At 45.7% G+C, this 72,089-nt stretch overlaps 1 protein-coding gene across 1 annotated transcript; it reads left to right on the top strand.

Moving 5' to 3' along the window:
• Positions 1–35,784: 35,784 nt before the first annotated feature.
• Positions 35,785–47,435, top strand: TMEM271 (transmembrane protein 271). The gene has a single exon (XM_073551338.1). The coding sequence runs from the start codon at positions 36,211–36,213 to the stop codon at positions 37,081–37,083; it is 873 nt and encodes a 290-aa protein (XP_073407439.1). The 5' UTR covers positions 35,785–36,210; the 3' UTR covers positions 37,084–47,435.
• The last annotated feature ends 24,654 nt before the right edge of the window (positions 47,436–72,089 follow it).

Genomic DNA, 72,089 nt, shown 5'->3' with positions numbered 1-72,089 from the left:
AATTAAGCAGCAGCACATCTCAAAAAGACTTGGGTATGCTAATAGATCACAGACTGCGCAAGAGTGAATACTGCGATGCAGCAGCAAAAAAGGAAAACACAGTTCTGGGATATATTAAGAGTCTAGATCACATGAACTAATTATCCCCCTCTACTCCTCCTTGGTCATACTTCATCTGGAATACTGTATCCAGTTCTGGGCACCAAATTGTAAAAAAGACATTGAAAAACTAGAGAATTTCAGGGAGCTACCAGGATGGTGAACAGATAGTAGGGTAATCTGCACTCAGTCCACACAGGCTGATGTTTAACCCTGTGTATTCTTGGTGATTGCTCACAGCACTGCTCCGCCATTACTCACTAGCTGCAGGTTAACATCTCTGCACTCCGCACTAAATAAAGTAACTAATAAAGTGCGATCCACCAGCCCTAACAGTATCTTAGTGCCAGGGTCTGGCTCGCAATGGCGGACGAGCAGCAGCTTCCGCGGAGTATCCAGCAGCTGGAGAGCAGGTTGTCCGTGTTATAGCGAACAACTTCAGCTGTGGCTCGATCCGCAGTAGTGGCGCAGGTAGCCAGTGAAGCCGCTACTAGGGTTTCTACTGCGACTCCTGTTCTGTTTTTACCACCCTTCCCCCTCCTAAGTTTTCTGGAGATAGCAAGGCTTACAGGGGATTCGTGTACCAGTGCTCGATCCAGCTGGAGCTACTGAGTTTACGTTTCTCATCTGAACGGGTCAAAGTGGGGTTTGTGGTGTCCCTCTTGACAGACAGGGCATTGGAGTGGGCTATGCCATTATGGGAATGTAAGAACCTGGTGGTTCGGAGTACCTCTCGTTTTTTGAGCACCCTGAAACAGGTCTTTCTAGGACCCCAGGTTATCCATGACGTCGCGCTCTAACTCCTGGCCCTGACGCAGGGTTCGTTTCCGACCAGCCAGTTTGCTATTCAGTTTTAGACATTAGCCTCTGAACTGGAGTGGCTAGATAAAGTCTTGGTCCCAGTGTTTTGGAGGGGCCTTGCAGACCACGTTAAGGATGCTCTGGCCACCAGGGAGATTCCAACTACACTGGAGGAGTTAAGAACCATATCTACTCTTATCGACCTTCGGTATGCCGAACGAAGGTTGGAGCGAGCCGAGTGTAGGCAAAGGATTCGGTTGGCACCCAACTTTACCAATCCTTTGGGGTCTCCGACTTTGAATAATGTATCGGGGGAGCCTCTAGTGGGTCATCGGGAAGAGGTTAAATCCCATCCTACATGTCCTCCTCCAACTGTCTGTGGGCAGGTTGGGCATGTCGCCAACAGGTGTCCTAGGCATCAGGGAGAATGTCCGTCTGCGGTTAATGGAGGGGGCATCCCAGATTCGTTGGGCGTGTCCTCCAAATTAATGTTTAAGGTGACACTGTCCTATGGGTCGACTTCACTCCCTTCAGAGGTTTGCGTGGATTGCAGGACAGAGAGTAACTTTATGTCCTCCTCCCAAACGGCACGCAATACCCCTAGTGATGCTCTCTAAGCCCGTCACCATCCGAGTGGTTAATGATTCTGCGCTACCCATCAGACCATTTCACTTAGCCTCGAGTTTTCTCCAAAACACCAGGAGATAATCTCTTTGCTGGTCATCCCTGAGGGTATTGATGAGGTATTGCTAGGTATGCCTTGGTTGCATCACCATTCACCCCATATTGATTGGGCTACTGGGAGTATACGGGGATGGAGTAGGTCATGCGAGGGACAGTGTCTCAAGGCCCAAATTGTGGTTGGGTCATCCAAGGTGTCTGCAGATCTAACATCACTTCCCAAACACTACTGGCAGTATGTGGACGTGTTCTCCAAGAAGGCTGGTTCTTTTGCTACCTGGTTATTACATGTTATATAGTGAATTTTGTGTGTAATCTCTGTGATTTTGTGATTTTCTTCTTTGTTACTGGATATAACATACTTGTCAATTATGCATTGTATATGAGGACTTGTTATGATTTTTATATCTCTGTCTCATACTTGTCATAGCAGACTGACGAAGGCCTGTTGTTGGCCGAAACGTTTCTAAGACTGCACACAATAAAATTCTTTTTCAAAAAAGGATCATTCAAGTTGAGTGCCAAGTTACTTTATTATTCATTTGGGTCTGGGTAACCTACTTGTGCACCCTGTGGTAGTGCCACACTATACTCATCACAGTGTCTCCTGCTGGAGCCGGGTTCTTCTTCGTCCAAAAGAAGAGCAGGGAACTCCGTCCTTGCATAGATTATAAGGGTCTGAATGCCATCACCGTTAAAAATAAATATCCTCTGCCACTTATCTCTGAGTTGTTTGACAGATTGCGGGGTGCTAGGATATTTACTAAATTAGATCTGCGTGGCACCTATAATTTAATATGCATTTGAGAGGTGTCATTTACTTAGGGGATTCTCGCTTGCAGCGAACAAAAACCAGTTCCGGCACAGGATTTTCCAACAGATCACACAGTCCTTGCAGTTTATTCACGCCTCATAAACCATAGCAGCAACAGAAAGTTCACTTAACAGCATTACCAGCATAGCGTCCATTATAATGCTTCACTCTGGTTACCAATGTCCAGTACGCAGGCTGTCTTAGGCTCACAACTGTCTCACCCAAGTCAGGGCTCCTCATGCGGCTTCAGCATTCCGCACACGTTCATTCCCTCCAGGGAATTCTCAGGCACACATCGCCATTGCTCACAGCCACTTCACACGTGCTGTCAGGCAGGAAATTCCATCTCTGCAGGACCTTCCACACTGGACTAACCAGGTCCCAGCATTCCTCACATGTGACCTACCCTGGTAACATTATATGGTCTATAGCCACACCCACCGGGTCACATGACTATGACCTCATCACAGGTCCATCACACACTCACATAGCTTTTTTAATACAGGCGTTTTCAGACACACCCCTGGGTGGGTTTGTAGGTAACTGGCCCGCCCAACTTCCGGGTTACTTGGAGACTTCTCCCTTATACCTTGAAATAACCCTTCAGCAATATCATTGCTGATCGATACATATCACTAAGTCTCCATCTCAATGCCACCCACTTTGAGATACATAACCATCCTTCAGGATTCTGCCACTCATCCTTTCTCTTGGAACCTCCACACAGCGCCCCCTAGCGGACGCAGTGGTTACTACACCACATACCTCGTCCCTCTGTTCAAACTTGTGGGGTTGAACACACAACATTACATCAGGCTCTCGAGACCGGGCACTCATCACACCTTGCCCCACAGGTCGAGAGAACCTTCTCCATCTATCATCCGTCCTCCTCTCTAGGCCTCTCCCGCCCCCAGCGGTCAGAATATCGGTCCTGCTCCTTGACCCTCCAGTTACAGCCTGTCTGCATCATCAGACACGGTCCAGTCACCACCTTCCTCTATCTGTTTGTTCTGTTCCCTGACCAGCTCCCCCGGTTGGTACGGTCATCAGTCCTAATCAGGCCTACTGTCTGGCCAGAGTCTGATTCATTCAGGGTCTCACAGGAACTACGGTCTCTCCACGTCATCCTGCCAGTCGAGCTACCACTTGCTGACATTCTTCGGCCATCTGCCCTGTCACTTCTTGGTGGCACTCTTCGGGTCCTTACATCTTGTTGGGTTGCAGGCGGCCGCCATCTGGTATTCCATACTTCTTTACTAATTCGCCGGCGGTCCTGCCTCAACTGCTCAATCTTTTGCAGGTACCTCACTCGATACTCCAATAGCATCCGAAAGTCTCTCAAGCTCTCCCTGGAGCCAACCACTAGGATGGGAATCCTACCCACTTCACTGGATACTTGATCTTCATCATCAGGAGGGATCCTCACTCTCACCACACTGGAGATATTCACAAGGTCTTGCATTACCTTCCCGGATCTTCCAATGATTCTCCCAATAAGAGCTTTAGGTACTGGCACCACATCTTTCCGCAAACCCAGCTGATCCATAGCCTCCCTTGCTACTTCCAGGCATCGAGCAGCCTTCATATTACTCTGCCTGACCCGCTGTTTGGTGTGGAGACACTGTAGATGCAGCTCTTTCAGGACAGCTACTCGGTTTGATGTATCTTCTCTATCCGATACTACCATCAACTGCCGAGTCTCAGGTGCCCAAGGCATCTTACTCGCTTTGACCGCTTCTTTGAAAGCCTCATGCACACCTTCCTCCGCACAGGCTTCTTGCATGTCTTCTGGTACGTCAATCACCAACTGGAAGGTTGTGGTCTTGCTCTCTTCCTGGACCGAAGGCTCAAGCTTTACCACGGACACTTCCCTCACTGCCGTTGACCCGACCGGGTGACTGTCTTCTTCCGCTCTTAACTCCTCAACTTCACATGATTTGATCACTTCATGACCCTTTGCCACGAGGGCTACTGGCCGTTCTGTCCTGTTATCACTTACGCTCACCCGCGGTAAGTCTTCGTCCAATTTCTCCCACAGAAGACTTTTAACTACTCCTCTGAGTTCTTCCATTTCTTCCCTAAGGGTCTTGTTCACATTTTGCCACATTGACAGGTGACCACTGAGCTCCAAGACTTTTTTCTCAAACCCTACCACATCCTCTCTTAAGGTGTTGTTTACGCTGTGCCACGTTGACAGGTGACCTCTGAGCTTAAGGACTTCTTTCTCAAGCTCCTCCACTCTGTGCTCCGCCGTTTGTCTCATCACACTTTCTTGTTCCAGCTGTTCCTTCACTGTCTCTTTTATTAACTGTATCTCCTGCTCTAGTTCTCTTTTGGCCAGTATGTGTTGCACCATTACTTCTTTAATCATATCATCTAAGGGTACCCCTGGGTTAGTTCCGTCAGCCGAGTGAACCCCCCCAGTTACCCTCTGACTGTGTCTCTACTCCCGTTATCTTCTCGACCAGGTTACCATCAGTCCTGTCACGAGTTTCAGTCAGCACAGCACTAGACTCTGTCCTTGTGGAGGCTACTGGCAACAACACGTCACAGTCACACCACACCGTATGGTGAACCCCCAGGACACTCTCTTTCCGCATGTCAGCTCCGCTCTTTTTGTTTCTCACACCCTTCTCACTCACACCGTTGTACCTTTCAGGTGACGTCCGGTCTGTAAGTTCGTCCGACGTCATTCTTTCTCCGGTTGCCCCTACGTCTGGCCTGTCCATGTTAGGAGGCGTCAGCGTCTTAGTGTCTGCTAGCCCTACAGTAGACACGTCTCTATCTTCCTGGCATAGGTCATCAAACCTGACCAAATCCCGGCCGCACTCCCAAGCATAAACTAAGTTTGGTGGTATACTGCCACCTTGGTACTCACGGCCTCCGTACTCCTCAAACATTACTCTGTCTACCGCATAGTTCACTGTGACCCCATGTGCACAGCGAACCTGGACCATTTTCTCGGTCAGACAGAGAGTGAGAGTAGTTCCTACCAGAGTCACCTGACTCTTTGAGTCCAACTATCCCGATATCCCTTCCCGGTGTAGCATCACGGTACACACTTGCGGCTCGTCAACATTTGGAAAGAATATTCCACATTCTGGAAATGACATACATGAACACTGCAGTTTCCCAAACATACCCACTGAGTCAACCAGTGCTGCCATTTCCTGAATCACCCCAATTTGGGTTACTGCCCCCTCCTGAGACTCCACCCCTTTTTGGGTTACCACTCCGACTTGGGTTACCGCCCCCTTCTGGGACTCCACCCTCTTTTGGGCTACCACCCCGATTTGGGTCACCGCCCCCTTCTGGGACTCCACCCCCTTTCGGGATCTCCCCATGTCTGTTATAGCGGTCTTCTCAGACCACAGTTCACAAAACAAAGTTTATGTCTTAACAATACCACACAAGTCCTTGTTGGCACCATCACAGCTCCTGCTGTCAACGATCACCGACACCACTGGCTGCTGTTCACACACACAGCGGCTGGAGTCACTGCAGCTCCTGCTGCGCCATCTTCGTGGACCTGCCGATCCACCGGAAGCCGCTTGTCACCTTCGTAACCACACCGAGTTACCGGAAGCCGCTTGTCACCTTCGTGACCCCACTGAGCCACATCAAGCCGTTTGTCACCTTCTTGACTCCCACTGAGCCACCGCAGGCTGAGTTGAGAAAAGAAGAAAAGAAAAACACCACACAAAAAACGCAAAAACTCACGTGTCCTTTCTGTGTGCTATTCAGGACGTACCGTCTCCGCCTGAGACCGTCCAACACACAGGGTGCACCGGGTGCTATTCAGGGAGCGACCCTCCTCCCAGGGTTTCCCAACACACCGGCCACACCAACACAAAACTCACGTGTCCTGTCTGTGTGCTATTCAGAACGCACCGTCTCCGCCTGAGACCGTCCAACACACAGGGTGCACCGGGTGCTATTCAGGGAGCCGACTCTCTTTCCAGGGTTTCCCAACACACCGGCCTCACCAGGTCCAGGGGCTTAGCGGGTGCTATTCAGGACATCTGTCTCCACCTGAGACTGCCCAACATTCATGCCTCACCAGGTCCAAGGTCATTCCACGTGCTCCAGGGATCCTCCCAACACTGACCCTCCAGGACCTTGCTCACTGAACCCTCCAGGAACACAGTCTTTCCCACTGACCCAGGTCAGTACAACACGAACACCAGTCCATTGCCTGTGTCGGCCACACAGGTCCTCGGATTCCTCTTCTCCTCAGAGGCACCCTATAGCAATCACCAGTCTCTTGCTCACTGAGCCCGGTCAGTACAACACGGCTTTCACAGCCGTCACCTGCTGGCCACGCAGGTTCTCGGACCCCTCTAACGCAGAGGTGTCCTATCAGTCTCTTTCTCCTGAGGAAACGGCCGCACTGGGCTCACCAATCCGGACAGTGCCTTACTCACTAGGCCGCCCCACGGTTCCAGAACCACAGCCGGGCAGTGGCTTCCTCATCAGCCTTCCTGGCTCAGCATTGCCAGCACTGCAACATACGCCTTTGGAAACCATTGCCCTTAGCAACCGACTTTGCAGTCCTCTTCCGTTGCTCCCAGCAACAAGGTTACAACATTGCCCGCATTCTCCACCAAATGTGAGGTAGCGCTGTCATTTACTTAGGGGATTCTCGCTTGCAGCGAACAAAAACCAGTTCCGGCACAGGATTTTCCAACAGATCACACAGTCCTTGCGGTTTATTCACGCCTCATAAGCCACAGCAGTAGCAGAAAGTTCACTTAACAGCATTACCAGCATAGCGTCCATTATAATGCTTCACTCTGGTTACCAATGTCCAGTACACAGGCTCTCTTAGCCTCACAACTGTCTCACCCAAGTCAGGGCTCCTCATGCGGCTTCAGCATTCCGCACACGTGCATTCCCTCCAGGGAATTCTCAGGCACACATCGCCATTGCTCACAGCCACTTCACACGTGCTGTCAGGCAGGAAGTTCCATCTCTGCAGGACCTTCCACACTGGACCAACCAGGTCCCAGCATTCCTCACATGTGTCCTACCCTGGCCACATTATATGGTCTATAGCCACACCCACCGGGTCACGTGACTATGACCTCATCACAGGTCCTTCACACACTCACATAGCTTTTTTAATACAGGCGTTTTCAAACACACCCCTGGGTGGGTTTGTAGGTAACTGGCCCGCCCAACTCCCAAGTTACCTGGAGACTTCTCCCTTATACCTTGAAATAACACTTCAGCAATATCATTGCTGATCAATACATATCACTAAGTCTCCATCTCAAAGCCACCCACTTTGAGATACACAACCATCCTTCATGATTCTGCCACTCATCCTTTCTCTTGGAACCTCCACACAGTGCCCCCTAGCGGACACAGTGGTTACTACACCACAGAGGGTGACCAATGGAAGACGGCGTTTAACACTCTGGACAGGCATTATGAATACTTGTTAATGCCATTTGGTCTCTGTAACGCTCCCGCCATCTGCCAGGATTTTGTCAATGATATCTTTCGGGAGATGTTATCCACATTGGTAGTCATCTACGTGGATGAAATTCTTATCTTCTCTCCCGATCTGTATGATCATCGTACAGATGATGCCAGAGTTTTTGAACTCTTGCATGCCAATTCTCTCTACACCATACTTGAGAAGTATGTCTTTGAGCAGGAGTCCTTACCATTCCTTGGCTATATCATCTCAGCCAAGGATTTTGCTACGGATCATGCCAAGGTGGAATCGGTGTTGAACTGGCAGGAGCCACATTCCCTTAAAGCGGTGCAGCGCTTTATGGGATTTATTAATTACTACCACCAGTTCATTCCCCACTACTCTACCCTGGCGGCTCCCTTGGTAGGTCTCACCAAGAAGGGAGCTAAACCTAACTTATGGTTTAAGGAGATTTCTGAGGCCTTTGTCTCCTTAAAGTCCCATTTCGCTAGGGCTCCTGTGTTACATCGGCCAGATGAGGATAAGCCCTTCATTCTGAAGGTGGATGCCTCTTCCATCAGTGCGGGAGCTGTATTGTATCAGAAGGATGCTCACGGTCGGAAACAGCCCTGCTTCTTCTTCTCTAAGTCTTTCTCTATTACTCTATCGGGGACAAGGAGTTACTGACTATGAAGTTGGCTTTCTCCGAATGGAGATACCATCTGGAACAAGCTCGGCATCCCTTCCAGGTGTTCATAGATCATAAGAATCTGCACTATTTGCAGATGGCCCTACGGCTAAATTCTCGCCAGGCTAGGTGATCTCTATTCTCCCGATTTAAGTTCAACACTTCCTCTCAGGGAAGAATTTAAGAGCTGACGCCTTGTCCCGTTCTGTAGTCCCTTCTGAGGAGGGGGATGAGCCTCGGCTAATTGTCCCTTTGGATAGTCTGTGAACTGTGGCTCCGGTTTTGCTAGAGCAGGTCCCTTGGGGCAAAACTCTTGTACCACCAAACCTGCGGCCGGAGGTTCTCTCCTGGGTTCACACATCCAAGTTGGGTGGGCACTTTAGTTCCAAGAGGACTACTGAGCTACTGACGAGGTCATATTGGTGGCCACGGATGGAGCCTGATATTAGGGACTATGTCCAAGCATGTGTCTCTTGTTCCAAATATCGGCCTTCCCGGCTGAGACCCGAGGGTTTGCTTTATCTCCTGCCACTGGAAGATAGGCCCTGGGAGATGGTCGGGATGGACTTCATTGTGGGATTGCCCAAGTCCCGTAACAACACTGTCATTTGGGTAATCACCGACCATTTAGTCAAGATGGTACATTTGGTCCCCCTTCCGCGCGTACCATTGGCACGGGTTTTGGCCGTGCTTTTTGTGAAGCACATCTTCCGTCTTCACGGGATAAAATTGGCAGTGACCGGTGTCCCCAGTTCGCTTCTAGGTTCTGGAGAGAGCTCTGTCAGCTGCTCAGTATTGAGCTTAATCTCTCCTCGGCATATCATCCCGAGACGAATGGATTGGTGTAGAGGGCCAATCAGACTCTGGTCGCGTACCTACGGCACATTGTCTCTGCCAGACATGATGGCTGGGCATTTTTACTGCCATGGACAGAGTTTGCCCTTAATAACGCCGTTGCTGATTCTACAGGGCAGACACCGTCCCCCCTCAATTACAGTCAGCATCCGCGTGTTCCTGTGCCCATGCCCATTTCGTCTTCCAATTCTAGTGTGGTGGTGTTAGGAACGGCGGAACGCACTAAATAAAAATAATAATAAAGTGCGTTCGCCGCTCGGGGTCCACCGTGCAGTAGGCGATATAACCGCTGCTAAGTGGTGGCAGGAGCAATATGGCGGAAATGCGCACAGGGTTAAACGTCACCCGGGTGCGCAGAGCAATCTCTGTTAAGTCACGGAGATGCCAAACAAATACAAATGCAAAGGACTGAGCCTGTTGAAGTCACAGTACACAGTATAAATGCACACATGGTATCAGGTCACAGGAGTAGCTCGGGACGGCGGAACTACATCCGTCTAGACCTACCGTGTGTGCGGCGTTGCGGCTGCGGATGCTAAGGAGGGCTGCTACTGCAGCGTGGCGTAGACACTGCCGCTAAACGACAAAGCTAAGACGCAAGCGCAATGTTGGACGCTAGCAGCTGTGGATGTTGCAGCAGAGGAGCGCTGGCGCGGATTCTAAACTCAGTCCCTAACCACATACGTAATATCAGAGGGAAGGTGTTTCATAATGAGTCATTTACCAGAATCATGCATCCGTCCTCATACACACAGCAGCAAGCTGTTCCGCCATGCGCCCCTTTTATAGCAACCGGGACCTTCCGCAAGCTTTCAGATCTCTGAGATGGACCAATGAGATCTAGAGCAGGACCTGAGCACATGACTCCCGATCTCCAATGGGAGATCGTCCCATGAGCATGCTCAGTAGGAGGACAGAAAGACTTAGCCTCAGGAGAGATTTTCTGGAAGGCAATTTCCTATGCAGTAGATAAATAGCAGGAGACTGCAGAATGTGAGGGTCTGGATCCCTGCAGAGAAAGAGCAGAAATCCTCTGCCTAACAGGTAGACTGGGCTGTGCAGGCTTGTGACATCTGGAACTGCACACAGGATGCCATCAAGCCCTCTAAGGAGAGAATGAGGGTCTCCGCTGATGTGCATCGCCGTCCTGCTCCTGTCTTCGTGCCCAGCGATTTGGTGTCGCTCTCAGCTAAATCAGTAATATCAAGCTGCACATAGAGTCCACCAAATTAGCACCTTGCTATTTAGGTCCTTTTAAAGTACTTGAGCAGGTAAATCCTCTAGTGAATTGCCTGCGCCTTCTGCCACACCTAAATATTACCGATACCTTTCACTTCTCCTTCTTGAAACCCGTTCATATGTCTCGGTTTCCTGAATCTTCTGCTGGGACTTCGGGTACGTCTTCGGATGATTTTGAGGTGAATGCGATTGTCGGGTCTAAGGTGGTGCGTGGCAAAAATTTTTTGGGGGGTCAACTGGAAGGGTCATGGACGGGAGGATTAGACCTGGGTGCCTGTTGAGCACATTTGTGCCCCCCAGCTTATTGCGGCCTTCGAACGTAGCGAGGCTCGCCAGGGGGGCAATGTTAGGCAGCAGGACTCTCCCTCTGCACGGGGTAGATCCCAAGTGTTATCTCCCCTTGCAGTCCCCCATTCAGCTTCGACCACAGTGGGTGTTGCTCAGCAGAGATGTCATTCTCAGCGTCTTGCTCAGACTCATGTTGTGCACTTTGTTACTGCTGGCTCTCCAGCTTCAGCTATAGTAACTAGTAATAGGTAGCGGCGAACAGACGTTCCTGAGACTAAGTCTGGGAATCACCCTACTGGGCATGCTCATGAGGTGGCGACCTCTCATTGGTGGTCAGTCATCAGCTGCTCCGATGATGTGGCAGTCCCTGATTGGTCCACGAGCAAGGTCCTGTCTGACTAGACTTAAGTGCAATCTATAAAAGGGACTTTGGGGAGCTCGGCGGCATGCTAAGATCATTTGCGGTCGTGTGTGTGTGGGTGGAGTCTCTGCCGCTCTGTCAGTGTGTGTGAATGTTTAGTTTTACCGAGAGGCAGGTTTTCCCTTGGCTTGGCCTAGTGCCTGTTTCAGCCGTGCATGCTGTTAGCACGGGCTGTTAACAGGGCACAGTCAAACCCATGTGCTTTATCCCTTTTGTTTTGGGTATAGCACACACCTCTTTTGGTACCGCTCAGCGGATAGCTGAGCTTGGTACTCTTATTTTTGCACAACTCTATGGAGCTGAATTAGTTAGTTACATTTTTGTTGCCACTCGGTGGTTAGCTGAGCTGGTATTTCGTGGCCAGTGCTCACTCATTTGAGAAGTTATCAGAGTAGGGTAATCTGCACTCAGTCCACACAGGGAGACGTTTAAACCCATGTGTTCTTGGTGATCGCTCGTCACACTGCTCCACCATTACTCACTAGCAGCAGGCTAACATCTCTTCACGGTGGACCCCGGGTTGCGATCGCACTAAATAAAGTAGCTAATAAAGTGCGATCCGCCACCCCTAACAGGTGGTGAGTTCTTCTTCAATGGAAGTCTTCAAACAGAGGCTGGACAGACATCTGTCTGAGATGGTTTAGTATATCCGGCATTGAGCAGGGGTTGGTCACAATGACCCTTGAGGTTCCATCCAACTCTAACATTCTATGATTCTAGTGAGCTGGTTTGGGGAACAGATTTTAGAACTCTTCATTCTTTATTATGATCTTCTCTCAGCTCATTTTTGACTCCAGACCACAGTCGTAGAACTTTTGAGAGGAACTAATAAGGCAGCCAGCGATAGACAGAGCAACACAGAGGATATAGAAGACAAGCAGCGCAACAAATTTTAATGAAAAACAGTTGCTGAAAATAATTATTACCAAAAGATACATGCGTATAAGTAAGAACAAAACTTTGCCACAAAAGATGTCCACATCAGAAAGAGTCTCCTTCTTTAAATAAAGTGTCAAAACCTGGATTTTTCATTTTCTCAGAAAATACAGTATGAACCTGCATGAACTATTTGAATTATCATTTAGAATAAGGTTGTTTATATACTCTTTTTACTGCTTTGTATTATACAGGCTACTTTCCAACCAAAAGAAACAAATCTATTCCCACTTTAGAATCTGTTCTCATCTGCATTAAGAATTCCATTTCTCTGCTCTGTTAAAGGAAAGGAAAAATGGAATTTATGTAGCAGTTGCATCAATCATATGATGGACACAAGTGGCATCCAACAGCCAAAACTGCCTAAAATAGTGTAGGTTTTCAGTCATCTCACTGGATGATATAGCAGAGTATTCTGCACTAATTTTCAAGGAAGATATTATGATGGAAGCGCTTTTATCCAAGCATGCAGTTCAAATGTGAACAAAGCCTTGCCTATTAGCTAGTTTGATGTTTCCATGGCTTCTCAATCCATAATAAAAAAATGTAAGATTTGCTTAGGGGTATTCTCATGTTGGATACTGTATGCATAAGGGGTAATGTTTTTTTCTTGTGGAGAGTGACATGCCAAAATAAGAACACATACATGTGTCTACAAATTAAGATTCTAGTTTATCTTTTATCCACTGTCATGTGGCGAGGCTCCTTAGGCTGAAATTGACTTTTAGGTTTGCTACTTCCAACAGATGGCACTAGAATTCTAGTCTTCTTCCTCCTTCAAGAGTCAATTTGCATATTTAATTTCTTAGAGGAGTATTGCATGGCCTATAAGTCTCCTTACACTTGCATATCAGGCATGTCACTCTCCACAAGGAGAAACGTTACCCCTTAGATCAGGGTTCCCCAACTCCAGTCCTCAAGGCCCACCAACAGATCATGTTTTCAGGATTTCCTTAGTATTGCTCAGGTGATAATTGCTTCACCTGTGCAATACAAAGGAAATCCTGAAAACATGATCTGTTAGTGGGCCTTGAGGACAGGAGTTGGGGAACCCTGCCTTAGATCACATATAGAAGACTCTCATACAGCCAAAACAAATTTCATGCTTTGCACTGAGGAGGGGCAAAACCCCAAAATACGTGGTGTGGCTTTTATCCTAAGTCATGATAAAAACGATAAAGGGTCGATATTGACTTTTAGGATTGCTACTTCCTATAGGTGGCACTAGAGTTCTTTTTCTCTTCCTCTCTGAAGAGATAAGTTGTATACTGTATGTATGACATATCTACAGGGTAAGTTACCTCTGGGACTCGCGCCTATCTCCAGAGGTCTCATGACAGCCCAACCACTAAATGTGGCCACCCATGAGCGGCTTTCTTTCAATTCTATGAGCAAACTTCCATTATGTGGCTATTCCATAAATGTCTAAGATTAAAACACGCCTTTCACAGTCCTTATAAGTAAATCTTTCCAAGCTACAGATGTAGCCAAGATTAACTTGATAACGCACCACCTTGATAACTTGTCACACACAGAAGGTTAGCTCACTTAAGAGCCTTAAGATAAACTAACATTACACAAGCTAGTGACTGATGTAAGGTGACAAATTACACTTTTTGTGCTGTAATGTCTCAGTGTAGTAGGGTAGTGGTATATGTGTTAAGGTAACCTTGGCTACTTCTGTACTTCAGGCTATAATCTATTTTGTTACAGCTTTAAGAGAACCTTACAGTTGATTCAAGCCATGGGCAGCATAAATCAGTCACTATCTCTGTTATTGCCGTCACGTATTTTGCATTCTGAAATGCTTGGTCTTTACCTTTTTGTGTAGTTGGAAACCAACAAGGACCGGCCTCTAGTGGTTGATAAATCCAGATTTTGGCTTACAGATACTGATGTTAAAAAACTCACCCAACACGCAATGTGTGCATGTGGTCTAAGACACACACTACTGCAATTACGTTGCTTCAGCCCCAGGAATCTCCTATCAGGTTACTTTTATTAGTAGTAAAGTCCTTTCCATAATTATTTGTATATTCTAACAAGACCCAGACCGGTAAGAAGGGAACGCATGGCATTACCAAGCATTTTTATTCCTTTCCTAAAGAAGATAAATGGCAAGAATAGGGTTTCCCAACAAGTTTTTTTTTCTATTGTCAGTAGGATAAGGATAAACAGATTGGCTGCAGTCTTTTACCAGTCAGCGGCACGAAGCAGGAGGAGTTTGTGTTTTTACTCCCGACGATGTTTCACTGACAGGGCAAGTTATTTATAAATATGAGGCTATAAAGCATGGCAGCACTGAGGGGGACCTGGTCAGTCCTCATCGCTGCCATACCAGGAGTGCTGCCAGACCTGCTGCTTTACCTAAGAAGATATGGAGATCACTCTGGAGGAGCTGCAAAGGAAGATGGGTGATGAGGGTGTGCTAGACTGCCTGAAGCAATACTTGAACGGACCACTGGATGATTTTGCCAGGTCGAACGCTGCCAGCAGAAAGTATGGGGACATGGAAGAGTGAGAGGAAGACATCACTGGAGCGTTGACATCATCCAGTGCATGCGGGCATGTGCTCTGGGTCCCCGAGCAAGGGAAGGAGAGTGGTGTACTCGCCGTCCCCAGCCAGAGGACCTGTCAGAGATAGTGGGAATGCCGAGGAACATCTGATGCCCTGCTTCAAGAAGGGACCTGGCTGGCCTCATTTGCTGGTCCTGGGGCTGAAGGTCCTCAAGCTGAAGGACCGACAGATAGAGAGGTTGTAATAATACTACGAATAAGCTCACATTCAAAGTACCCTCCTAGGACTTTTCATTGTCTCACACTCTTAGCTCTGCTACATCCATTAGGTCTGTGCAAGACACGCTGTGGGTTTTTTGACCCCCCCCTCCCCTCTCACTACCAACTCTCTGTAACGTGAGACTCCAGTGTGTGATTTCACCCTCCTTTCTTCTGCTAGCTAAAACTGGTTGAGCAGCTTTCTAAAACTGCATGGTGACCCTTTGTTCACATATGAGCTAAATATTAGGGCATCGCCCATCCCCCCACCGCATGGTCTGCTATGAAATGACTTAAGCAACTGTAAGTGCTTTTCCTCCTTTTAATCGGTTATTTTGTAATAGTTTGTACATACTTCAATTGTCTCAATGTATAATATCTTTTTGTACTTTAGGAAACACTGCCTACCTTTTTGGAGTGAAATATTTAAAATTACTAGCTTAGTTTCTCCTTGCTCTATAACGTACAGTCACGACCTCTGAAGTGACTTACGCTAATTTGAGTTGGCTCTGGACCCGTTATTAATTAAGAAATCGGAGCTGGTGGCAGTGAAGTGTGTTCTGGGCTTGTTGGGTAAAGCTGGCAGTGACGGAACAGGTTTTATAAGCGTATTGCCCAGCTGTGGCTGGTAGTTATATTTCTCTTGTTGCAGCATGCCTAATAGCCAGTACACATCCAGGCTGCCAGTCTGGTGACTACTCATCCTAAGTGCAGTTCCCTGACTGACCTGAGGGTAAGGGGGGCCCGGAGAGCTGTGAGTTCCAAACCGGAACTGGCAAGTGGGATATACATAAATCCATGCAGTTCGTGACATATTGGTGGCAGAGGTGGGATAACTAAATATATTCCCCTTGCAATATTTGTTTGTTTTTCCTCACAGAGGTCTTCATGCAGAAGCAGATCCAAGACAGCATATCAGAGGGTGGTGAGTATGGCCCTTATAATGAACAGATTCCATATGCACATGACCAGTTATCACATGTACTGACATCTTTAAGAGATTTACTACAGCCGCCTGCTGATTTTACAAGATTAGCTAATATGTCCTCCAGGGCCTCAGGTGTAGCAAAGGTATTTAGGCACCTGAATGATGGCTTGGAGGGGAAAGAAGGGGAATAAGAATCTAGAGTAACCCCTATAGCATCTGGAATTAAGGGAGTGTGGAAGACTGTTACAAACTGGCATTAGTCTGTGCAGCCTCACCTCTAGGATACTATTTGCCTATAACAATTCAAGAGGACATCTCTCATAAGTTTGTAGACGCTCCTTGTGCTAGTTTCATCAGTGAAAAATTCCCCAAACAAATGCTCTGGGTTATTTCAGCATGTATAAATAGTGCTACAAGCTTACAAGAACTTTGGTAATTTGAGCTGATATCTTTATGACAATAATTTTTAGGCAAAAGCTATTATTATAACCATCTCTGAAATGGGAAGTAAAAGACGTGGGACTGTGGCTTAACCTAATACTGCCAAGCAAGCCAGCTAATGTACAGCGTCAAGTGCCAGCTCAAACTACATTTAGAATTTGGTGGAGGGTCGAACAAGATGGCCAGGTGTTTTAAAAAAGCAAATCTGGCTGGACAGTCCTTAACAAAAAAATATTTTAATAAAGGGATTGAGTCCAGTAAAAGTGGAGAGAATGCAACGGTGGCTAGAGCAGTACCAAAACCACAGGATGGTCAGGTTAATCATTGATGTTTTTTTGGATGGTTTTGCAATTCCACAATTTACTGGGGAACGGTGTGCTTGTGTAAGTAATTTAACATCAGCATAGCTGCTCCCAGAGGTGGTAGAAAAGAAGTTAGAAAAATACATTTTAGCTTGAAGGGCGGCGGGTCCCTTTAAGGAGCGCACATTTGTTAACTCTTGTCACCTCTGGGAGTCGTTCTGACAAAGGAACCTAATTTATTCTGTTAGATTCATCATTTATCTTACTCTTATGGCATATCATTAAATGATAGGATTGATAATAATTTGATATCAGTTACATATACATAATTTCATAAGGCAGCAGAGAATGTCAGAGGCTTTGGATCTGGGACGCTGATGGCCAAGGCTGACAATGAGGCAGCAATCAGATGGTTACCTATTCATCCCAGTCGTTTCAATTCTTTAGCTTTTCAGTTTAATTTTTTTCTGTTTTGACAAATGTTTGCCAAAGGGCTGCTCTATATCTTGTTTCTACTTTGAAGCCTTCGCCTCATTTGTTGAATGGGAAACAGCATTACAATGTATGAAGGGAGCATTATCTAAATGATCTTCTTTTTGTAGGACCTAGGGATTTTGTAGTGTGTAGTGAAATTTTGCATACCTTCCAGTTTATGTGTAGTTATTCTGGTATTCCTTTGGCAAAGGAAAAAACAGACCCTCCAGTTAGTTGTATTAACTATTTATCTATGGGGAGTAAGAAAAAGCTCCAGTAAAGGAAGTGGAGTCTTTATTGGGTTTATTGGCATTTGCATGTAGAATAATGCCGATGTGCAGGGTTCTTTGTAGATGGTTAGCAGCACACATTGCGGTGATCAGGAATCCGTGTTTCCATGTTCGTAAATCCAGAGAAATAAAGGAAGATTTATAGGTGCGGGTGGAATATCTAGAGTTCTTTAATCGTCAGGCGCTATGGCATTCCCTTTTCATTACAGACGAGGAATTCATTTTTTACAGAAGCATTTTTAGTAGTTGGTTCGGGTGTTTTCTTGGATGGAAAATGGTGTGCTGAAAGATGTCATCGGCATTATTGATGAGCGAGTATACTCCTTACTCGAGATTTCCCGAGCATGTTCGGGCGATCTCCGAGTATTTGGATGTGCTAGGAGATTTAGTTTCTGTCGCTGAAGCTGCATGATTTGCGGCTGCTAGACAGCCTGAATACATGTGGGGATTTCCTAACTAACAGGCAATCCTCACATGTATTCAGGCTGGCTAGCAGCAGAAAATCATACAGCTACTGCAACAGAAACTAAATCTCCGAGCACATCCAGATCACCCGAGCATGCTGAGGAAATCTCGAGTAACGAGTATACTCGCTCATCACTAATCGGCATGGATAGAGAGAGGTGTTACAAATAATGTGGTTGCTAGCCTAGCAGCAGTAGTTATTTGGGATAAGAGCCTGGCTACCGAAGTATTTTTAACAGATCCAGCAGCAGAGGTTTTGTATATGCTATTAACTGTTTATCCAGCTTGTATTTTATTGGTTAAATGCTCAGGCATTTGGTGATTTTATGTCTGAAATGGAATATCTGGTTGAAAGCACAACAGGTTGAACTGAAATGCAATTTAATCGCTGAATCGTTTTCTCATGTTCAGTTCAGGAATTTCTTCAATATCATACCCAGCTACCAGCAAATAGGAGAGGATAGTTTGGAGTATCTATTGGGCCTAATTTGGTCACAATAATGGAGCTTTTACAGCGGTTAGTGGCTGGTGTTACTTGGTCGCATGGGACGTATGGTCCAGATTTTGTATTAATAAGAGGTTACTGTCATGATCCAGACTGGGTTTTGAGTCCTGTTATTCTATGTTCCTGGTCTGGTCATTTCAGGGGTTAATCTTTCTCAGCCTCTGTCTGGGTTCAGGTTTGCTATTTATCGCCGCTGCTTCCTGCAGGCGATGTCAGTTATAATTCTGCCTACGGCGTGAGTAGCTGACTCTGTTACACCCTGATTTGTCCTTCTGTTATTCCTGACTCAACCTGTGTCTATGTTATTCCCTGCTTCCTGTCCTGACTGTGTGTCCCCATTGTGTCTGGACTTCTTGGTACTTGAACTCGGCTTGGACCCTGACCTGCTTTTGTCTCTTATCTTTGGCATATCCACTCCTGACCGTTACTGATCCCCTGGCTTGTCTCTGACCCTGAGTTTGCTTATTCCTTTGGTACTGTGCTACAGTCTAGGATCTGATTCACAGCAGGTCTGCTTCATCTGTGTGCTGGACCTCTCTCCACTCTTTAGCCCCCTAGTGGAGCAAGCTTCTACCTAAATTTGCAGTAGCGTGATAGATGTAGGAAGAAGTTCAGAGCAGGCCGCGTTAATGTTTGTATTGTCATTTTTTGATAAAGGGCTTGCTTATTCCACAGTGGTGAAAATTAGCTGGTGTTTTGTTTTTTTATGAAAATACTTGGTTAAAAACTGTCAAATAATTATTTTTTGATTAAGTAGGTTTTGAAGGGGTATAAGAAGGAGCACTTTGTTCATGATGGTAGGTACCCTATTTCTCCGGAGATACTTATATACTTGTGTACAGTTTCTTATGTTGTTATGATTTTGACGCTTTATTATTTTACACAGCAGCATCCTTAATCTTTTTTGGGGCACTAAGTGTAGGTGAATAATTACCAAGGTGAAGAATGGAAAGTTTAGCTTTTAATCAGATCACATTGGGAATGAAATCTTTGATACTATGTATAGCTAAATCCAAAACGGACCAGACAGGGAAATGTAGTAGTTTGAAGCTAATGTGTTTATCAGAGGTTAAAATTTGTCCTCTTGGTTTATCCAAGAATTATTTAAGAGCATTTAAGATAATGTTTATCGGAAATAAGCTTGCTGATATATATTTCACAACTAACGCATTCAGGATTGGAGCTGGATTTGCAGGTTTGTCCCGATGGGGAGGTCCTGCATGACCTTGAGACACGTTTACTTTTGAACCTGTTCAAATAAATGTTTTAATGTTAAGGATTATTCCATTTCAGCAGCATATAAGTGATACCTCCGTTCTTTTCCTCTGTATCTGTGGTTGTCTTCTCGACCGGTATCTGTGCGGTAGCTGTTGTATGCCGTTTATGTGTTGCGATTCGGCGGCTTAGAAAGATGAGTGTGCATCCACTTTTTCCTGACACCCCTTTGTCATTGGATGATACCCTGTTGCACTTTCTTTCTTCCCAGTCTCTTTTAGGATTGGAGCTAGGACAGAGGCCGCCAGGCTGGGTTTAAGCAAAACAATGATAAAAAAAAACGGGGCTCGAAATATTATCAATTACATTCTGAAATAAGATAGAACTAACATTTTGTTTATAGTTTTCCTAGGTGTCACATTGTGGATCCTGGGTCACTCCTTTATTCACTGGGCAGAATTGAGAGCACAACAATGGTTGATTCTATCAATGTTTTCTGACAAAGTAAGGGTCTTTTGGTTCGGCATTAGAGGACAGAGATGGATTAGCCTGATGAGCCAAGTGAATAATATGCCATGGTAACTCCATCGCCTGATATTTCGTCATTCATCTTGGAGGAAGCGACATCAGAAATCTGGGCACAATTGAGCTTTTATTTCAGATGGGGAGAAGTCTGTTAGAGTTGAGGAAGCCTTTTCAAGGTGTCACAATAATATTTTCAAAGATAATGTTTAGGTTGATCTGGGTAGAATTGTTAGATTTAAAAGTTTGCAAGAAGATCCAGAAGAGGTTGAATAGATCCATGAGTAATTTCATGCCGACTATCGGTGGTTTTCCTTTCAGGCATGTTGACTTACAGTAGAAGGTGGACTGCCAGATCTTTTTCAGAGTGATTGGGTTCATTTAACCCACATAGGCAATAATATTTTTAATCTTAATTTACAGGCTATGAAACAACCCTTGGTGGGGCTGGGCCACGCTTGCCTAATGATATTTAGGAAACATTGCCAGTTGGGTCAGTAGTTCAGGGAACTGAATGGACAACAGGTATTGTAAGGCTATGTGCACACGGTGAGGATCTTCCAGTGGATTTTTCCGCATGGATTTTAATAAATTTCCAGGTCAAATGATCTGCATTTTTCCTGCGGATTTCTTCCTTTTTTTTGCGGTTTCACTGCCGTTTTTGTGCGGTTTTCCACCTGCGGATTTGTAGAATGGAGCAGGTGGAAAACTGCAGCAAAACCGCACAGAAGTCACATGCTGCTTTTTTTTCCGCGGAAAAATCCGCAGCATTTGCACAGCGTTTTTCTTACATAGGCTATAATGGTACAGTACATCACCTGCAGTTCAGCTGCAGATCCACAGTGGCAAATCCGCTGCGGATCCGCAGTAGAAACCGCACTGTGTGCGCAGACCCTAAAAGGTAGGGTATGTGTACACGTTGCGGATTGGCCTGCAGAATTTTCTGCACAGAATCTGCATGTCTTGGCAGAAAACACAGGTCAAAATGCGTGCGGATTTTATGCGGAATTAATGCGGATTTCTTGTGGATTGTCATGCGTTTTTTGTTGTGCGGATTTGCCTTACTCAGTGTATAGTCAATGGGTGAAAAATGCTGCAGTTCCGCACAAAGTATTGACATGCTGCGGAAAATAAAACGCAGCGAATCCGCGCTGATTTTTACACAGCATGTGCACAGCAATTCCCACTGACCACCATTGGTACTGTACTACACTGCGGATTTGACGCAATTCCATGTGTCCAAAAACGCTGTGGAAACGCATCAAAATCCGAAACATGTGCACATAGCCCGATCTTTGGCTAAGCTGGTGTTTGGTTTATAATTAGTTGATTTTGAGTGTGGTTAATTATTACGAATATATACGTATTAAAGTTAATAAAGGCCGTGGCCAGTATGTTTCCACTAAATCAACGTGTTTCTGTCTGTTTTTTATTAAGTATTGAAATAAGGACATATGCAAGGTTATTGGTTATATGGTGTTTAATGCCATGTACATATTCTGTTCTCCGATGTAAGAAGATAGTTAAAATTATAGATTCTTTTTGTTCTTCATTTCTCAGATTCAAGAAACACAGGGCTTAAGGGTGTGTGCACACGCTGCGGATTCTGCTGCGGTTCCGGCCGCTGTGGGTCCGCAGCAGTTTTTGCTGCGGTGTACAGTACCATTATTCCCTATGGGAATAAAAAACCGCAGTGCAGACGGTGCGGATTTTTCCGCGCGGTTTTCCTGCGGTTTTGAAACCGCAGAAAGAATTGACATGTCAATTCTTTCTGCGGATTCCGCTGCGGTTTGCCATCTCCTCCATTGTGGAGATGAAAAACCGCAGGGCAAAACCGCAGAGCAATCCGCAGGTAAAACCGCAGGTCTTTTGACCTGCAGATTTACCTGCGGATTTTTACAAAATACGCGCGGCCAAATCCTCACCCCAATCCACAGCGTGTGCACACACCCTAATACTTTAGTGAAATGTGTAACAGAAATGCCTTACTTCCCATAGATCAGCCGCTACAATTTGTTCCCACTGCCGGCATGTACTCGTAATTAGTGTTGAGCATTCCGATACCGCAAGTATCGGGTATCGGCCGATATTCGCTGTATCGGAATTCCGATACTTAGTTCCGATACTTTTTTCATATCGAATACCGGAATCGGAAGTTCCTATAATGCTAGGAGCCCGCTCAATTTGATTCAGCCAATTCAGCCAATGGGGATCCTGAGAAGTGTGGGCACATCCTGTTAGGCATGTAGGCATGTTAACTACTGGCATGGCTGTGATTGGCTGCTGAAATTATGTCATGATGCACTATAAAAACCGCTGCAGCTGCCATTTCTGGTCACTCTGCTGTGAATTCAGTTAGGGACAGGCTGCTGTTGAAGACTGTGAGGGACAGTTAGAAATAGCGATCATCAAAAATATCTATTGCTCTACCCAGGCTACATAATCCACCACTGTAGCATTTTTGTAGCCCAGGAGCGCTGTTTTAATAGCTGTCTGCAAGGGCTGTGTGAGTGCAGACCCACGCTGTGTAGTGTGTCCTGCAGGCACGTCTGCTTGTAGGCCGCCCAGCGTGTGTCTCTGCCTCATACACATTTTTCTTTTATTGCTGATTTTTTTTTCTCCTGTATAGTGTGCTTCCATACGTATCCATATACGTTGGTTGCAAACACTAAAGGAGTGGACAGCGGAGCCTTTCAGCAGCCTTTCAGTGCTATAGCCCATTTCTCTGCACTGTTTTTGGCTGTCTGATAGGTCTCTCTGTGTGAGTGCAGCTCACGTTGCAGTGTGTTCTACAGCCACCGCTGGTTGTAGTCCGCTCAGCGTGTGTCACTGCCTCATACACAGTCCTTTTTTTTTATTTATAGCAGCAAATTTGTCCAGATTTTTGCTCCTATATTAGTGTGCTTCCATCCGCATCCATTGTCATTGGCTGGTTGCAAACACTATATAGGATTAGATAGAGGAGCCTTTTTGCTGGCTTGTGCCCTTCAGGGCCAGCCAGAATAGTATCACCCTATTTTTTGGAGCCTCATCGATTGCATTGTAGGTTAGCTTCCTGCATTGTAATCGCTCCAAAAAGTTTGTGATACTATAGCTTTCAAACTTTGGTCACATCCTTTTATTTTTCCCAAAAAAAAAAAAAAGGAAGTAAAGTTCACCCAACACTCCACTTTAGAGTTGTGTAGGCCACATGAGATCATATTAAAGTGTAGTACACACACTCTTGTCAAAATTAGTGTTTATTATACTGGTTAGCAGGTGTTAGGAATAAGAACACTAAGCCCCCCCTTTTTTACTTTTCTGCCTATCTTTATCAGTCTACCAAGATGAAGAAGGCAGGGAGTAAGGCACGTGGTCGTGGCCGTGGAGTTTCAGCAGGGAGAGGACGTGGGGATTCAGCAGGGAGAGGACGTGGGGATTCGGTGCCTGCTGCGGCCACCAGTGACCCGGCATCCCCCAATTTTACCAGGCAACAGTCCTTCATGCGCAGCTTTGTAGGACCTCGCCGTACCCCACTGCTGCGTGACGAACAAATTGAAGCCGTTGTCGGATGGATGGCAGCTAACGCATCCACTTCAATGACTTCCGCATCCTCTCAGGGCCAGAGCACTGAAGAGCAACCATCTGTCTCTTCACCACCTGCCAAATTGCCCAGGCAGTCTGAGAGCCCTGGACAGGAGCCATCTCAATCTTTACTTCTGTTCTCAGAATCTGTTGGCTTGGAAAGCAGCATTCTAGAGCGTGAAGAGGGAGTATGCAGTGATGCGCAACTGCTTTGTCCCTCTGAATCTTAAGAGGCGGGTGGGCCAGTGCCTATTGTCAGCACACCTCAGTACTCATCTGATGATGATGAGACTCAGTTGCCAATTTCTGGTGCGTACGGTGCTGGCGAGACAACCCAGGACCAGCCGGTGCTTGAAGAGGGGAGTGTAGATGATGAGGTCCTTGACCCATCATGGCGTCAGCCACAGGAAGGTGGTGGGAGCAGCTCTGAGGAAGAGATTCCCCAAACGGCCAAAACAGGAGAGGGCGGGGGTAGACTTGGTTGCCTGTAGCCTCCACTTTGGCACCCGTGAGGAGCAATCCTCTTCCAAAACACAAAACGGGCGCTCCCAGGACTTGCAGTGCGTGGTCTTTTTTTGACACAGTTGCAGATGACATTTGCTTTGTCAAATGCAAGCTGTGTCATCAGAAAGTTAAACGAGGGAAAAATCTGAGCAACCTCAAAACCACAAATATGTGGAAACATGTGCGCACCAAGCACGAGGTGGAGTTACACAGACACACTGAAGATGTAGGCCAACCTTCAGCAGCACCTACCACCTCTTCAGCTCGTGTTGGGGCCTCTTCCTCCAGCTCACACACAGCTGGTTCGGCTTCCTCTCTGGAACGCCATGGAAGAACCTCTGCCACTGTTGTCCAGAGACCCAGTGAAATTCCACCCACTGAACCACGTTCTCAGTTATCATCACACTCCCAGGCCACTCACCAGCAATCGGTAGCACAGGCATGGGAGAAAAAGCGGCCATACTGGGCAAACCATCCCCAAGCACTGGCTCTGAATGCCGGCATTGCCAAACTACTGGCCCTTGAGATGCTGTCATTCAGGCTGGTGGAGACTGACACCTTCCGGAACTTGATGTCATTGGCAGTTCCACAATACAATGTGCCCAGCCTCTTTTATTTCAGCAGGCAAGCCGTCCCTGCCCTGCAAAAGTATGTGGAGGGAAAAATTAAAAATGCGCTACTAAACGCCGTCAGTAGCAAGGTCCACCTGACCACTGATGCGTGGACCAGTAGCCATGGACAGGGACGATACCTTTCCCTCACTGCCCATTGGGTCAATGTTGTGGAGCCGGGTACAGATCTGGAGAGTGGCTCTGTACGTATTCTGCCAACTCCAAGGATTGCGGGAATGCAGTCTGTACATATTGAGTCCTCCTCCTACTCTAGTTCCTCGGAATCAGCACTGCATGAGCCTGTTAGGACAGATATGAGCACAGGTGTGGCCAAACGTCAACAGGCCGTACTTAAATGAATTTCTTTGAGGAATCAGAGCCACACAGCACAGGAGCTCTGGAATGCCATCAAGCAGGAGAGCGATGTGTGGTTTGTGCCTGCGAATCTCCAGCCAGGTTTGGTAGTGAGTGACAATGGCCGAAATCTAGTGGCAGCTCTGGGCCCAGGCAACCTCACTCACATACCATGTCTGGCACACGTGCTCAATTTGGTCGTGCAGAGCTTTCTGAGGGACTATCCGGATCTTGATGCACTGCTGCACAAGGTTCGCCTAGAGTGTGCTCACTTGCGGCGTTCCAGCATGGCAAGATCGCGCATTGCATCTCTGCAACGCCGATTCCGCCTGCCAGAGCATCGCATCATATGTGACCTCCCCACCAGGTGGAATTCAACGTTACATATGTTGGAGCGTTTGTGTGAGCAGCAGGCAGCCAGCTGCATCAGGCGCAAACAAGTCGCACTGTGCGCCGGTCACACTTTACCACCACTGAGTGGGCCACTATGAAGGACATCTGCCAAGTTTTGCGTGCCTTCGATGACTCCACGCGGATGGCCAGTGCAGATGATGCACTAATCAGCATGACTGTCCCCCTCATCTATCTGCTTCAAAAAACCTTACAAGCACTAAGTGAGGAGGTTTTTGAAGAGGTCGAGGATGAGGAGTCAGAAATGCCATCTGCTTCTGGCAAGTCTGCGCAACGTGGTTCCACACAAAGGCCTAGGCAGGGGACACTTAGTGAGGAGGATGACGAGGAGTCAAAGGAGGAGGAGGAACACATCTCTCCAGAGGAAGGAGGTACACAAGGCTCTAGTAGTCAGTGTGTACAGCGAGGGTGGGGTGATGCTGAGCAGGCTGAGATGCTGCCTCAAGCTGGGGACAGCGTTTCCGGTCCAGTTGGCAGTCTGCAACACATGGTTGATTTCATGCTGCAGTGCTTGTTAAATGACCGCCGCATCGCCAACATTCTCCACACGGCTGATTATTGGGTGTACACCCTCCTAGATCCTCGCTACCGGGACAACTTACAAAGCCTCATACCACAGTTGAACCAGGAGCGTAAAATGTGGGAGTACCAAGAAACACTTGTGCAGGCCATCATGTTCTCCATTCCCCCCGCGAGTGTTGCTGGTAGTGCTTTTCAAAGTAGTCATGTGGGTAGAGGCAGTGGAGGAAGCTCTGCACAAAGAGGTAGCAGAGGCAGTGCCGCAGGACAAGGCAAGGCCAGTATGGCCCAAATGTGGAAAAGTTTTGTGGGACTGCCACAAACGGCTACACCATCACAGACGGCTCCAGTCAGCAGGAGGCAACGCTTCTGTCAGATGGTGACAGACTACTTGTCTTGCCCTGTTAGTGTACTCCCAGACGGCTCTTCCCCGTTCAAGTTTTGGGTCTCTAAGCTGGATACATGGCCAGAGCTTAGCCAGTATGCATTGGAGGTGCTGGCTTGCCCTGCTGCCAGTGTATTATCGGAACGTGTCTTTAGTGCTGCAGGTGGTGTGGTAACAGACCGTCGCATGCGACTATCCGCCGATAATGTTGACCGGCTTACTTTTGTGAAAATGAACAATTCCTGGATCTCACCTGAATTTGCCAGTCCTTTTCCAGAATAAATAATTGGCTGGCAACAGGATCCAGGTCTCCTGTTGTGTTCATGTTTCTATGACCTGAACTGCAATTCCTGGGCTACAACGCCCGTTGTTGCTCAGAAGTGCTGTCCACACAGACAAAACACTCGCTCATGTGTAAGTGGGGTTTGGTAACGTCAGCTGATCCCCTGCTGTGTCTATGGCAAAGTGTACTGCTCCCTCCAAACTCTAAGTACCTCAGATTTACACCTGGCTCCAAGTAGGCCTCAGCCTACTACCTGATTTTCCCTAGGCTCCGACAACGCCAGTTGGTGTTCAGAAGTGCTGATCGCACAGAAAAAACACTCTCTCATGTGTAAGTGGGGTTCGGTAACGTCAGCTGATCCCCTGCTGTGTGTATGGCAAAGTGTCCTGCTACCTCCAAACTCTATGTACCTCAGATTTACACCTGGCTCCAAGTAGGCCTCAACCTACTACCTGATTTTTCCTGGGCTCCGACAATGCCAGTTGTTGCTCAGAAGTGCTGTACGCACAGAAAAAACACTCGCTCATGTGTAAGTGGGGTTCGGTAACATCCGCTGATCCCCTGCTTTGTGTACGTCAAACTCTCCTGCTGCCTACAACTTCTGACGACCTCTGATTTAATATGTTCTCTGATTTGCCCTGTGTCTCCACTCTGTTTTGAGTATTTCCTCAGGCCTCCAACACCGCCTGTTTCTGCTCTCAAGTGCCGTCTGCACAATCAACACTTGTTCCTGTGTTACCATGGTCCTGTAACATCAGCTTATCTCCAGAGGTGAGTCCGGCAATATCTCCCACTTTGTCTACATTCCCACTACTTGTAGTGGAAAAGTGGACAGAGCAGGAGACATTGCCTGACTCACCTCTAGGGATAAGCTGCTGTTACAGAACCCCAGTAACACAGGAACAAGTGTTGGTTGTGCAGACGGCATTTCAGAGCAGCAACTGTCGTGTTTGGAAGCCAGAGGAAATACTCGAAACAGAGTGAAGACAGAGGCCTAATTGGAGTATGTTGACAGTTAGTAGTAGTCTAGAAACAATTGAAAACTGCCACCAAGTAGGCCTCAGCCTACTACCTGATTTTTCCTGGGCTCCAACAACGCCAGTTGGTGCTCAGAAGTGCTGTATGCACAGAAAAAAACACTTGCTCATGCGTAAGTGGGGTTTGGTAACGTCAGCTGATCCCCTGCTGTGTGTATGGCAAAGTGTCCTGCTCCCTCCAAACTCTATGTACCTCAGATTTACACCTGGCTCCAAGTAGGCCTCAACCAACTACCTGATTTTTCCTGGGCTCTGACAACGCCAGTTGGTGCTCAGAAGTGCTGTACGCACAGAAAAAACACTCGCTCATGTGTAAGTGGGGTTCGGTAACGTCAGCTGATCCCCTGCTGTGCGTACGCCAAACTCTCCTGCTGCCTACAACTTCTGACTACCTCTGATTTAATATGTTCTCTGATTTGCCCTCTGTCTCCACTCTGTTTTGAGTATTTCCTCAGGCCTCCAACACCGCCTGTTTCTGCTCTCAAGTGCCGTCTGCACAATCAACACTTGTTCCTGTGTTACCATGGTCCTGTAACATCAGCTTATCTCCAGAGGTGAGTCCGGCAATGTCTCCCGCTTTGTCTACATTCCCACTACTTGTACAGTCATGGCCAAAAGTTTAGAGAATGACACAAATATTATATTTTCACATGATCTGCTGCCCTCTGGTTTTTATGTGTGTTTGTCAGATGTTTTTATCACATACAGAAATATAATTGCAATCATATTATGAGTAACAAAAGGTTATATTGACAGTTAGAATGAGTTAATGCAGCAAGTCAATATTTGCAGTGTTGACCTTCTTCTTCAGGACCTCAGCAATTCTCCCTGGCATGCTCTCAATCAACTTCTGGATCAAATCCTGACTGATAGCTGTCCATTCTTGCAAAATCAATGCTTTTATTTTGTATGCATTTGAAGGTTTTTGTTTGTCCACCAGTCTCTTGATGATTGACCACAAGTTCTCAATGGGATTAAGATCTGGGGAGTTTCCAGGCCATGGTCCCAAAATCTCTATGTTTTGTTCCCTGAGCCATTTAGTTATCACCTTTGCTTTATGGCAAGGTGCTCCATCATGTTGAAAAAGGCATTGTTGATCGCCAAACTGCTCTTGGACGGTTGGGAGAAGTTGCTCTTGAAAGACATTCTGGTACCATTCTTTAAACATGGCTGTGTTTTTAGGCAAGACTGAGAGAGAGCCCATTCCCTTGGTTGAGAAGCCACCCCACACATGAATGGTTTCAGGATGCTTGACAGTTGGCATGAGACAAGACTGGTGGTAGGGCTCACCTGGTCTTCTCTGAATAAGCCGTTTTCTAGATGTCCCAAACAATCAAAAAGGGGATTCATCAGAGAAAATGACTTTACCCCAGTCCTCAGCAGTCCACTCCCTGTACCTCTTGCAGACTATCAGTCTGTCCATGATGTTTTTTCTGGAGAGAAGTGGCTTCTTTGCTGCCCTCCTTGAGACCAGGCCTTGCTACAAGAATCTCCGCCTCACAGTGCGTGCAGATGCACTCACACCTGCCTGCTGCCATTCCTGAGCAAGCTCTGCACTGCTGGTAGCCCGATCCCGCAGCTGAAACACTTTTAAGAGACGGTCCTGGCGCTTGCTGTTTATTGGGCGCCCTGGAGCCTTTTTGGCAACAAGGGAACCTCTCTCCTTGAAGTTCTTGATGATGCGATAGATTGTTGACTGAGGTGCAATCTTTCTAGCTGCGATACTCTTCCGTTAGGCCATTTTTGTGCAGTGCAATGATGACTGCACGTGTTTCTTTAGAGATAACCATGGTTAACAGAAGAGAAACAATGATGCCAAGCACCAGCCTCCTTTTAAAGTGTCCAGTGGTGTCATTCTTACTTAATCATGACAGATTGATCTCCAGCCCTGTCCTCATCAACACCCACACCTGTGTTAATGGAGCAATCACTGAAACGATGTTAGCTGATCCTTTTAAGGCAGGGCTGCAATGATGTTGAAATGTGTTTTGGGGGATAAAGTTAATTTTCAAGGCAAATATTGACTTTGCAAGTAATTGCTGTTAAGCTGATCACTCTTTATAACATTCTGGAGTATATGCAAATTGCCATTAGAAAAAATAAAGCAGTAGACTTTGTAAAAATTAATATTTGAGTCATTCGCTAAACTTTTGGCCATGACTGTAGTGGAAAAGTGGACAGAGCAGGATACATTGCCTGACTCACCTCTAGGGATAAGCTGCTGTTACAGAACCCCAGTAACACAGGAACAAGTGTTGGTTGTGCAGACGGCATTTCAGAGCAGCAACTGTCGTGTTTGGAAGCCAGAGGAAATACTCAAAACAGAGTGAAGACAGAGGCCTAATTGGAGTACGTTGACAGTTAGTAGTAGTCTAGAAACAATCGAAAACTGCCACCAAGTAGGCCTCAGCCTACTACCTGATTTTTTCTGGGCTCCAACAACGCCAGTTGGTGCTCAGAAGTGCTGTACGCACAGAATAAACACTCGCTCATGTGTAAGTGGGGTTTGGTAATGTCAGCTGATCCCCTGCTGTGTGTATGGCAAAGTGTACTGCTCCCTCCAAACTCTAAGTACCTCAGATTTACACCTGGCTCAAAGTAGGCCTCGGCCTACTACCTGATTTTCCCTGGGCTCCGACAACGCCAGTTGGTGTTCAGAAGTGCTGTATGCACAGAAAAAACACTCGCTCATGTGTAAGTGGGGTTCAGTAACGTCAGCTGATCCCCTGCTGTGTGTATGGCAAAGTGTCCTGCTCCCTCCAAACTCTATGTACCTCAGATTTACACCTGGCTCCAAGTAGGCCTCAACCAACTACCTGATTTTTCCTGGGCTCCGACAACGCCAGTTGGTGCTCAGAAGTGCTGTACGCACAGAAAAAACACTCGCTCATGTGTAAGTGGGGTTCGGTAACGTCAGCTGATCCCCTGCTGTGTGTACGTCAAACTCTCCTGCTGCCTACAACTTCTGATTACCTCTGATTTAATATGTTCTCTGATTTGCCCTCTGTCTCCACTCTGTTTTGAGTATTTCCTCAGGCCTCCAACACCGCCTGTTTCTGCTCTCAAGTGCCGTCTGCACAATCAACATTTGTTCCTGTGTTACCATGGTCCTGTAACATCAGCTTATCTCCAGAGGTGAGTCCGGCAATGTCTCCCGCTTTGTCTACATTCCCACTACTTGTAGTGGAAAAGTGGACAGAGCAGGAGACATTGCCTGACTCACCTCTAGGGATAAGCTGCTGTTACAGAACCCCAGTAACACAGGAACAAGTGTTGGTTGTGCAGATGGCATTTCAGAGCAGCAACTGTCGTGTTTGGAAGCCAGAGGAAATACTCGAAACAGAGTGAAGACAGAGGCCTAATTGGAGTACGTTGACAGTTAGTAGTAGTCTAGAAACAATCGAAAACTGCCAAGTAGGCCTCAGCCTAATACCTGATTTTTCCTGGGCTCCGACAACGCCAGTTGGTGGTCAGAAGTGCTGTATGCACGGAAAAAACACTCGCTCATGTGTAAGTGGGGTTCGGTAACGTCAGCTGATCCCCTGCTGTGTGTATGGCAAAGTGTCCTGCTCCCTCCAAAGTCAAACTACCTCCGATTTACACCTGGCTCCTAGTAGGCCTCAGCCTACTCGATGATTGTCCCTGGGCTCCAACAACGCCAGTTGGTGCTCGGAAGTGCTGTCCACACAGAAAAAACATTTGTTCATGTGTAAGTGGGGTTCGGTAACGTCAGCTGATCCCCTGCTGTGTGGACGGCAAACTGCTGCTGCCTCCAAATTCTAACTACTTCTGATTTAAACATTCTCTGATTTGGCCTCTGTCTTGAGTATTTCCCCTGACCTCCTACACCGCCAGTTCCTGCTCACAGTTGCCGTCCACACATTCCACACTTGTTCCTGTGTTCCTGGTGTTCTGTTACGTGAGCTGATCCCCCAATGTGTGTCCAGCACTGTCTCCTGCGCTGTCCACCTTCCCACTACAAGTGGAGGGAATGTGGACAGAGCAGGAGACATTGCCAGACACACATCAGTGGATCTGCTGACATTACAGAACCCCAGTAACACAGGAACACGTGTGGATTGGGCTGACGGCTACTGTGCGCATAAACTGTCGGTGTTGGTGGTAAGGTTAAATCCTGGAAACAGAGTGGAGACAGATGCCTAATTGGAGCACGTTGACAGTCAGCTGTAGTCCAGAACCAATGTAAAACTACCACCAAGTAGGCCTCGGCCTACACCATGATTGTCCCTGGGCTCCAACAACACCAGTTGGTGCTCGGCAGTGTCTTTCGCACGGGTACTCCCTGTTGCCCAGCCTGGTTCCAGCACGCCAGCTGTTTCCAGGTAGTGTCAATTTCACTTTGCCACCAATCCGTTGTCCTGTCGTCTTGCAGCCGGGTTAGCCGACTCTACGGTGCCTGCAGTTTAGTTGACTCCTATGTGGGCTGCGGGAACTGGCACTGAAGGCTGGATCCGTAGTGCCAATCGGACATGGACCCCCTGTAGGACTGTGGGTTTCGGCAACTGCGGCCGGCTTGCGGCCTGGCTATTTTGCTTTGGATGGGTACCTTCTGCTACCCACCCGGGTTCCAGCACTGTCAGCTGGTTCTCGCCAGAGCCTTTGGCCTAGCTGCCTCCATCTCGGTATCCGAGGTCCAGCAACGTCAGCGGGTCCTTGGTAGTGCTTTTTAGCACAGGTACCTTCTGCTTAGTAACCGTGGTCCAGCACCGTCAGTTGGTCCTTGGTAGTGCCAATGGCTCTTGTTCCTTCTGCTACCAATCCGGGTTCCAGCACTGTCAGCTGGTTCTCGCCAGAGCCTTTGGCCTAGGTGCCTCCATCTCGGTATCCGAGGTCCAGCAACGTCAGCTGGTCCTTGGTAGTGCTTTCTAGCACAGGTACCTCCTGCCTAGTAACTGTGGTCCAACACCGTCAGCTGTTCCTCGGTAGTGCCATTGGCTCTTGTAGCTTTTGCTACCCATCTGGGTTCCAACACCGTCAGCTGGTTCTCGGCAGTGTCTTTGGCATGGGTACTCCCTGTTGCCCAGCCTGTTTTCAGCACGCCTGATGTTCCCGGGTAGTGTCAAGGTCACTATGCCACCAATCCGTTGTCCTGTCGTCTTGCGGCCGGGTTAGCCGACTCTACGGTGCCTGCAGTTTAAGTGACTCCTATGTGGGCTGCGGTAACTGGCACTGAAGGCTGGATCCGTAGTGCCAATCGGACATGGACCCCCTGTAGGACTGTGGGTTTCGGTAACTGCGGCCGGCTTGCGGCCTGGCTACTTTGCTTTGGATGGGTACCTTCTGCTACCCACCCGGGTTCCAGCACTGTCAGCTGGTTCTCGCCAGAGCCTTTGGCCTAGCTGCCTCCATCTCGGTATCCGAGGTCCAGCAACGTCAGCGGGTCCTTGGTAGTGCTTTTTAGCACAGGTACCTTCTGCTTAGTAACCGTGGTCCAGCACCGTCAGTTGGTCCTTGGTAGTGCCAATGGCTCTTGTTCCTTCTGCTACCAATCCGGGTTCCAGCACTGTCAGCTGGTTCTCGCCAGAGCCTTTGGCCTAGCTGCCTCCATCTCGGTATCCGAGGTCCAGCAACGTCAGCGGGTCCTTGGTAGTGCTTTTTAGCACAGGTACCTTCTGCTTAGTAACCGTGGTCCAGCACCGTCAGTTGGTCCTTGGTAGTGCCAATGGCTCTTGTTCCTTCTGCTACCAATCCGGGTTCCAGCACTGTCAGCTGGTTCTCGCCAGAGCCTTTGGCCTAGGTGCCTCCATCTCGGTATCCGAGGTCCAGCAACGTCAGCTGGTCCTTGGTAGTGCTTTCTAGCACAGGTACCTCCTGCCTAGTAACTGTGGTCCAACACCGTCAGCTGTTCCTCGGTAGTGCCATTGGCTCTTGTAGCTTTTGCTACCCATCTGGGTTCCAACACCGTCAGCTGGTTCTCGGCAGTGTCTTTGGCATGGGTACTCCCTGTTGCCCAGCCTGTTTTCAGCACGCCTGATGTTCCCGGGTAGTGTCAAGGTCACTATGCCACCAATCCGTTGTCCTGTCGTCTTGCGGCCGGGTTAGCCGACTCTACGGTGCCTGCAGTTTAAGTGACTCCTATGTGGGCTGCGGGAACTGGCACTGAAGGCTGGATCCGTAGTGCCAATCGGACATGGACCCCCTGTAGGACTGTGGGTTTCGGTTACTGCGGCCGGCTTGCGGCCTGGCTACTTTGCTTTGGATGGGTACCTTCTGCTACCCACCCGGGTTCCAGCACTGTCAGCTGGTTCTCGCCAGAGCCTTTGGCCTAGGTGCCTCCATCTCGGTATCCGAGGTCCAGCAACGTCAGCGGGTCCTTGGTAGTGCTTTTTAGCACAGGTACCTTCTGCTTAGTAACCGTGGTCCAGCACCGTCAGTTGGTCCTCGGTAGTGCCATTGGCTCTTGTTCCTTCTGCTGCTACTACGGGTTCCAATACTGTCAGCTGGTTCTCGCCAGTTTCTCAGCCTTCTTGTACCTTCTGCTACATTTCCAAGATCAAGCTTTTTGAAATTGTCTTTGGTAATCCTTATTGATCTCCATGACGACGACCCTGATGACGACGACCCTGAAGACCACACCAAAGAAGACCAGAAATATGACCCAAAATAATATGACGAACAGGACAAAGAACATGAAGACAACCACCAAGATACAGAACAAAAGACAGAATAATAAGAAGCAGAAGAAGCAAAAGCAGAAGAACAGAAAGCAGAAGAACATTAAGCATAAGACTAAAAATCCGCATAGAAGATATCAAGAATTATAAGCAGAAGACTAAGCAGTAAATGGAGGTGAGCCCGTTCCTCCTCGTGGTGCCCTTGGATAATGCCTGCTGCTGCAGGCCAAACTGAACGCGGACAAATCCTGTTGTAAATCTTTTGTGACAGGCAGAACGTAAGGTGTAATCTTATAACTTTTATAGATAAGTACTACAGGAATGCCTGTCACCATAAGAAAATGAAGAAGAAGAATAGGAAGAAGATGAAGAAACAGCATATGAAAATTAATAATAGCTGAATAAGAAGAATATGAAGAATGGAAAAAAAAAATTATGGGAAGAAGGTGAAGAAGGAATGGAAAAATGGAATTAATGCTATGCCATGTGATTTGAATAAACCACTATGCCTTTAATGTCTCCTCCACCTCCCACAATACATTCTACATGATTCTTATTTGTTTTCAATTATGTAGAATTAGCCAACAAGGAAATAAAGGGCTTTTTTTAATTCCGACACCGGAAGTCCCATTGACTTGAATGGAACTTTCGGTATCGGAATCGGTGATACCCGATATTTTTTTCGTATCGGGCGATACCATCCGATACGATATTTTTGGGCATCGAATGGTACCGCTCAACACTACTCGTAATGCATTCTCGTCATACAGTAGGCTTGATGAATTGTATTATTTCATATACCTAGATAATATCACAGACCTGTTGTTTCATAGTTATCCTCATTACAAGCCAGATATTCAGCAAATGCCACATTCTGGTACAGTAAGTGCCCTGGGCCTGTAAACTTAGTATGCGGTCTGCTCTGTAAATTGGATTATTACAGATGAGTACTGACTGGTAGAATAAACACTACATATTGCAGTCTTCTAGTACTAGGAGAAAGCGTATATATAGCAATTATGGGACGCATCCATCATGTTTGCAGCACTGCATGTAACTGAAAACGAAGCCCAGTCAATGGCGGGAAACAGCTATTACCTCATGGATTCTTCAGTGAGGTGAGATCAGCATTGGGGCCGTATTTTTTGGTGCTTTTGTCACAATGCAGCATTTACACAATGAAACAGCCTCTCTTCATACAACTAGCCTCTTGCACCATTAACCCCTTCCCCGCAGGTTAAAGATAGCAATTCTGGGGGAGGGAGTCAGCTCTGTGTGGGCTTCATGACATCAGCTGCTAAGTGCTTGTTTTTTGTCCCCTCCTAGTCTTAGCGGACTGGCGTGCAGCAGAGCCGGCTGGTGGAAAGTCTGACAGGCTTTCTTGCCTATTCCTCCGCACATTGCCTGCTGTCTCCCCCTCTCCTCACATCAATATTTCATTCTCCTCAGAGAGCTATGAGATAATGCAATGTGCAGAGGCAGGGCAGGTGCAGTGAGCGGGAGCCGTGCTGCTGCTGCTGCATGACACCACAGCCGCTGTCGCCGCTCACTGGACTCGGTGAGCTTTGGTGCATGCAGCTCTCCAAGCTCTCTCCCTAAAGCATGTGCTCTCCAGACCCCACCACCTCCTTCCTGGAAAGGGCAGCTGGGGAGGAGGACACGGGAGGATGAGGAGAGAGAGCCGGCCGGAGCACAGGAGGAGGAGGAAGAGGAGAAGGAGAGGAAGAAGAGAGGCCGGCTCGGAGGATGAAGTGGGGAGTCCGGGGAGCCTGCGCTGCGCTGTCCAGCTGCTTCTTGCTTGCCTGCGCCCTGAGCGCTGCCGCCGTGGGCCTCAAGTGCTTCTCCCTGGGCTCTGAGCTGAAGGGTGAGCCCTTCCGACTGGGCACAGCCGCCGGCGCCTTCTACTCCGGGTTACTGCTGTCAGCTGGCCTTTCTCTATTGGGTTCTGCCTTGCTCTGCTGCCGAGAGGATGCATCCGGAGAAAGTAAGCCCGGCAGCCAGAACTTCCTCCTCCTGGGAGTGCTGGTCTTCATGTTGGGGGTGCTGAGCGCCTTTGCTGGGGCAGTGATAGATGGGGATACTGTGTCACTTGTGGAACGGAAGTACTCACACTTTTGTCTGCAGCAACCAACTCCTGGGGCAGGCAGCAGTACCACCAAGTGCCAGAAGCTCAAGGATTACCAGCGGGGATTGGTTATTTCCACCATTTTTAACTCCCTGGAGTGTCTGTTGGGGCTCATCAACTTGTTGCTAGTAAAAAACTACAAATCCTCCCAGCAGCGCCGCAGGAGACGACGAAGATATGGAGGAAGGCGCTACCAGAGACAGAACAGGGGATCCATTTTTTCTAATGAAGAGCATGACTTCTCCCCTGGAGACTTCCCCTTCCAGACGGTATCCTACATCAATGTTGGGGTGTTCCACCTATTTGATGAGGCAGGGGTGGAAGTACATTGTGGTGGCCACCCGTCTCTAGAGCTGCCTGGTTACTCCCCAATGGACCCTGATCTAAATCCATCATACCCTTACTGTTACCCCCTACCTAATGAGCAACCACCTCCATATGATGAAATTTACCCTGCTACTGAAATGTGCAGCAGCAGCACAACCACCACATAGCATCGCCCAGACTACAACCACCACATAGCATCACTCAGACTACAACCACCACATAGCATCACTCAGACTACAAACACCACATAGCATCACTCAGACTACAACCACCACATAGCATCAATCAGGCTACAACCACCACATAGCATCGCCCAGACTACAACCACCACATAGCATCACTCAGACTACAAACACCACATAGCATCACTCAGACTACAACCACCACATAGCATCAATCAGGCTACAACCACCACATAGCATCGCCCAGACTACAACCACCACATAGCATCACTCAGACTACAACCACCACATAGCATCAATCAGGCTACAACCACCACATAGCATCAATCAGGCTACAACCACCACATAGCATCAATCAGGCTACAACCACCACATAGTATCAATCAGGCTACAACCACCACATAGTATCGCCCAGACTACAACCACCACATAGCATCACCCAGACTACAACCACCACATAGCATCACTCAGACTACAACCACCACATAGCATCACTCAGACTACAACCACCACATAGTATCGCCCAGACTACAACCACCACATAGCATCACTCAGACTACAACCACCACATAGCATCAATCAGGCTACAACCACCACATAGCATCAATCAGGCTACAACCACCACATAGTATCGCCCAGACTACAACCACCACATAGCATCACTCAGACTACAACCACCACATAGCATCACTCAGACTACAACCACCACATAGCATCAATCAGGCTACAACCACCACATAGTATCGCCCAGACTACAACCACCACATAGCATCACCCAGACTACAACCACCACATAGCATCATTCAGACTACAACCACCACATAGCATCACCCAGACTACAACCACCACATAGCATCACCCAGACTACAACCACCACATAGCATCATTGAGACTACAACCACCACATAGCATCGCCCAGACTACAACCACCCCAGAGCATCGCCCAGGCTACAACCACCACATAACAACGCCCAGACTACAACCACCACATAGCATCGCTCAGACTACAACCACCACATAGCATCACCCAGACTACAACCACCACATAGCATCACCCAGACTTCTGTTCAAAGACCTCTCTGCTCCATGATCTGCACTGACAATCATTGATGGGACAGGGACATATTAGAAAAGGACTATCACACTGTATCTAAATGGTTGTGTTCAGGCAATGCTCATAACCAATGTATGGTAAGGGATGAAAGGTGCATTGTGTGTGTGTGTGTAACATGCAATGTGTGTGTATAAGATGCAGTGTGGGTGGGTACTTAGTGGTCCTAAGAAATGCACTGTCTTCACTGACTCCTATTGAAATAATTTATTTTATATGTGTAGAGTCAATGGCAAAGAATATGGATCTATCAGTATTTCCTCCTCTTCAGATCTATTTTGTCATTCCAGTGTAAAATCTAAATTTCGGTATTCGTCACTATTGCCATGGTTACAGTGTCTAGCTACAAAATTATGTCAGTATAAATAGGCTTTTTATTTCACGTCTGATGAGATTACTCATCTTTATCATATCTCAAGATTTTATCAGTAAATGCTTCTGGTAATGTCAATCCTCCTACAATTTTTTTTTCCCTATTAGTGAATCATCAAATTATTTTTGTCTTTTTTTATCTCAAGAAAGCAAAGCAACTGTCTCAAATTAAGATTTGAAAGCAAGTAATAGACACATTGTCCAAAGCATTTTGGCTCAATCCAGGGTATAATGGTTTTTGGTACAGCTGTGCTAAAGACCAGTAGCTTGGGGATCAAGGTAGTCATCCATGGATAATTGTAAGGGAAATAGGTACTGCTGATATTGTTTTGTGTCCTTGCGCACAGAAAGAGTTAATAAAGGTCCAGTCTATGTTGGCTTGGCAGCCGATCACATGTTATGTGGGCTGAACTATTCAGATGTGTAAGTGGTTTTGCTTCCCAGAATTAATGCTGGAGTCATTTCTTGAAAGCACTTTGACACTTGTACGAGTCGGAGGGTTTGGACAGCATTGTTTCCAAGCACCCATTGAATATGAATGATGATGATCCCAGAGAACTCATGTCACTTTCTTGGTTATTGGTGATCAATACTATCTATCAGACACCTGTATTTGATGCAGTAAGTGGCAGATGTAGTTTATCCTTCCGTTATCGTATAGTATTGTTTCACCTTATAGTTAATAATTAAATTGCTTAAGTGCAAACTAGCAATTCCTTACTGAAATCTTCAGACTTGACTACTGGCAAAAAAACTGAACCCTACAGATGAGATGGGAATTTCGATGTTCTGCAGTTGTCATGCAGGAGCTGTCAGCAGAATGCAGACATTTAAATTCATTCAATGCAGTGCTAACACAGGCTGGTAACGTGCATGGCACAGATCATATTAGGCTCGAATGCAGGGTGACCACATACAGGTGGCCACTTGTCTGTCCTAGAGCCAGGCATCATGCAGCCTGTGATCCAATAACCCTTTAACCAAAATATTGCTAAGATATTTATCTGACATCTGTTTGATCTGTAAATCATGGTGTTCTGCAATTTCCTGCAACTTTCAGTGACAAGTCTGAATACTTGGTTTCTTATTAGACTCTGCTCTATTTTTGTGGTGCAGTTTTCCAGTTTTGTCAACTGCAGTGCAGAGGAATACTTTGCGTTACTTACAAGATACATTTCTAGTTTCATGTTTTTTTATGCAGTTTTTGAAGCGAAAACCCAGAATGGATCATAAATAGTAAGCACCTGTGCAGAAAAAATGGGACCTCTCTTAGCTTTAGCTTCAAAAACGGTATAAAAAACTTAAATGTGGAACCATACCCTGATTGTGTATAGGTATAATGAAAGGCTCTGACAGATGCCATACAGTTCTTCCATCATTCGTAGTACTCCATTGCTAAAAAGGGTATATTGTGTCGTGTACTTTTTGTACTGTATGCCATTGTATGCGATAGTGCAGCCATGCTCTATTCCAAACTGGAAAGAGAACATAAACTCAGACATATGTCTCTGAAAGGAAGCTAAACAGCCTCCCGTCTTGTCAGTGGGGATGAAGGGAAGATAAGCAAAATATTTAGCACAAAAGGAGCCTTAAAAGTGAATTCCTATTTATTTATTTATTTAATTTTTTAGCCTATTTATTTACAAGCACTGATATTTTCCACTATTTCACAGCACGTTCATTTCTTTTTCGCTGAGCCCATGTCAAGTTGCATCAGTTTGATCAGTCTTCCTCAATTCAGTTATTACTGTTTTTTACAGGATTCATCATGTTTATTAGAAATGTCAGACTGAAAAAAACTGATTAAAACCGATGCAAACCTGTAGAAACTGCTGTCACTTTGTTCTCCTTTTTAATCTGCTCCGATCAGTTACAGAGCAAAAGTTAATATACTGCAAATAACCCACTAGTGTGAATGTATGATCTGTCAAAAAGTCTAAGGCCATCTTCAGACAAATGAAATTTGGGCCCATTTCTCGGTCAAATATTATTACCAGAAATCTTGTCCTGACTGCCGGTTCAAACTAGCAGCACAGAGTTAGAAGCATGGTGACTTTGGCATTAATGACCACAGATGACTTGTTTTCCCAATGGTAAAAATTGACTCTCTAAGACTGCTGCTTTCTGCACTTTTACTGTCGTTAGAGCATGATGTAGACTCAGTAAAAGAGACGGTCATGGCAATAAATGATTCTTTCACTGTGTATTTTTGGCCAGAAATCCATTCAATGCATCATATCCAAAGCACTTGCAAAATCCTACCATGAGTATACCAAGTTAGATCACAATGCAATTTAATCTATATTAAAGATTTACTATTCTCTGTCCCAGAGGCTTCTCCTCTTAAGTCAGAGATGAATAAGTCAGAGGCTTCAAGAATCTTCTGAATAATCACTCTGAAATGTCAGCTGCAGAAAGGACTCTCAATGCCTAGGTAGGAGCAGCAATAGTGCAGTGCCTGGCACCTTATGTTTGTACGGTCCAGCCTGATTCTTATGATTAGTCAAATTTTTGGACTAAATTTTACTTTTGGAAATTGCACTTTAAAATCAATGAAACAGTTCTGTTTACTTGTGCTTGCCTTATGATAAAGGTCTTCTAAGAATTATTACACAGCTCAATGAAAAAGAAAATGCAGATTCCAGATGTATCTTAAGGGACCTTTCAAAGACCGGGAATGGCTACAACCTCTGCACCCTGTAGCTACACCAGGTCCAGTTTAGTAAGGCACTTTATATGTAATTTAAGTATTTATTTTGTAATTAGAAACTCGAGATTTTTTTTTGTAATGCGAACTGACACTGGCAAATTTGGGGAAAAAAATATTTTCCAATGTAACACTTTAAAAGGCTGGTTTTCTGCAGTCATCGCTTTAACATTCATTAGTTTTTCTATGCCGAATGTAGAATTCATATTACTGCATGACAACATGTGGCCTAGGTGCACTACGAGTAAGTCTAGCCATCATAACCATTTTGCATGATTCGGTTTTCTGTTCCTTGAAAATCACCAGATTGTTTGATTTGGTTGTTATTACATTGTAAGAACTCGTACCTCATTTCTTGTAATGTATGATGCATGTCGTCAGAGATGGATCATGCTGCGTCTGGTAAAATGCAGGCTGACAAATTCGACAAATCTAAGTTTTGGTGTTTTCTGATTGTATTACACTATGTCACTTTAGTTGATCCTTTGGGTGTGCCCAATGTGACTGGGTCCCCTTTGTTATAATAATAAGCTGAATGTTATTCATGTCATATATGTGGCAAAACTTATTTACTGTATGCTTCACTATAGAAAGTTGAAATAAGGGCTTGGTTAACTTTATACGGTGGTCAGGCTCAGGTCTCTCCATCGGATTTTATAAAATTCAAAAGAAAACTAATGGCAAATTGGTCCCATTGTTTCCAGTGGAATCAGTCATGTACTCTATTATTACACAATTAATGCTGGTCATCTTTCAAACCAACCATCCTGCCTAGTAGTACCATTGTGTGCTACATTCCTGTCAAGTGGGCTACATGGTCATGGGTTTTAAAGTAGCTTTCTACTTTTAAATGCTTCATAGGGTTGCCCAGTTCAAAAATAATAAAATGAGTTATAATTAGTGATGAGCGAACAAGCTCTGATAACCTGTTAGCTGTCCCAGTGTTTTCGGCATGCTCGAAAAATAAGTTTGAGTCCCTGATCCTGCATGTATCAGGGCTGTTCGACAATTACAACACATGCATGTCTTCCTAACAAACAGGCAGTCTCTACATGTGTTGCGGCTGTTGAACAGCAGTGAGACATGCAGGCGCGGATTCAAACATATTCGAGCATGCCGAAGGCACTCGGTTAACATCCGATCATGCTCTGATAACCCCTTATCCCAGCACGTTCACTAATCCCTAATTATCACACGCGGCGCTGCCTCTGTACTGCTCCCTCAAGTTCTATGTTGACATGGCTACAACACGTCACCACTAAAGTCAATCAATAGACTAAATGGTGCTGAATGGCTGCAGTGGTGACATGATGTAGCCATGACGTCACGGTTGCAGCCATACCATCACAGAATGGTAATGAAGAAGAGAGGCGTAGCTGAAGCAGCAGAATATAGCACGTAAAGTTAATTTGGGAATATTTAAACTGTTTAAGACTATGGAGGATTAAGATTTAAAAGTGGGAAAGCCTTTCAATGCCCATCCAGCAAGCTTTTTTTAAGGCAAAAAAGAAGAGATGTATATGAGATACCATGTAGGCCAATCATCTCTGGCCACATACAAACTACATTAGAATGTGAACTAGTCCGTTTTGTATTTTCGCAGCACGGCTAGAGCTAAGCACATTTCAAACATTGTAATCATAAATTCTATTTTTCCTCTTTAGAATAAATGTGTTTGATCAGTAACTATAATATATCATATAGCCAGCGATTGTTACATTTTTGTATTCTACATAGAATGATAACTTGGGATAAGTAAATATATATCCTCTCCTATAGCCACAGCTTCGGTGACCACACACTCATATATATACATTGTATCTGGTTAACCCCTAGTAACATTTAGGGAATAGTTACTGTCAGCAACCAAGATGATTTTTTATAATATACTTATACAGAATAAACAATTGCAGTGCAACAACACTGGCACTTTGGCATTTTCATCAAAGGCAAATGACACCTGGGCATATTTTGTGCAATTCGATGCTCTAGTTACTGTCATAATGATTCTTGCTCATCCCAATTGGTTCACAGGACGAGAAATGCATAATGTCATCGCAAAGTGTGTGCATACTGGTCACATTTTGTTTTTTAGGCTACATTTTACATGTGTTTCTTCTCCATGTATTGTTACAAGCTAATACGAATAAACCTAAAATATCGTAATCTTAAAATAACTCTTTAAATATATAAGAAAAACTGTAGATTTTCCCTCACTGTAACGTTTACATAATTGTAAAACACAGAAATAGTAATAGATAATTATATTTTTATAAATGAAGCAATTAGCACATTCTCAAAATGCCCAAATCCTGTTGCTAGATCCAACTATAAATTGTCAATTCTTCCATGTTAATTGCATACGGTATTAAATCAAGAATGCTGCTATTAATATGAATGTTCTGTTATTCATAGAGATTAGATTGGATATAATTGGAAAGATATAAAAAAAATTCACTCAAAATGCTTAACTTAATATGTCTCTATTTGAGATTCCCCCATTAATTCTGTATCAGTTGTACCGTGATTACCCGTGATAATTGTTGATGAATGTGAATATACGTTTGTGTGTGGATATGAGATGTTTTGACTGCAATTTTGCCGCTCTATATTCCAAGATCACAATTTTCTCCCCTCATTCGTAAGCACTGTGCATGTGTATGTGTATTACTTTTCCCTTGTAACCCATTTCATTATTATTTCCTTTTTTACTTCACTTTTCACTCTCATACCAAATTAATCCACTATATGTGTGTTTACCTTCATTTTGATACAGGAAAGATGTATATCTTTGTACCATGTTAGCCAGTAGATATAAAAATAGAGAGTCAACCACTGAGGACTCTCTATTTTTCTAACTTCATTTTGGCATTCATGAGTCTGTCACCATATTTCCTTCCTGTACTCTATAAATCAATTTCCATAAAACTAAATAACCAGCTCCCTTTCATAAAGCTTAGGTCTACTGAAAACATGCAAATGCAGGTGTGACTCCATCAAAAACCCATTTTCAGTGGGCAAGTCTCAGCTAATCTAATATGGTAGGTTGTTATCCCTAGGACGGAGGTTTTGCCACCACACTGCAGAGAATGTATGTGCCCACCACTCAACCAAAGTGCACCAATACAGAATTGCTAATCCGCGTGAAAACCCCAACCAGGAAGTCCCCATAATCTAAGATTTACTGGACTTACAAGTATGAGTATTGTCTACAAGTATGAGTACTGTTGACAACAAGGCTATGTGCCCACTTATGCAGAAAATTCCTAACTAAAAAACGGATTCCTTCCCAGGAAAAATGCATTTTTTTGCACTTTTTTTACGCGTTTTTTTCCGGAGCATCCACATTCTCATAGAATATAGTTCGAAATGCGTTTTTTTTTCGCAAAATTAATGAACATGCTGCGTTTTTTTCCGCAATTCGTTTTTTTTTGCGGAAAAAAATGCATCATGTCCCAGAATGCATTGTAAGAATGGGATGCTTAATGTATGCATTTTTTAAGCGTCTTTGCATGGAAAAACGTGTGAAAAAAACGCTTACGTCGGGCACACAGCCTAAAGGGGGTGTTCCCATTGAAAGAGACCCAAGCCCGACAACATGAGAAAGATCGTGGCCTATAGCGTTGGTGCACAATCTTTTTGGCCTAATGGTCATAGTGTTAAATTGATTAATTTAGATGACCCTTATGTAAGAAAAGAAGAGGTTGCCAAAAGTAACCCCCAAGAGAGGACATGTATTAAATCTAGTGCAAGATGGTTTGTTATATAGCAATCAGGTTGCTGCTTTCATTTTCAAGGCCTTTGAAGAAAATGCTGCAATCCGATTTCTCTGAGTATCATCTTTACCTTCACCTCTGTCGTAACCTATACATCCTGTGCATCAAGGCATTTCTCCATCTCCGTTATTGCAGAAGATTACTCTTGTGGAAGAACATCTCTGCTCTTCCACTTACTGCATCCAGGGCTAAACCTGAATTCTACGGGCAACAAGATTTTACAAGAAAGCGCTTTCACTTGTCATGAGTTGTATAGATTGGCATTACTAGCAAAATGCATGTCACACTCTATGTTTGTAAAGGCCATGTCACTGAGGTTTTCATTATTAGGGAAAATAGCTTTAATTTCACATACAGTATGGTGGTAGTAATCCAAATAATAGGTAAAAATGATGACTAAACCTTTTAACTTCTGTTTTCCTATGTATTATTCTATCTCTCTGTTGAACTTCATGGACATATGTCTTCTTTTCTGTACTAATAATACGTAATTATTCTTTTCTGTTTATGCATTTAAGGTCATGGATGTAGTATGACATGTCAATTGTCCGTGTAATCTGTAATCCTTGTAATCAGTTAACATATCAAAAAGTTAAGATAACGATCAGAATGGTTTTATGTCTACACATCTGGCAATAGGTGAGGATTTTTAAGGTGGTGAAAGCAAGAATCTGTGATGATTTTGGGGATCTCCATCTTTACTTAATGTATATATATATGTGGCTCAGGTATATAGATAATATTTTTCTATATGAGGCAGCTTGTGGTTTTGATTGTATTGTATAAGTTTAAGAATAAGGTGAAAGGACATGATAATATAAATGAAGTCACTGGCATGTTGAATATCATTTCACACATCGACGAAGGTAACAGATGCAATGTCCAATGCCAGAAATCACATCATTAAATAAACATGATGTTTTTAATTATGTTCTTGTAATTACCCCATCACACTTTAAAAAAAAATACTTCCCTGCAAGTCTCCAAGCTGGTTCAATAATGGAAAAGTAAAGTCTTCGGTTTTCAAAGTCATCTGCATTTATAATAATAATTTTAATTTAAATAGCACTAACATATTCCACAGCACTTTTGCATTTAAAGTAGTTCTGATGCTGAACCCATAAGGAAATGTGTTGGAGAACATTAAGTGTCAGTCCGATTCCAGAGATGCAGGATGTAGACTGGGTAGTACAGGCAAGGTCGGGTTGCCAGTTCTGTTCTAACTATTGTACAAGACTCTCTCAGCATCTGTACTACAATATATTCCGTGCGTTATTTCAGAAGTCAAGAGACTGGAATTGTCTGCACTCTTAAAAGTGGTTTTACACTTTTATACAAATCAACATGTATTTAAAATTTTGCTTATGTACTTCTTTTATACAAACACAGTTATACCATTTCTATGCAATGTAGAATGATCCAGAACGTGGATTAGGATTTTAATACATATATAGGCTCAGTGAGTAGAACTAAACACAGCATCAGTCATATAACACTCATTGTGTCATCCAACAATAGCTGATCTGCAGTACCCGGCAGCAGCTGCTACACAATCAATGGAGCTGTGTTGTGCAGCATTACTGCAGCAAATATTAAATGTCCGGCGGGTTTCGAGAGGTCTTGGTCTGATCTTGGTATTGGTCCAATCCGATATTGACGACCTATCACAAGGATAAATGACCAATATTAGATACCAAGATAACCCATTTAATGATTCTATTTTTCAAACATTAGGAGGAAGACTAAAAGTATGTTCACATATGGCTGAGATTTTGATGAAATTTCTCCTTCTCTTCCATTCATCTGAATAGGACATGAAGAAATGATATGCTTGCTGCCAAAAAGACCCTTTAAGAAATCTGTGATTATGAGAACACGCAGAGTACTGGTTGTTATTATACTTTGGTGGCATTTCTCCTAAGTTATCTGCTTTTCTAAAAGATTTTACGAAGAAAAATGATAAAATCTTTGACAAAATCCAGTCCATGAAAAACACCATTTCCTGTAGCTTTTGATTGTGAGTATGCATATGAAATCATAAAATCATGCAAATTAGCAACAGCTACTGCTTCATATACCTCCAAAGATGAACTGAAATTTAACACGCATGCATTTTCCATGAGACTTGTTCATTTCCTCGAGTTATTTTATTAACTGCAGCAAGAAAACCAAATTTCTGAGACAAGTTTACATTGCTTAGAATTGACAATTGTGTATGATCACCACTCTATTGCTTTATCTGTGTGAATGTATTATTAAAATATGTGCTGCACAGGAAAAAAAGGTTTCTGCTTAACCCATATTATGTAACAATTTAAGTAATGACAGCACAGGTATGCTGGTATGCATTATAAATATATGTTTCATCAGATATTGCTTGCTTGTTTCTTGTCACTAGATAGCCCATGAATCTACCTTCCACACATGCAGGGTTGCATATGGCACCATTGCAACTTATCAGATACACTATTTAAAACGAATCTGTCAGTAGGTTCTTACTATTTAATCTGAGAGCAGAATAATGTAGGGGCCGAGAGCCTGATACTAGCGATGTGTCACTTGCTCAGCAGTGTGCTGTAGTTTAAAACAACCAGTGTTTTATCAGTAGGAGATTATCTGTGCAGGACTATGTGTTGCATGCTAGGTAGCCCAGCTAATCTATGTGACCCCGCCCTCACCATTGATTGTCAGCTAGATGACAATGCACAATATACACTGGAAGCTGACTATCGGGTGTGGGAGGGTCAGCATTCTGACCACTTTTACATCTACTGGTGTACATCAATCCCTTTAAAAACATATTTATTAAGAAGATGAATAATATTAACCCTTGTGCACAGTGAAAAATAGAGTATATGTCTGAAAAAAATGTGCACAAAAATGTAGCAGATATGTGTCACTGCGCTTAACGGCGCCAGTGATGTGAAACCAGAGCATTTTTCTCCAGCACACTACGTGTTGTGAGGCTTAAGTTGCATAAAAAGGGCTGGTTTTATGTGGACCTTCATAGAGCAAGTGGGAGAAGGTCCACTTTATCTCCCCTGGCAGACCTTCCAGGACCTGCATGAGGTCATGATCATGTGATCAATCACATGATGGAAAAGTTACAGGCTTGGGTTGAATTAACCAAGCTCTACAGGCAGTCTGGGTTCAGCTACCCTGAAGAGAGGAGTCTCCAGAGACTTTTTTTTATATATATAGCACAAACATGTTCTGCAGTGCTTTACACACATTATTGTTGCTGTCCCCGATGGGGCTTCACAATCTAAATTCCCTATCAGTATATCTTTGGAATGTGTGAGGAAACCAGAGTACCCGGAGGAAACCCACGCAAACACGGGGAGAACATACAAACTCCTTGCAGATGTTGTCCTTGGTGGGATTTGAACCTAGGACCCCAGCGCTGCAGTGCTAACCACCAAGCCACCATGCTGCCCTTTGTGGCTCATTGAGCATAGGCTGAACCTGTGCAGCTCTAGAGCGGGGTGCCACCCGGCAACGTACAGACTGTGTTGCAGCACTTCATCTTTCTTTTGTTGTTTTGTTCCTGTTTTAGCCAGAAAGGCTGTTTGTTTTTCCCCAGACTTGGTTTAAGTTACCTTACAATAAAACAATGAGGATTTAAAGAGACGATGCTCCCATATTTTCTACCTCTGCGTGCCGCTACGTGAGTGAAGTACCACAAGTGTTTTTTTTAATTAGGGTATTGTTCCAGGAACGCCTATAGCAGTCGTGGTCAAAACCACATGTCCTGGGTAAGGACGGCCGAGATTGGGACTATCTGCTCTTGCTCCTCTCAGAGACATGCCACAAGCCTATACTGGCTTCTCTCCGTTTGAGCTCCTGTATGGTCGATATCCGAGAGAGATCCTGGCCATTGACAAGGAAATCTGGGAAGCTGAGTTCATGCCATACCAGAAGCATCATAGAGCATGTCGCCCAGTTACAGGAGAGGATAGTGAAAGTGATGCCAATCGTGAAAGAGCATCTTCTGCAGGCGCAGGAAGCACAGGCAAGGGTGTTCAACTGGTCAGCGGGAGTGAGGCAGCTCAAGCCCGGGGACCGCATGCTATTGCTTATCCCCACAGTAGAGAGCATGTTCCTATCCAAGTGGCAAGGCCCATACAAGGTAGTGAAGAAGCAGAGTGAAGTAAATTACAAGGTACACTAGCCAGGCCGAAGGAAGCTGCCCCAAATATACTACATGAACCTGCTTAAGCCATGGCGAGAACGGGAACCGCTGATCCTGTTTTAGCCTGAAAGGCTGTGTTTGTTTTACCCCACGAGTTGGTTTATACTGCCTTATAATAAACCAACAAGGATTTAAAGAGACAGTGTTCCCATATTTTCTACCTCTGTGTGCCACCACGTGAGTGAACTACCACACTCTTCACAGATATATAGATATGAATTATTTCTGTGTTATATCGGATCAGTAATGCCTTCCCAGGTTATATCACGCATACTGGGCCTATTTATCCCTAGGATGTCCACTAGACTGTTCCTGCCTCGCAGTGGAGTTGGCACCCTAATGATATGGGATTTGGCGCCCCCACACCCCACGGTGGCTCGCCCTCATTTGTCTTGGTTGTCCCTAGACATTAAGATAACATGAAAAATACTCTAATCTAGACAACATAGGTACTGTTATAAAAGGCATTTAAAGCACACCACATATAGATAATAAAATAAAACCTATCCGCTTCGTTGCTCTATAATAATATTAGTGTTAGTAATGGTGGAACGCACTAAATAAAAATGATAAAGTGCGTTCGCCGCTCGGGGTCCACTGTGCAGTAGGTGTTACAACCGCTGCTGAGTGATGGCAGGAGCAATATGGCGGTATAATGCGCACGGGTTAAACTTCACCCATAGTGCGCAGAGCGGGCCCTGTTCACACACAGACGCCGCAACACAAAAACACAAAGAACACTGAACCTGTTAGTGTCACAGAGTTCAGTTAAAATGCACACACGGTATCTGGTCACAGGAGCAGGCCCTAAGACAGAGGAGCTGCGTCCCTCTAGACCTACCATGGGTGTGGCGTCGCTACTGCAAGCGCCAAGGGGGGCTGCAACTGCAGCGCGGCGTAGGACACTGCCGCTCGACGACAAGGCTGGAAGGCAAGCGTGATGTCGGACGTTAGCATAGCGGTGCGGTGAGCACAGTGGCTTAAGGCTTGCCACTGACTGGCGCTGACTACTAAATTACTTCCCTATCTCCATGCGTAATATCAGAGGGAAGGGGTTTCAAATGAGTCAGTCACCAGAGTCATACATCCGTCACCATTCACACATAGCAGTATATTCTATACTTGCGCTTTTTATAGCCGTGCGGGACCTTCCAGATCTCCGAGATGGACCAATGAGATCTGGAACAGGACCTGGGCACATGACTCCCGATCTCCAATGGGAGATCGTCTCGTGAGCATGCCCAGTAGGAGCAGTCTGCTGCAAAGTAATCTCTGTAGTAGAAAGCAGGAGACCACAGAATGTGAGGCTCTAGATTCCTGCAGAGCAGACGCAGAAACCTGACGCCTAACAATTAGTCTCTGTGTCCCATGCTTCAATGCGTTTCTCCATTACTGCATCATCAGGAGCCCCGATTCAAAAGTTATGGCAGATAGCCATAAAAGATGCAGGATAGTGATGTGCCCATTGTGATATATACCTGGGCTAAAAGTATTCTCATTTTTAAATACAACACCCTATCAACAAGTGCATGCCCATCAGAAAAATGAACTTACATCCTTCCTATAGTGGTCATATGACCAACACAAGGAGCATTACACGGTGTCCCTACTGTACATGCGCCCGAGGATCCTGCAACCGTGAATATAGTTGAGTCAATGCGGAGGCACACACACATAGAGAATGTGACGTTGGACCTATGTGCTCCAAGCCGTAGTGTGCCCATACAGCGGATATGACATCAAATGGCAGTCACATGACTTCTGTGCTCCAGGCTGGAACGCAAATCAACCATCCAGCCCCCTGTTGTATAACCAGAGGTGGGTCAAGGCAGGGCTGGTACTTTTATGATCTATATGTGGTGTGCTTTAAATGCCTTTTAATTATGCAAATTGTCTCTTCAGAGAGGAAGAGGACTAGAACTCTAGTGCCACCTTTTAGAGGTAGCAATCCTAAAAGTCAACCCTTTAACGAGCCTAGTTACATGACTTAGGATAAAAGCCAAGCCAGAATCTCCATTTGCAGACACTGTGTTTCGGGGTACTGCCCCTCATCAGTGCAAAGTGCTAATAGGTGGCACTAGAGTTCTAGTCCTCTTCCTCTCTGAAGAGACAATTTGCATAATTAGCATATTTCCCAGAGGAGCATTGCGGCTTTAAGTCTCCTCACCTCGACATGCTTAGCATGTTATTCTCCGCAAGGAGAAATGATACTTCTTAAATGCCTTTTAGAACAGTACTTTTGCTGTCTAGACTAGAATGTTTTTCATGTTATCTTAATGTCTAGGGACAACCAAGACAAGTGAGGGCAAGCCACCGTGGAGTTGGGGCACCAAATCCCATATCATTAGGGCGCCAACTCTGCTGCTAGGCAGGAACAGCCAAGTGGACATCCTAGGGATAAATAGGCCCAGTATGCGTGACATAACCTGGGATGGCATTACTGATCCGATATATCACAGAATGTATTAAACATTGTGTGAAAATCTGATATCTGTCAGATACATATTTATAGAAAGTCTATTATCACAAAACTGTGGGGATCAGAATTTTTCCTTACATGTCTAAAAGATAAATGCTGCTACATTTTTGTGCAGATTTTTTTTCAGGCATATAGTCTATTTTTCACTGTGCACATGGGTTAATACAGTAGATGCATGTTATTCATTTTCTTAATAAATATATGTTTTTAAAGAGATTGATGTACACCAGTTGCTAATCCATCCTTTGATCCAAATCATGTTTGTATGCTTCAACTGTAACATATATAGCAAAGAAAAGGATTCTATGAAAACTACACCAAGCGGTCCAGTAAGTGATACATCACTGGAATCAAGTTTTCAGCTGCTTGCTGATTCCACAGTAAAAACTTGCTGACAGATTCCTTTTAATATCACATATTTTGTATCTATTCCATAAAGTATATGCAATTTGTAAAGGCTGAATATAGGACTCTGCAGGTCTGTGCTGGGACTGGATGCGAGGTATGTTCCAGAATTGTCAGGAACATCATATCATCAGGCACTGATCTGATGACTTCCTGTTTCAATCATCTGACCGCTGCAGCCAGTTATAAACCTTAATCAGGTTACTGAAGAATTGGCATATAAATCTTACAGATAGGAGCCTAAGGCCGGGGTCACACTGGCGAGGAATACGGGAGAGTGAGAGGCGCTAAAAGCACGCATTAGACACGGACCAATGATTCTCTATGGGGTCACTCGCACCAGCCGTATATTTCTCATCCGTATTCTACGGTCCGTGCCAATAGCAGCATGCTGCGATTGTCAGTGTACTACGCCCGTAGTACGCCAACGCAAGTCTATGGGTGCGCCAAAAATACGGATTACACACGGACCACACGTGTGATTTGCGAGAAATACGCACCAGGTGTCTTTTAGCAAAGCCGGCAATTCAGTGCGCTATACAGTAAACTCACACTGACAGGTTTAATAAAGAAATGAAAGAATAGATATAGACACATAGAATACATACATATATATAAATATGTATATATATGCATTCTATGTGTCTATATCTATTCTTTGGTTTCTGTTATAAAACCTGTCATAGGGCTCCATTATATGTCCATTTTGCAAGCCTGCGAGAAAATCTCGACATACGGATGCCATACAGATGCTTACATGCGCAAAATATGCGACCACACCTTGCTTACGGATGACATACGGAGCACTGTTTAGGGGTCATTCATCCGTATTACGCCTGTAAAATACTGACCGTATTTTGCGTCAGTTAGTGTGACCCCGGCCTATTTCTCAGGACACCCCCTATGCTTTACATGAGAGTGCTGCGGAAAAGCAGCGACTTTAGTGGACTCCAAAGTACCTACATGCGGATGGCAGGGAAACGCATAGGTGACAGCAGCTTCAAAATCAGCTGTTCCCCAGAATATTCTTCCAAGCACGTTTTGTGAGTTTTTGATTGTTTGTTAGCAAATTATATTAGAAACAAATCTTTCATAGATTTACTTTTATTATTAGAAGTGATTTCTGTAATAGGGAAACAGCAGGTTTGGGGAATTTAAAAGCCAAATGTATTTGCAGGAACTGCTTACAGTATAGTTTTCCCTATGAGTCCTCAAATTATGACTTGTACTTTACAGTGGATCCTGTCACTAGATTTCACATTATAAAATGCATACATTATTACATAAATCTCTTAGACCCGATGAGTCCATTTACTTTGAATCCATGGTAGAACAGCTCCGTAATCTTGATATTAGGATGAGCATTGCAAGAATCGTGCTATTGAATGAAATTGCTCATAAGCCCAAATATATTCAGACGCCACTCCTGACTGACAGCAGCAGTCTGTACTTAGCAGTGTGAGATCTCAACAGTAGGAGGGACACTTAGGAGCTGTCAATCAGATTAAGTGGGCAAATGAAATTTCTATAAAAGATTATGCAGCAATTCTGACATGGATTTTCAAAGAAAATGACAAATCATTATCACCTAATCAAATCTAAGAGATCTGTTTAGTAATGTATGCAGTCTGCAGTGTGAAATCCGCGGGCCAATCTACATTAACCTTTCATACAGGAATATTATTAATACATAATATCCATGTATGTAATATGTTGCAAACAGCTAGGGCTGACAATATCCACACTAAAATTTGTTAATATGTGGTTAAAAACAGGTGAAAATGTTTTAATCACACATAAAAAAACAAGATCACTGATCCCCGTCATCTTTATATTAAAAATATTTATATAGCGCTAACATATTCCGCAGCGCTTTACAGTTTGCACACATTTTCATCGCTGCTCCCGATGGAGCTCGCAATCTAAATTCCCTATCAGTATGTCTTTGGAATGTGGGAGGAAACCGGAGTACCCAGAGGAAACTCACACAAACACAGGGAGAACATACAAACTCCTTGCAGATGTTGTCCTTGGTGGGATTCGAACCCAGGACTCCAGCGCTGCAATGCTATCCACTGAGCCACCATGCTGGTTATTGGAAGTGATTACATTAAAGGAGAAAAGTCATCACTCTATGTGTTGGAAAACTGCCAAATTGAGACCGTGTACTATCTGCTTACAGTCACGATTCCCCTGTATGCCCTGTGCAGGTGGGTGGTCATGTGATTGCATGTATGTGATTTGCATCTTCTCAGCCAGCGTATCTCATTAGAAGAGGATTGAGAAAAAATAGGAATGTAGTTGACATATGACCGCAAGTATGCAAACTGCATACATGCGGTCACGTGACTTCCCATCCGCACAGGTAATACATGGGAATCATGACAATGTGTGTATTACACACACACTGACACACTTTTCTTCTCAGATCAGACAACCCCTTTATTTGTTGTTGGCATATCATACACAGCAGTGATGGTCAGTTTCCATGGGGATCAATGATCTCTACAGTATATCAGATTCATGTTGGAGGTTGCTAGTTTGTATAGCCTATTATTCGTCTCATAGTTCTATGTGAGGAAAGAGCTCAAAAATACATTTCCTTCCAGCAAAAAGGTGTCTAATAATGTAAAAGCTTGTATTGTTTATTTGTACCTTTCTTTCATTATTTCTGTGTCTGCAGTAGAGTTTGCATATACAGACATGGATTGTTTCAGCTTATCAAAGTCACATGCTGCTCCAGAAGGGCTGACATTAATATTTAATAGATTAACATAAAAAATACAGTATGCAAGAATAACACAGAATTTAAGGGAGAAACAAAAATCACAAAATAAATTCTGATATATGACTTACAGGAGGCCAGATTCAGGAAAAACATTAGATTTTCTATTAACTGTCATGCAGACCCACAAATGTATCACCTAGCATTGAGAAAGACTCACTAGTGACTTACTCAGCTTATTGTTCAAACTTGGACCATAAAGTCAATAAATTAATAATGGCCAGGTCATCACCAAATGGACAAGATAAGTTTCTTCTTCATCTTTTTAGAAACTGGAGTTGAATTTTAAGCCAAATACATGAGCCATTGAACATTATTTGTCCGTGTCAGTGTGGAGCCAGAAGACTGCAGTGTCTGATTGCTTCTACTCCAGCGCTGAGAAGAAGCACTTCTTCATTTTAAATGTGTTCATTTCTTCTAGCAGAACAGGGGTTAATCGGCCATGTTGGAAATCCCTGTGCTCACAGCTGTGCTCGGTTAGCCACTCATTTCCCCTTTATAATCTGGGCTCTGTTACAAATCCTTGTCAGAGCTAGCTTTATTGATGCATGGCTAAAGGAGGGAAAGGAGTTGGTATGAGGAGAGTTGGAGGAGTTATTAGTGACTGATGCTTGGTTTGTATGTGTGGTAACGCCCTATCCTTTTCTATTCTGGTTTAATTCCCTTACCTCCACGCCCCGGTGCATTCCTCTGTTATATGTGAGTGAATATTTTGTATGCCTGGAGTTTTCTGTTAACCCTTGTCTGTGTTGCCTTGTTTGTCAGGTTAATGTACTACAGTGCGCAATATCACCCCCTCTTCCCTGGGTGGGGTAGAGAACAGATGGGCTAACTCAGGAGATAAGGCAAGGGTGGAGGCCCCGGCATCTTCACCTTCAGAAGTATCCTGGGAAGCAGGGCAAGCTAGGGCGCCGCCTAGTGTTAGGGACAGGGGAGGAGCCCCTGGTCCTGGGTCACCTGACAGCTCTGTCGTGACATTATTTATAATCATTCCAAACTTTAATTTTACCAGGAAGAGAAATGAAAGAAAAAGTATATCTGGACAGAAGTTTCAGAATAAACATATATTTATTAAATCTAGAGTGTGATTGTCCTTCTTTTACTATTGTATTTCATAAAAAAACAAGTTCGACATGGGAAAGGAAGGGTGCAGAGGATGCAAAAAGGAAGCTTAATTTACTAAAGGAAGGTGAAAAACCCCTATAAGGTATTCTCCAATATGCCATAAAAAGAACTTGTCTTGTTGTGTACCGGTGTTGATCAGACATCAATATTTCTCTTTCAGGTGATTTTTCAGAATAAGCAGTTTTGTGTGCACATAACACTATTTCTGGTCACTTCATGACTTATATTCTGCATTTTATAGCAGTTTTTATGGTTAGCACAAGAAGTCTCAGCAGTTTCTCTTTGCCTATCTCTCTGTTCCTGTCTCTCCTCAGCTGCTCTCCTCGTGCTCCATACATTTTTACAGGCAGAAGACATAAATTGATCTAATGGTTAAAGTGTTTGCGTGGTATTTTGATATTAATGACCTATCCTCATGATAGGTCATCCATACTTGATTGGTGGGGGTGTAACACCCGGTATCCCCACAGGCCAGTTGTCCCTAGTGCTGGACAGTGGAGGATGTGCTTAGTTGCATAGCGGAATAGCACAGCTCCATCATGTGCATAGTGGCCGTGGCCTAGTACTGCACATGTGCCACTAATCAAAAGTATAGGTGACATATGGAGTACCCCGCTGTGTCCGCTATTAAGGTCATTATTCAAATTAATAGGGATGGATCTGCAGTACAGCACTGCAGCTACTATGCACCTGACAGCTATACTATTCCTCTCAATGACTAAGCACATACGGCTGACACTAGGAACAGCTGATTGGGAGGATTGCCAGTTGTTGTACCCCACCAATCGGTTATTGATGACCTATCCTAGAAACAGATAATCAATATTAAAGTACTCTTTAACCCTTTCATGCAAACTGACGTAACTGTTAAGATTGCAAGTGATTTACTGCAATGTGACATATTTACGTCAGCGAGATGGCACAGGCATAAGAGTTGTGCCCATGCCATGTGCCGCAGGAGCCGGCTGTTACACATAGCCAGGCTCCTGCTGCGAATACTGAGATTGGACAGAGTGCCGGTCTCAACACTTTAACCTCTCATATGCCGTTGTCAGTAGTTAGAGAGCGCTCCCTTTGTCAGCCCATCGGCACCCCCAGAAGCGATTTTGGGTTGCTCTTGGTTACCATGGCAACAGAAAGGAATAACAAATGTTTCACTGCCATATCCCTCAGCTAATCAGATCCTGACAGGAGTGAGTCCTGATTGGTTAATTGGCATAAAGGTCAAAACTGCCTATGATGCTACAGGGTAAAGGTAGATCTGATGACAAATTTGAGCAGTATTAACATTATTTGTAACATTTTATTTCATCAGGGCTGCTCCATGTAACAAAAGAATGGCTGTGAAGTCTGGACCTACCCTAACTGCCATATTCTGGAAGTGTCATTTGGATAACTCTATATAACATCAGTATGGCTGTGAAGTCTGAACTGCACCCTATATCCAAACCCATTGCTGTGATATCTGAACCATCCACTATAACTGCAGCTTGGTTGTGAAGTCTACACTAACCTCTTATAACAGCAGTATGGATGTATAATCTGGACTGCATCCTTTATCAGGATAAAGACTGTAAAGTCTGAACTATGCCTTGTCACTAGAGTTGAGCGAAACAGGTCGGTCAGATTAAAAAATCGCCGACTTTCGCCAAAGTCGGGTTTCGCCGATCGAAACCCGACCCTAGCGTGAGGTCGGCCATGAAGTCGCCGATCAGCGCGCCAAAGTCGCATTTCAAATTATGCTTTCAGCACCTTTTCTCACCCAATGATGGAGGACGCACACTGTGGGCAACGCAATGACATGCGCAGCGGCCAGCACCATCTTAGAGAAGGGCATTGAAGTGATTGGCTGGCTTTGTGTGGCGTCACAGAGGCTATAAAAGGGTGTGACCACCGACCACCATCTTACTTCTGCCGATCTTACAATAGGGAGAGGTGCTGCTGCTGATTCTGAACAGGGAGAGCGTTAAGCCCCCGTTACACACTGCGATATCGCTAGCAATATCGCTGTAAAGTCACCGATTTTGTGACGTTACAGCGATATTGCTAGCGATATCGCTGCATGTGATACTTACCTCCGACCGGCTCCCCCGCTGGTTATCGCTGATCGCGCGAGAAGCTCCTGGACCATTCCTCGTCGGTCACTTCCTGCGGCGCTTCCTGTGGCGCCGACGAGCGAGGCGTGGAGCCGGGCGGGAGGACGCAGGATCGCCGCGTCTGACAGGTAAGTAGCGACCCCCGACCCCCGCGATGTCACTGGTGAGATCTGCCTGAGTGGCAGCTCACTAGCGACCACCTAGCGATTCACCAGCGATCCTGACCGCGTTATATCGCTGGTCGGGATCGCTGGTGAGTCGCTAGGTGTAACGGTACCCTTAGGCAGGGAAGAAGAAAAAAAACTGCTTCTGCTGATAGCGCTTTTCTCTGTACAGTTAGTGTGCAGTGAAAGGGGAGGATTTTTGTTGTGTGCAGCAGCGCTGGTGGTGATTAGGCTGCCTTTTAATTCTACCTGCTAGCTGCATTGCTGTGTGCACACTGCTGTTCAAACTGCTTTTTTCAAAGCACTCCAAATTTTATTATTTTGTCCTGGTGAGTTACTGAGTGTTCATTTTTTCACACACCGTCTAGCAGTGTACGCTCCTTACACACTACCGTGTACCGGCTGGTATCACGGACAAATAGAAGCTATCTGGGTGTGACTCTGGAAGAAAAAGCCGAGGAGTTTGTCCGTTTTTCCAGACGACGGTCAAAACTAGACAGAGACAGCGTGTGTCAGTCCGTATACAAATACATGGAGCTTTAAAAAGAGAAAAGAGCCAGCACTGCCAATGGTCAGAACGCATAACATGAGGTGCATATGCACATATCTTACTGCATTCAAAATGAGACATTTAGCAAAATATTGATCAATATATTGAGCCACCCCGCCACGCCAAGGCAATCTCATATGGGGGGTCCTACTCTACATTTGTATTTATTCACTGTGCCATTGCGGCCTCCTAAATGTTTTAAAAGCAAGACCATATCAAATGCAATCCATACCTGAAGCATGACTGCATCACTCCCGTGCAGCCAGATGGAGCAGGTGCAGATGAAGGCCAACCAGGTCTGAACACAGACATCTCAGGTTTGACCTCCACACACTGCCTGACCAGCAAACACAGATGAAGGGCAATGCAGGCTCAGACATGGATGCAAAAATAAATAAAGCCTGGGGCAGGGCGGGGCTGCCGTGAGTGTGCACAGCAGCCTAGATCAATCACAATAAACACAGAAAAGATGGCGAACATGACCCAGCGTGCACGGCAACAGTGGTGGTCAGCCACAAAACCAATTTGCAATAATACATGGAGCTTGACAATTTTACATACACACACCGTACAGCGGTGTACGCTCCTCACATACTACCGTGTACCGCCTTCTAGCACCGACAAATAGAAGCTACTGGGTCGCCCTCCCAGGGCTGTGGGGTACTCGGTACCGGGCCGGTATCAGTGGGATGTGTCACAGCAGCAGTGACCTAGACTGTGGCCCTGGGCGCCCAAGTAATAGGAAGATGTGAATGGTGGAATGTAGTTAGATGAATAGTTTGTGACGCCACCTGTGGTGCTCGGCAAGGGAGGTGTTAAGCTGACGCATGCAGATCCGCTGGGACTGATGGTATGGTGCAGCAAAGATGTAAAAGCTCCCCACTGGTGAAGCTGTAGTCCCAGGCTGCTGGGCTGACTGGTTCGAGCTGTGGGGGCATGCCCCCCTTGTCGGAGCATCTCCAGCTCATGGGCTCTCTGAGCTGCTGCTTGGCGCTCACGTTCGGCCCTCTCAGCCTCAGCCTCCCGCTCGGCTCGCTGCTCTGCTCTCTCCGCCTGTGCTTGGCGTTCGGCTCGGGCCTCCTGCCGATATTGCTGGATCAGTGGCAGACGTCCATCACGGTCTTCGGCAGGGAGTGCGTCCAAGGCCACTTGCAGGTAGGGGTCCAGCGTGCTCTGGTTGAATGTGGGGCCAGCGCTCATGAGTGGAGCCTCGGCTGCAGCCCCGTTGTTACTTAGGCCAACTTCTGCGCCCGCTGGATTCTGGTCGTTGTCCAGCTGCACCAGAGCCATGATCAGTTGGTCTTTGGTTTTGCTTGTGGCGTCAAGGCCTCGGTACGTGCATATCCCAGCAAGAGTTTCCTTTTTCTGCTGCTGATACCACTCCGCTCTCCTCGCCGCCATGGTTGCCAAATAAAAGATAGAAAAAGAAAAACGAAGAAACGGGAGGGGGATACTTGCAAGTACACACTAATGTCTCAGGACTAGTAACCACTGAGTCTGTTCTCCAAAACCTATGATGCAGGATTCCCGCAGGAACCGTGCAGGTTTTTAGTGAGAGGAATGATTGCTCAAACCAAATCACTAATGCTCTAGGATTATCCCACCGCTCTGCCACCAATATGTGACGAACAGCCCACCGCTGTTCGCCACTTACGGAGGACTGACGGGGGTCCCGCTGCCACCAAAACGCGACGGACAGCGGACCCTGTGTCACCACTATGTCACGATCCCACCACTGACACGGGTGTATCAGCGGGCGGCGGGACGGGACACACTGCCAGCACACGGCTATCACAGGCGCAGTGGGGGCTTATCTTAGTTATCCCACCACTGGCACCATGTGACAAAAATATCCAGCAAGCTAATCTTGCTCTACAATTTGACGCAGGGGGTATTTTGGGTGCCCCACCACTGCTATCAATCTTCTAAGTACTGCGGGGATTTATGTACATCCCACTTTCTCAGTTCCACTTTGGAACTCGCAGCTCTCCGGCGCCTCCCTTACCCTCAGGTCAGTCAGGGAACTGCACCTAGGATAATTAGTCGCCGGACGGGCTGCCTGTTGTGAACCGGCAATTAGGCTTCTGCAGTAAGGGAATTATCAATGCTGTGGCCGCAGCCCCTCATTCAGCAATATAAGACCCTTCTGGACTGCCAGCAAGCCGCAATCACCGTGCACAACGTGCTGCGCTGCCACCAGCTCCTGGTTTCTCCGCTTAAGATATAGACTCAAGGGAGGGGTTTGAAGCCAACCCGACAAATTAGTAGCGATTATCTAACAAAGGCGTATAGTTCGATTCTTAGAGCATGGAGGCAGACTAAATATTAAATCATTTATTCCCCGAACAGGTAGGGCAGTGATTACAGATAAAAGTTGCTATAAAATTGAGACATTAATTATGTACAGTTACAAATATAAAATAAAAGATGGATGAACATAGTACACTCACGGTTGTTCATGACTCTTTAGGCCAAACCATGCGGCGGAGAAAGAAGGCGGAGCCACACATTTCCACTCATCTAGAGTTCTTGTCAGCACGGACTGCGGCTGCTCTCTCTGCTGGTTTTGCCCAGGGAATGCCTTATAGACTTTGCTATGTGACATCACGGAGTGATGCATCCTGGGTTAGTCCCACCTCTCTCTTCCAAGTTAGAAATCTTACTAAAAACTTATAATCATCATAGCTTCGCGAGGGAAACTCGCACAGACATATATATGGCGCCATTGTTTGTGATTTACCACATAGAATAAAACAATACCATGCACGGCATAGGTACGACCTTCTATTTACAAGCAAATCATATCTTAGGTTCTGGACATGTTAGAACTCCGAAAGTGACACTGTAGCGGAGCTGGGACCGCTCAGATTACCAAAATATGATTTTCATATCTCTACTTTGTATGGTTTTCGCAGGGCAGGCTCTTAAAGGTTTACTTCTAACTCCTGATTTCAGACAAAGAGTTTTTTCCTGCACTTTTTTTTCTCTTTCAGCTGAGGCTGAGAGAAGCCAAATGGTGTGACAGGAAGTGTCCTGGTTTATAACACTTGGGGGAAGGGAAACTACTAGCTTACAGTGTGCCATGTAACTCAGAAGGGGAGGAGAGGGGGCTGCAGCCCCACTGCCAGGCTGGCAGTTTACAATGTCATAGAATGCCGGATTTTTTTCTAGAATGTTCCAACCGAAAACATCATATCTTGTAGACATTGTACATCACACTGAGTTACACTGAAGTTCCTCCTGTCAGATGTTCCCAAGAACTCTACTTGTACGGCAGACAACTGTAGCCTGTTTCAGGGACTCCTCACTCCTAAGTCCCGGCTCACTATCCATGTTGCTGTTGTGCCCTCAAGTCTTAGATGGGAGTATTGCATTTACAGCCTTCTACTCCTCTGGTGTCTGCTGTAGGACCATCAGTGTCCTTACAGCCGTGGAGACCAGGCTCCAGTTCATGCGCTCTTACGGGAGCTGAGCTCTTCCTCTCAGTTCTATCTTAGCGCTCCTTCCACACGTCTGCACACTTCACCCTTCGCAGACTAACTGACCACTCCTTCCCCTTGGCCCTCAGAGAGCACTCCTCCCTTCAATTCCAGTTCAGATTCCCCCCTGCTGGCCTGGAGTGGAACTGTGTTGCATGCATAGATTCCGAGAGAGACCCATCATTGCCTCCAAGCCTGTGGCAACCTTACTCCTGGGGCGCCACATTCCCCCTAGTGCAAGTCAGCACTCCTGGGCTGAACAAAACGTGAAACACAAAACAGTTAATAATAATTGTACAAGATTTAAAAATGAAAAAGTTACAAAAACCATGTGCTTCAAAAATGGTCCTATGATGATAAGTCCAAGCATCAATGTCCATGGTCCATTCCTGGGCAAATGGTGAACTATATACAAGTTGGTGACCACACAAGTCCTGTGGTACAATGTCCATAAAACAAAACGAGAAAATACAAAGGAAACTCTTACAGGTTACCTGTAGGCACAAAACTTGAAAACAGTTACATATTTACAGACAGGTTAACAGTTACAATACTCAACTTTATTTTATATTGGACAGTTATATGCGGAATCTAACTGGTAGTATGCCTTGGGTGATACGAGTAGATCTGCGTAACACTGGTGTTGGAATGGCCCTTACTGATTGTCTGGTTCTAACTACCGGTGTAGTATGTGAACTGGGTGGCACATGTCTACGTGTTCTTAGAGTCACCATGCGCATGTCAGATTCACTACTGGCAGGGCGAGAGTTCTCTGTCTCCACTGCTGGTGTAGCATCTTCTGCCTGATTTTCCTGATCTTCAGGGTTTTCTGGAATCACGTCTTCCTGTGCTACCAATTGGGGAAACGTCAACACTAACACCACTATAGCATGGTTCACTCTAGTCCAATTTGCAGGGAATTCTCCAAGTATTGTGTTGACCTTTTCTTCTTCTATGGGTTGGATGTTATTTTGTTCTTCCACTCTTTCTCTTAACTGATCAGGGCACAATTTCAAATGATCTCTGGATACAGCTGCTGAGGTTTCTCCTCCATCTTTACTAATAAGGCACACCTTGGTATTATCAAAGTTTGAGGGCAGAATGGTATAAGGTTCAGCTTCCCATTGATCATCCAATTTGTGCAATCTTCTCTTCCTTTTTAAGTCTCGTTCTCCTGGTGACAAGGGAACTGCAGGTGCATGTTGGTTGCAGTGCCTTTCTTGTTTCTGTCTTGCCTGAGCTAGACTCTTTTCCACGCATTCTTGAATTCTTCTGTACTGTTGCTGTCTTTCTGCATCCCAGTCAGCATCCGGTGACGTTACTTCAGGCGTAAGGACTCCCATGTCCAAATCAATAGGCAGTTTACCAGGTCTTGCTCTCATTAAGTAGGCTGGGGTACAGTTGGTGGAATTCACTGGAATATGGTTGTAGAGGTCCACCAGATCTGGCAACTTCTCTGGCCACAGATTCCTCTCCAAGGGCACAGTCTTCAGTAGGTCAATCACTACCTGGTTCATCTTCTCACACATGCCATTGGTCTGTGGGTGGTACATTGTTGTCCGGATCTTCTTACAACCATACAAGTTACAGAATTCCTGGAACACTTCTGCTTCGAAAGCTGGACTTTGATCTGTAAGCACTCTTTCAGGGTAATCATGTGGTCTGCAAAAGTGCTGTTGGAATGCTCGGGCTGCTGTCCTGGCTGTTTGATCTTTGACAGGCACAACTATCAGGAATCTTGAGTAGTGGTCTACAATGGTAAGAGCATAGATGTAGCCTGACCGGCTTGGAACCAACTTCACATGGTCCAGGGCTACCAACTCAAGTGGCTGTTTAGTGATGATTGGCTGTAGAAGAGCTCTTTGGCAGTTTCGATCCTTTCTGCGCAGGTTACATTGTCCATACTCCCGGCACCACCTCTCAATGGCTTTCCTCATACCAGCCCAGTAGAACCTCTCCCGGAGCAATGCTTCCAACTTCTTCCATCCGAAGTGTCCAGCTCCATTGTGGTATGCTTCCAGGACTATTGCTGCCTCTCTCTTTGGGAATATCACCTGCCAAACCAGCTCATGAGTGCGGGCATTGATAATCCTCTGACACAGCTTTCCTTCATGGATGAACAGCCGACCTCTTTCCTTCCACAACTGGTGGGTTTCTTCCGGAGCATTCGACTCTGGGCGTGAGTCAGCTTGTAACAGTAGCTCCTTCACCAGGCGCACTACGGGGTCACTATCTTGAGTTTCTGCCCAGTCATGATGGGGCAATGGATTTAGGGTGACCTCTTTCAAGCCAGACCGCCTGTTTCTCACTCCTTGAGCACGCTGGGCTGCCAGTGGCCGGTGGAAGGGAGGTAACTCTATTTCTTCAAGAGCCTCCGGGTCTTCTCCTGCATCTGGCAGATTAGGCATCCTGGACAGCGCATCAGCATTGGCATTCTTGTGCCCTGCCCGGTACTTGATGGTAAACTCATAGTTAGACAGCCGAGCCATCCATCGCTGCTCCAGTGCACCTAGTTTTGCAGTTTCCAAGTGGGTCAACGGATTGTTGTCTGTGAACATAGTAAACTTGGCGGAGGCTAGGTAATGTTTGAACCTTTCGATGACAGCCCAGACTGTGGCAAGAAACTCCAGCTTGAAAGAACTGTAATTGTCAGGGTTCCTTTCAGCTTCCTGCTGGCGTAGGAGATCACTCTTTTCCATTCTGTACCTGCGACAGTACTGCTCCTAGTCGCACGTTGCTGGCATCAGTGTACAACACAAAGGGTTTGTCATAATCTGGGTAGGCCAGAACTTCGTCACCTGTGAGAGCCATCTTCAGCCGAGTGAAGGATCTCTCCAACTCTTCAGTCCATTCAAAGGTGGAATTTTTCTGTTTGGTCTTCTTGGACTGCCCCACCAGAAGATTTTGCATAGGGGTGGCTATTTCAGTAAAGCCTTTGCTGAATCTTCGGTAGTAGCCTACCAGTCCAAGGAATTGGCGTACTTCATGAAGGTTGCTGGGCTTCGGCCAGTCCCGGATGACTGTGACCTTGTCAGGATCTGGTGCCACGCCTTCTGCACTGACCACATGACCAAGGTACTGTACCTTGGGCTTCAGGAGGTGGCAATTGGAAGGTTTCACCTTCAGGCCAAAATTGGACAAAGCTTCAAAACTTCAGCCAGGTGTTCCAGATGATCTTCGTAGGTTTTGGAGAAAACAATGACATCATCCAGGTACAACAGGACCGTGTCAAAGTTCATGTGTCCCAGGCAGCACTCCATCAGCCGTTGAAATGTTCCTGGAGTGGTGCAGAGCCCGAATGGCATATAATTGAACTCACAGAGACCCATTGGAGTGGTAAATGCTGTTTTCTTCTTGTCTGCCTCTGCCACAGGAACCTGCCAATACCCACTAGTGAGATCTAAGGTGGAAAAGTAGTTAGCAGTTTTAAGTGCAGCTAATGATTCCTCAATTCTAGGTAATGGGTAGGTGTATTTATGTGTAATGCTGTTAATTTTCCTGTAATCAACACACATTCTCATGGTACCATCCTTTTTCTTTACAAAAACTATTGGAGCTGCCCAGGGGTTACAACTGTATCTGATAACCCCAGCTTCCTTCATCTCTCTCAACATACTCTTAGCACATTGGTATTGTGTTGGGGGTATAGGTCTGTACCTCTCCTTTATGGGTGGATGGTCTCCAGTGGGGATATGATGTTGAACCCCTTTTGCCTGCCCAAAATCTAGTGGGTGTTTGCTGAATACCCGCTCATACTCTTGTGTCACTCTGTAAACCCCATTTTTCTGGTATGAGGGCGTAGAGTCAGTTCCCACCTGCAGTTGCTGACACCACTCCTCTGGCTGCTTCACAGAGCCATTGTCCTCCACCTGGTCGGATGAGACCAAGAGCTCTGCTGCCTGCAAAGAGTTGTTATTAACAGTGAGCAGCTTAGCAACTGTGGCATACCGAGGTATTGTGGCCTCCTCCTCCCCACAATTCAAGAGGCGTATAGGTACTCTCCCTTTACGTACATCAACCACCCCTCTGGCTGTCAGGACAATGGGCCTGCTTTCGGAGTACACTGGTTCTACCAATGCCTGGTAATCTCTCCCTCTAAGATCTATAGCTGCCCGACACCAAATCAACATTTCATATCTGGGGGGTATTGCAATGGGGAAAGCATCACTCACTCTGACGCTGCCAATTTCTCCACCAGAGAGTTCTACCTGTTGTCTTTGCATCAGGGCTCTGATCTCCTTCTGCAGGACTCGTTCACTGGAACCAGCAGTCTCAGCCACCTGTTGCAACAAGACAATAACCTCGGACAGACAGTTTTCAATTACATTTGTACCAAGAGTCATCATGGGATTACATTCACGTCAATCAATATCCACAACTATCAGACCTTGAGACTTTAGCTCTACCCGACCCACTTTAACAGTAATCTCTTTACATCCAATCTGCGGCAAAGACTGACCATTACTGGCAACAACTGCCAGTTCATCAGTTGGGCCACGGGTAAGTTCAGAATTGGCCCAATACCTCTTGTAAAGAATGTATGGCATAGTGGTCACCTGAGAGCCAGTATCCAGCAGAGCGTTCATGGGGATACCGTCAATCACCACTGGAAGGATTGGTCTCCCTCCAACATACTTGGCTCTCCAGTTCTTTGGGCCTGGGGATCCTATTCCTGGGGGTTGGCCCTGTGCCCCAGGGGTTGCTCGTTTAAAGGACAGAATCTTGCAAGATGACCTGCCTTATAACAGCGACGACAGATTGGACGTCCGTCCTGGTCATAGCGATCGTTGTTCCTCCCTCGGAGTGGCGGAGCTCTCCTCTTCCAGAGCCATGGGACATCCTCTGGACTGGAAGCCAGCTGCATCTTTTCCTTGGAGGACACTTGCAGAGACTGCACAGTTTTAGTAAGTGCAGCCATTTCTTTGGTCAACTCCTGGACCTGAAGGCGCAGCTCTTCAGCTGGATCTTTATCCAGAGTCTGTGCATCAGCCTCCACAGGGATGGAAGGAAAAGACGTTGCTTCCTGGTGGTAGGTGATCGCTGGGTGCCTCAGGGGCGCTGGACGGCTGTCAGAGGGTTCCTGCAGTACCCGTATAGCCCTGTCCTTAAAATCAGCAAAGTCCAGATCAGGGTCTTGCAGGGTTATGATGCGCAACTGTCCTCTGTGTGTACTGGATAGAAGTCCTTCAATGAACTGCTCCTTTAACAGTTTATCTTCCTCCTTCACACGGTCAGGATCAACTTGCTTAACTGCTCGCAGCGCCTCCTGCAGGTTGAGAGAATAGTCCCTGATACTGTCCTGCGCCTTCTGTTTACAGCCAAAGAACCTCATCTTGATTTCAGCTGCAGTGCGGGTGTCAAAGGTGCTTCTCAGCTTGGCCAGGATCTTTGCAACAGTCTCTTTATCAGTGTCCTGCCAGGCTTTCACTTCCCTCTGCGCTGCACCCGTTAGCTGTCCAATCAGGATATTCACTTTCTGGCTTTCAGGGTTTTGGCGTACTTTGCCGAAACAGCCACCAGCTCTATTGCCTCCTCTTCTGAACAGTTGAAACCTGCAAGCACGGAGTCATCAGTGCAGGGTTCTGGTCATAAAAAACCCCTTTCCTTGTGTCCTTCACCCCCACCAAAAGTTAAGGATGCAGCAGCCCACACTTCAGATTACTATACGGAGCTCTTTTCACATACCATGCCTGGGTTATCCAGTCAAATCCTGAATTCCCCAGTCCAAGATGAATCTTACATGGAGTGCACTGATGCACAGCCACTGCTAGATGATTCTGCTGGTACATTGACCCACAGCACTACATTGCCCTCGCAGTTTATTGAGCCAGAATCTGACCCTGATGAAATCCAGGTGCCCCTTCCCGCATACTATACCACCTTACATGGTGACAGAGGAAGGTAAAGAGGAAGGTGCAGATAACTTTGAAGAGGAGGTGATGGATGACCCATTTCTGGACCCGGATTGGCATCCATTAGGGGAGGAGGGTGGTGCTGGCAGTAGTTCAGATAAGGAGAAGGATCCGCAGTAGGCATTGACAGCGCAGCAGTGGTTATCTAGCAGGCCCGTAGCTGTCCTAAAACGTGGAACAAAAACTAAAAGAGTTTGCAGGACAGCTTGACCAGACGGTCAACTTAGCACAGCGTGCAAGACCAGAAAATGTTTACCATAGTAGGAAGAGTGCAGTGTGGCACTTCTTTGTCCAAAATCCTACTGATGAGGCAAAGGTTACCTATAAGAAGTGCGGAAGGACCTTTAGCCGAGTTAAACAACTCAGAAATTTGAATACCAGTTGCATGCTTAGACATTTAATTAACATGCACTTGCAAGCGTGGACGGACTACAAAACCTCAGGTAGCACATGTGCACCTGCTCCGACTGAAGGTAGCCAACAACGCTCCATCGCTACCCCCACTGTAAGACCACCGCCACCATTAAGCACACCACCAACGCTAAATGTGGAGGTGTCGTCGCAAGGCCAAAGTGTGAAGTACAGTATTCAGGTGTACAGGACATCTTGTTCTCCAGGATCCATTTTTATGCTTGCGACGCCATTTTGTTGTTTACAAGATAAATTTTGTAATTAGGTGAAAGTTCGCAGCTGTTATGAAACTAGACTGTTCTAGCTTGTACAAGATATGAGATGAGACCCTAAAAGAATGTGCTATTGTTCTATTCTCTACGTCACGTAACTAGGGACATATTCTGATTTTCTTGCAATGCTATTGGCTTATAAAGTGAATGTATTACAATGATGTTATTGGTAGTTGAGAACTGTGCATAATTAAGCAAAAGATTATAAAAGAAGTGACTAAAATAAAGGGGACTAGTGATCTGCCTGGATCCTCCCGTACAGAGACCCCCGTCTCCGTGTGGTCATTCCCCCCAGTTGCTAGCAACACTCTGTGAATTAATTTGGAAATCACTGGATCAACCGTGAAGGGTTAATTTAGCCCTCCTTAAATAGCCCCCTCAACAGCTTGGCGCCCAACGGGGGGCCCCCGAATAGGGACGCCTCTGCCCCCAGAGGATAACAAGACAAAGGATCCTCGGAGCGGACACGGGTGCTGGAAAATTGGGACTGATCATCCCCCATGACAACCACGGTAAGTTGGCAGTTATACTGACCATTGGTGTGGTTTTCCTGTGCTTGTTGCTGCAAAGAGGATCTGAGGTTTGTCCCCGTGGTGGAGTGATTCATGGGTGGAATCATAAAGAGGTGCAGTCCCGTTGGGGGCCCAGTGCTCGAACCGTACCACATAAGGGACGGACACCCCGGATTGACCAGTGATTATGACTCTCTTTATAGTCAAAATATCCTGAAGTCCTGATCATTGTTAGTAATCAGGCATGGTGAAGTGATCGAAGACTGGGTAGGATACGTACCTCAGGTATATATAGATATATATATGTAACCAGAGGTGTCCGGAGGGATAGTCTGAGACGCCCTCCTCCTTACACTGAGTACCGTGAATTTTGGGATTACCAGAGGGGGTTGACCCGGTGGAACAAACTGAGATGGCCGCTCCAGTATTGTGCACAACTGAAGTAAGGATATTTAGCTCTAAATGAGAGAATCCGTGGAAGGAAAAGAAGAATTTTGTGGCTTGGCACATGAATTGTGTGACGAATGTGTTAGGAAGAACAGAGGAAGTGAATGCTGATTGTTTCTGTTACTGCTATGTTGAAGAAGAAAAATTGTCTATTATTATGGCAAGGACTGGATGTATTGTGGTTCAAGCAAGTGACTGTGGTGTGAGGAAGTGATTGATTAATAAGGAACTAAGATTGATACTAATGTGTCAGGCAGACAAATAGTTAAAAGTGATGATTTGAAAGAGGAAGACTCCCTGCTAGATGATAATTGTACAAGGAGACCGGGAGAAGCAGCCCCCACCCCCACCTTTCCTTTGTTAAACTCTGACGGTACCTTGTTGTGAGTTCATTTTCCCCTTCACCATTGAGGTCTGATGAACTCCCTCTTCTGGTGAAGGAAGGTAGTGAGGCTGATTACCATGCACCTGGGCAGGATGATGATGACTGGGTGACGGGAATTACTGACTGGATATAAGGCAGCCGACGCGCTTCTGCCTTGCTGGTGATCTCTCTGAGGGATTCTAGGTGACAAGTCTGATTCCTGCTCCTCAAAAGCTAAGTTTTCTGCTCTACTTTTTGCATTTGTGTTTTGGTTTTGTTTTGCATTGTTTTACTTGATTTCTGCCATTCCCTGCTGGGGTGAGCTGAATTCCTTTTTGCTCTGTCTTCAGAAAATACCTGAGTACTGATATAGTCTTTTTGAAGCCTAGCGTCTTCAGGGCTTTTTTCCCTATCAGCTGTTGGCTCTTGTTTTGATAGGGTTTTGGCGGATTACAGACAGCAGCTTTTCTATCCTGTCCTATCTAGTTAGCTTGAGCCCCATCATTTGCTCAGCCTATCTTTCTATCTGTGTGACTGTTTTTTCATCTTGCTTCACCGTCATTATATGTTGGGGGCTGCCTATTGCTTTGGGGTCTGCTCTGGGGCAGTTTAGATTTCCCTTTCTGTCTTTAGGCTATGTAGTTCTCCGGCTGTGATCGAGGGGTCTAGGGCACCGTAGAAACCCCCCACGGCTACTGCTAGTTGTTGTTGATAGGTTCAGGGGTCTGCAATCCGATAGCTGCCAACTTCTCTGGTTTTCTGGACTTAGCTAGTATTTCTGTTTTTGCCTCCTACGGTGACTCATTCATAACAGTACCTATTATCATCCGCTGCCAGCCTCAGTCCCCGCTATGCCTAATATTGCTAGTGGTTATGAGTATCCAAGAAAAAAAAAAGTTTTCAGAAGATTTTAACCCATCTGTTCAGCAGAGAGAGGAAAAAAAAAAGCAAACTAGTAGCTGCTCCAGCCCCCACCATCGCGCTCAGCGCTGCTGCGAGCACACAGTTTGTCCCTTATCAGTGTGGCCTTCAGCCCATACAGCAAACTCTGGCCCCCCTCCTCAGACTTCAGCTCCTAATCCTATGACTAGGAACCTTTCTCCCCAGCCCCTCCCTGCCAAAGCTGGTGCTGTGCCCAATTCGGACACTTTCAGAGAAATTGTCATACTCCCGCTGTTTTAATCAAGGTAGATGGCAGACCCAATTAATATACTTTTATAAACCCCATAAAACCCTTCCCCGAGGTTACTGCTCAGTTTGTAATCTCTCCCACATGTTCTGTAAATTTACTAGGGGCAGATTTATTATCACAGTTCCGCTCCAGAATACAATTCCAAGATGATGGTCAGATGGCTCTTATGTTATATAATCCCTATGTAGATGAAGACAGTGAGGAAATCTGTATTTTTCATGCCTTTCTCACAGATGCCACAAGGGGCCCAAAACAGTCCCAACCAGTTTGCAAAAAAAAAAAAAAAATATGAGCGAGTGTCTTTTGCCATTTCTGCCATTGTTAGCCTCCTCAAGCATCTGGCAGCACTGAACTGTCGGGTTTCGGCCTCGGGACTTCAGTTCTGCTTTGGTTGTGATATTCTTGGGTCACTGTCTCCTTCAGGGTGCCAGACACCTCGCAGAAGAAAGAAAAATAGCTGTCAGGTCCCTTCCTTTCCCAAAAGATGAAGCTGAACTCCAGCGTTTTCTTGGACTATGCACTTATTGTTGTCAGTGGATACCGGATGCATCCCGCATAATGCAACCCCTTTACAATGCCTTGAAAGACGGTATAATGAGTTATAAGAGAAGATGGCAGTGATGAGGATTACCTCCAATAT

Source organism: Dendrobates tinctorius, unplaced genomic scaffold (genome assembly GCF_039654945.1).
Source record: "Dendrobates tinctorius isolate UK_male_01 unplaced genomic scaffold, ASM3965494v1 ptg000175l, whole genome shotgun sequence".
NCBI classification, from domain to species: Eukaryota; Metazoa; Chordata; class Amphibia; order Anura; family Dendrobatidae; genus Dendrobates; species Dendrobates tinctorius.
This window is presented reverse-complemented; position numbering and strand designations above follow the sequence as displayed.

Coding starts and splice junctions, on each gene's coding strand:
- TMEM271 (XM_073551338.1), top strand. CDS start 36,211: ATGAAGTGGGGAGTCCGGGGAGCCTGCGCTGCGCTGTCCAGCTGCTTC.